This window comes from Uranotaenia lowii, chromosome 2 (genome assembly GCF_029784155.1).
Source record: "Uranotaenia lowii strain MFRU-FL chromosome 2, ASM2978415v1, whole genome shotgun sequence".
NCBI lineage: Eukaryota > Metazoa > Arthropoda > Insecta > Diptera > Culicidae > Uranotaenia > Uranotaenia lowii.
Genome location: NC_073692.1, coordinates 10,568,529 through 10,636,167, shown reverse-complemented (window position 1 = coordinate 10,636,167; position 67,639 = coordinate 10,568,529). Strand labels below are relative to the sequence as shown.

The 67,639-nt window shown below is 36.3% G+C and overlaps 1 protein-coding gene across 1 annotated transcript; it reads left to right on the top strand.

Moving 5' to 3' along the window:
* The first annotated feature begins 26,908 nt into the window (after positions 1–26,908).
* Positions 26,909–43,225, top strand: LOC129743655 (protein sickie-like). The gene is made up of 7 exons (XM_055735742.1): positions 26,909–27,038; positions 27,127–27,255; positions 27,318–27,455; positions 27,520–27,853; positions 27,917–29,069; positions 29,133–29,397; positions 35,697–43,225. The coding sequence occupies exons 1-7, from the start codon at positions 26,994–26,996 to the stop codon at positions 36,294–36,296; spliced, it is 2,664 nt and encodes an 887-aa protein (XP_055591717.1). The 5' UTR covers positions 26,909–26,993; the 3' UTR covers positions 36,297–43,225.
* Positions 43,226–67,639: the final 24,414 nt, after the last annotated feature.

The window sequence follows — 67,639 nt, the reverse complement described above, 5'->3', positions numbered from 1 at the left end:
GGACAATCCGGAACCAAACACCGGAACCAAAAAAAAGGCGATCGAAAAGGATGAGATAAGTACAACACGAAAACCCAAGATAAATTATCAATACATAGGCAGCGATCAAGGACCGTTCCGAGTTTTCATAGAATTGTTAAAGAAAACAGGGGACAATCAAATAAACAAATTGGCACTGGCTAATACACTGCGCAAAATGATCATTTACAAAGCGCACATCCTGGATTTAAAAAATGTTGGACGTCACAAGGTAATAGTTACGCTATAGCAAACCGCCTCACCAGTGATAAAAATTTGAATGAACTCAACTACCGTGCGTACATTCCCCAACATTTGGTAGCGGTCTCCGGGGTAATCGCAGGAGTACCTCTTGACATAAACGAAGACGAAATGATGGAAGAAATTCAATGTGAGTACCCTATAATCAAAATTCAGCGTTTGACCCGCTGGGAAAAAGAAAAAGGTAAAATTCCCACACAACGGGTTAGTGTTCTGTTTAGAGCTAACAAACTTCCGGAGTCCATCAAGTTATTCCATTGCTCTATTAACGTTCGTCCGTTCTATCGAAAAACCATGATCTGTATGAATTGTCTACGTTACAATCACCGTACAGAAAATTGTAAAAGTCGAAGAAGATGTACCAAATGCACAAAAATGCATCCGAATGCAGACGAGTTCGAGAACTGCAATAAAGAAACCAAATGTTTTCATTGCCGAGAGAACCATGCTACGACGGACCCAAAATGTTCTGAGAGAACGAGACAAAATAACTTACAAGCCATTTTAGCTCGCACTAACCTAACAGTAATCGAAGTACACGAACGGTATCCAATAAAAACCCAAAATTTTTATGAGGCGCTAGTTGAATCTTCACAAGATCCAACCCCGGAGGAGTCTTATGCCAGTATGACTGCCGGAAAATACCAGCAACGAAACAAGGACACATCAGGAACGGTTCGACGCAAGAGGGTAGCGGAAAAAATAAATTCGCCTATTATCAGTGACTCGATTAATGTGTTCAAAGCCAGGAAGCAAACAGACAGTGAGCAATTTAATGGAATTGCACTCTTCAATAAGTTCAAGAGCACCGAAGTAGAACGTTTTAAGGAAAATTTGAGAAAACAACAGCAAGGTAAGACACATACGACCGCAACCATAGAAGAAACTACAGCCAGCCCTTCATCAAGTAAGCAACAAAGACTTGATGAGAACCACCGAGAAAAATTTTCCACCTTTGTTACAAGTATGATCGATAAAGGTAAGATAAACCCAAATAGTTTAGAGTTCATTAAGCATAATCAAAACGAATAAAAAGAAGCAATATGAAAATTATTCAATCTAATATTCAAAGTTTGAGTAAAAATAAACAAGAAGTACATCGTGTACTCTCGGAGAAAAACTATGATGTAGCCCTACTGTCTGAAACATGGAGTAAAGAAGGAGAAGAGAGTAACAGGGAGTACAACATTTCTGGTTATCATCGAATCCTTGTATCAAGACCTGATGGTTATGGTGGAGTTGGAATATTTCTTAAAAATTCCCTCAACTACTTAAAACTTAATATAAATAGCAACTCCGATCTCATTCAATTCGCTGCAGTTAAAATGACAAAATTTGATATAGTGATAGCCGTTATATATGTAGCTCCTCACATTGACAAGAACGAATTCGAGACCAGCATGCATGCCATTTTCCTACAACTCAGCAGATATACAAGAGTAATTATGGGTGGTGATGTAAACTGTCATCACTCAGCTTGGGGTGACGATACGACTGACCAAAAAGGTTCGATCCTCGTAACTGCCATAAACTACTCAAACCTCATACTACTCAACACGGGTGAAAAAACGTATGTTCCCTTAGAGTTAGGAAGAAGGTCGACTGCCATAGACATTTCCTTATGCTCTTCCAACTTGTTCCAAGTAGTCAATTGGAAAGTTCTACCTCAAGCCATCGGCTGTAGTCAACATTTGTTGATAGAGATGGACATAACAAGTGAAAAGACAAATGACACTCGAACTTACACGAACTATCAACAAATTTTTAAAGACATTTCATCCTTAACTGGTGAGGAAATTTCAGGGTTAGACGTTCTGAAATCCAAAATCCAAAGAAGCGTTAGGAACAACAGGAAAAAAAGTAAACACGTCCCAAAAATTTGGTGGGATCAGCAAGTAGAGGAGGCATGGCAAAACAAAGCAACATCTCTTAAAAAGTTTAATTCTCAAAGCACCATAGAAAATGCCATTGAGGTCAGAAAAAACAGAGCAATCTTTATTCGTACCAAAAAAGAATCAATGAAAAGGAGCATTAAAGAGTTCGCTGCTAGTATAGATCCTCAAATAAGCTCTAAGGCACTTTGGGATAAAATAAATAGGATAGCAGGAAACAACAAAAAGCAAAAGACCAACAACCCTATCCAGGAAGATGTTGACATGGCAGAAAAGTTCATGGACTTACATTTCGGCAATAACGATATTGATTTTGATATCCCATTGTCGTATGGAAGAACGTGTGAATATAATATCCTTAATTCAGAACTGTGGAATAGTATTCTATGCCGAAAGAAAAACAGGTCAGCCCCATCTAGTGACCAAATAACATACGGTATGTTAAAACATCTACATCCCTCTGTACGAGACATCATAATAAACGATCTTAACAAGATGTTTATAGCAGGCAACCTGTCATATCAACTGAAAGAAATAAAGGTTATCGCTATACCGAAACATGGAAAGGATCAATCAAGTATCGAAGGTAAACGACCAATTTCACTGGTTCCAACACTAACGAAAATTTTAAACAGTGCGGTTCTGGAGAAGATCCAAACCCACATAAACATCAACAACATCCTTCCTGAAAAATCTTTCGGATTCAGGAAAAACGTTTCAACGACAACATGCATTAATTTCCTCACAAATATCGTTAAGGATAGCAAAAGGAAAAAACTCATAACATCTATTATTTTCATTGATTTAATGAATGCATTCAATGCTGTCAAAACAGAACTTTTGGAAGATATTATGACAAACCAACGATTTCCTCAAGAAATTGTAGTGTGGGTTGGATACTTCCTGAGAAACAGGAAGCTATCCATGCAAGTCGGGCAAAGCTGTGTGACACGAACAATCAGTAATGGATTACCTCAGGGAGACGTACTTTCACCCACATTATTTAATTTATACACTTCTCACTTACACCTTACGCAGAATGATGACGCAGATATTCTGCAATTTGCTGATGACTTTGCTCTGGTTGTTAGAGGAAAATCTCTTGATACAGTAGAACAGAGGACTCAAGAATTACTGAACAATTTTGTTTCCAGAGCTAGAAGGTTGAACTTTCAAATTAACCCCGCAAAGACAAAATCGTTACTTCTCCTCAGGGGAAAACGCAAACTCAATATCCGAATACATAACGTACCTGTGGAAACGGTCGCGAGCCACAAATATCTGGGTATCCATATAGACCGATCCTTCGGATTTGGGATTCACGCTAAACAAACTGCAAAACAAATTCAGGAACGGCTGAGAATGATGAAAGTTATTTGTGGAACACGTGAAGGAAGCCATCCTCAAACTATGTCATTAGTTTTCAACGCACTACTACGTAGTAAAGCTGAGTATGGATCCTCAATAATCGGGAACACATGCAAAACAAATAAAGAAAAAATACAGGTCATCTTAAACGATGCTATGCGTAAAGCCACGGGTTGCAGCAAAACTACCCCTCGAAATACGCTTCTAGCTATAGCTGGTCAAGAACCTTGGGAAGTAAGAAATAAATTTGTTACAAGTAAGGAAACTGCTAGAACTGTATACTACAGAACTCCAGTTTATAACCAACTACAAAAAGTGTCAGACTTTAGAGGAGATACGAAGAAGCTGAGTTTTATGAAAAAATATTCTTGGAATATCAAGAAACTTTTATGCGCATAAGTCCTATGGTACAATCCAAGAAAATCGAAGTGAATATCTCTACAAATATTGGTATTAACTGTTCCAAGAACAATGTCAATCCCCGAGTGTTGAAACAAAAAGTGCTGGGTATCCTTAACAGTCGATACAAGCACTGCCATCGAATCTACACGGATGCATCGAAATTAGGTGATAGATGCGGTATTGGAGTCTACATAGAATCTAGAAAAAGAAAAATTATATTGGCGCTCGACCGAGAAACAAGTATTATGACAGCTGAACTTCTAGCAATTAACACCGCAACAGAAGAAATTAGAAAGGAAAGGTTCGAAAACTCAGTAATTTTGACGGACTCGCTGTCATCTTGCACATTACTTGGAAACTCTCTTGACCAAATTAATCGATGTAAAATCTTTGACGCAATTCTAAAGTCCTGTGAAGAATTGAACATACAAATTCAGTGGATACCTAGTCATATCGATCTTTCAGGGAACGATATTGCAGATGAGTTGGCCAAAGAAGGAACAGGAACTAATGATATCGAAACGATACGAAACCCAATTTTGCTCAAGGACGCTTACCTCTATTTTGAAAAACATAAACAAAATCAAGCAAACAATTGGTATACAATGTACTCACAAGAACTCTCGAAAGGTCTTAAATTTTTCAATATTCAACCACAATTCTCGGCAAAACCATGGTATCACAAAATGGATCTAACAAACACCGAAACCAGAACCCTCAATCGACTTATGGCTGGGCACGACTACAGCAAATACTGGCTAAATAAGATGCGGATAGTAGATAACCCTAATTGCGAAAATTGCAACCAACCAGAAACGGCAGAACACCTTATCTTAAATTGTCACATGTACAAAGATCTCCGAACGAAATTCAGCTTCGATGGTAAATTTACCAATATTGCTGAACTATTGAAGACAAAAGATACATTACTTCTAAAAGAAGTAGTAGAATTTTTAAAAAATGCTAAAATGAACATCTAAACTGTAACTAGATTACCAAAAAGAAACTCTAGTAAAAAAATCCTTACGATCACGTAACAAAAAATAACACAAATAAGAATACCGCTGGATATATGGTCACTGTCACCGATCCAAATGTGGTCGCACCCCCGCATCCACAACCAAACAAGAAGAAGAAGAAGAAAGAGCTTTCATTACGTCGTATGAAACAAAATGTAAACATACAGTTTTATTACAAAAAATACACAAACTGACATGAGCTACTCGTAGTTTTTTTTGTTTAGAATTTTTGTATTCTGAACAATATATTCAATATGAGGAATATACATTTTAAAGTTTTTTAACTGCAACTTTTGCTGCAGTTTTATTTGAATTCCTAAAATGTTTTATACGACTTCATGAAAGCTCGCGCGATATTTTGACATTTTAGACGATTCGCCTGTTCTCATCATCCACAAAAAAGCATTCAATTAATCAAACAAAAGTGTTGACAAAGCTCTGCTTTATTTATAAATCTTTTTGTATTTTTGTGAATAAGCTACGATTTAAAGTAATTTGTTAATGTTTCCACATCAAAATTGTTTTGTTCTAATGGTGAGACCTGATGAATCACATTATAAAACATCATTTTGCTATAATAGAAATTATTTCCTTCCAGATTTAGATTTCTGAAAAAAAAAAATTAGAACTAAGACAGATCGAAAGTGATGCGTTTCAACGGTACTCGATTCAAAGATTTTAGAGAGACAAGTTCCCTGATTCTAGATACTCCCAATCGAAAATAGCAATGAACAGGTAATTGATTTTCTTATTTTCTTCTACTCAATGGTTCAAAGGTGATGTTAAATCAGTTATGGTGGAGCCTAATGATTAGTTTTTGTTTTTAATTTAATTTAATAATTTTACATTGCATTTTTTTTCTAATTTTTGATAGATGTTCTAAAGGGCTTGAACACAATTATTTCAAAGACATAACTTCACAACGAATTGTCATAATGCATTTTTTTCCATTCAAATCTTAAACATCATGATGTCAAGTTCTCGGTTTCTCTCAAAAGTTTTATTTCTGCTTTTTCTCTGAAAAGTTTTACTTCCTTCAATAAGCGGTATCATATTTGATAAATTGAATATAATACATCCTTTCTCATAAGAAAGCTATTTTTTCTGTTAAATGCATATAGGAATCTAAAAAAATTATTAAAAACTTACTGATTATCCAATTGAATATTTTGGAGAAAATTTCATTCCGTTGTTCACCAGCTTCATGATCTCTTGTTGTCGCTAATAACCATTACCGTTCATCCTTAGTGACTGTCGTTCTTCCAAAAGTTGACTATGAATGGCAAATATAAATTGGAACGTATTCCAGCACATTAGAAAACTAAATAGTAATTACCTTTCTTTATTTAACTTTTTCTGGTAACGGTCACTTAAAAACACTTTTGTAGAGTTTGGATTGGAAAACTCATTTTGCTTTTAGGCAGTATGAAAAGCTTATAGGGTCAACAGCACTTTTTCACTACTTTTCTTATCTTTTGCATCAGTTTGGGTTTGGAGTAAGTTTATATGTTAAAAATCAAAAAAGCTGGACGATAACAAGAGATTTCTTGTTTTGCTAAAAATCAGAATATGCTCATACGCTTGATGCCGCTCGGAACCCCTATCCTTCTTCCTCGATGATATTCGAAGATATTTTATTTCCGACGCTTTCTCTGTAAGAAAACGAGAATTTACTTTGAAATGAAATTATTCTACCAAGTTTTTTACCTTATTTAACAAAATATTTATAACTACGATTCTCACTTCGGCGCTGTTAGTGATTGCGCAATAATTAATAACACGATCCACAAAATAAACACTGGTACCGTATGCGCCGGGACAAGGTGCATTTGACAGACAAGAAGTTTGGTGCAAATTTAACTTCATAGCACAGAGTTTACAGGTCCAATTCCTAAGGAATAAACTTTTCGCAACTTGACAGAACAACGAACGGAACATGACACATGGGATTACATGCAGCTTCTGGCAATGGCTTGTTATTTTATACAGATTTTATGACATGTAAAATTTCTTGTTGTTGAATGTTATCATACTTGTACCATCATTTGTTTACTGGAAACGACTTGTAAGTTATGTAGCATTAAATGACCAGTAAATTGGTTTACATGATATGACACATAAAATTGATTGTCAATAAATGCCAATGCCAATTACGTGAACAAATGAGTCAATTCACGTGTAATGTATCATTACATTTTAAACTGTGAAGTTTAGTGAATGGAGATTTACATGAGACATGCTTTTTAATTACATGAAAACGCCCGATTCCTTTCTACCCATGTTGATACATGTAAGGTTACATGAATGAGCTGAGCTGTGAATATTTGTTTGTGTTCTTTACATGTCTTTTCAAGGGATTTTTGTTTTCGCTTTCGAAATCGCAATATTCCTTGTAACGTAACATTACATTTTTTTTTCTGTGTATCGACGATCTCGCCCCAGATGTCTCTTTTTGTGCACTAGCTTTATCATCGGTCGACTGTTCCTTAGAAGTTATCCTCTCGGTGCTTTGATTGAGTGGTGTAAATTGGATCTCACTCTCTGCGCTAGATGATGGTTTTATTGTAGCTTTTGTATTGCTGTTCGACAATTTCGGTCCGTTAGCAAGAACTGCACTGTAGGAACTCATGTGTGCCGTCTGAATTCTCTCGTTCACAGACTTTTTCTGAGGGCAGCACGCCTTCAGATGCTCCGCACTACCACACAAGAAACATTTATTGATGATGCCCTCGTAAAACACGCGTGCTCGTAGGTTTCTGATCAACACGTTAGCTGGAATTTCAATGTTATCTTTAACCTCCAAATATACCGAGCGGACCGAGTTCCATATTGGCCAACCTGTTTCTTCGGCATATTTTTCTCTGACCATCCTTATTATTTTACCAAACTTTCCCATAACTTGCGCAATCTCCGGATCCTCAATTTCTGGAGGAAGATTAAACAAACGAACATACCTCAAGATTGCATTGGCGGATGACAAAGATACCTGTGTGCTCTGTTGGCCTTCATATTCAAAATCTATTGTCGGGGGTAAATTTTTCAACGAGTTCTGCATATCCTCCTCTGATTTGAACTTAATTACGATTGATTGATCCGTTTTATCCTTATACATAGATAACACTTTCTCCGGCGATAGTTCCATTTTGGTTGTCATAAACCGGAATATTTGCATATCCGTCGGCTCTTGTGATCCACGAGTAAAACGAATTCTTAGCGAATTAGAATATAACTTATTGTCTGCCATTTTGGCCAAATGATCGTAACTTTCACTACTACAACGGGAGAGATCAGCAAGCTGATATCGCGCACAATAAAAACCTGGAATAGTCTTATCTCAATAACACGTCCGATCTATACGGCGTTCAGAAGCAAACTGTTATTCAGATTTCAGATTCAGATTTCAGATTCATATTTTAGATTCAGATTTCAGATTCAGATTTCAGATTCAGATTTCAGATTCAGATTTCAGATTCAGATTTCAGATTCAGATTTCAGATTCAAATTTCAGATTCAAATTTCAGATTCAGATTTCAGATTTCAGATTCAGATTTCAGAATCAGATTTCAGATTCAGATTTCAGATTCAGATTTCAGATTCAGATTTCAGATTCAGATTTCAGATTCAGATTTCAGATTCAGATTTCAGATTCAGATTTCAGATTCAGATTTCAGATTCAGATTTCAGATTCAGATTTCAGATTCAGATTTCAGATTCAGATTTCAGATTCAGATTTCAGATTCAGATTTCAGATTCAGATTTCAGATTCAGATTTCAGATTCAGATTTCAGAATCAGATTTCAGATTCAGATTTCAGATTCAGATTTCAGATTCAGATTTCAGATTCAGATTTCAGATTCAGATTTCAGATTCAGATTTCAGATTCAGATTTCAGATTCAGATTTCAGATTCAGATTTCAGATTCAGATTTCAGATTCAGATTTCAGATTCAGATTTCAGGTTTAGATTTCAGATTCAGATTTCAGATTGGAAATGGCCTTCCGCTCATTATGAGTTGATGTTTAACAGTACATTTACGACTAGCGCTTCAACGTTAACCCAATCATCTCATACTTATACACATTGAGCTTAAATATATTGAGTCCCAAATTCGTGGCGTACACCATATGATTAAGAATAATATTAATATAATATTAATATTAATGAAAAATTTGATAATATTTTGTTCACAAGAACTATCAGTAAATGCAATGAAATGATTAACTGTTGGTAGTATATTTCAAACATGATTTACTTTTCAAATGCTAATTAAATTCCTTTTTATTCCGTCCCGATGGAATGAACACTTCGTACAGGAAATGACGTTTGGGTTGGTGGCAAAGGGGTCTGCACTTATACCCCTTCGGCTCCAAACAAAAAGTAATTTTCAGTAAGCAGGACCTCAAATATGAATCTGAAATCTAAACCCAAAATCTTAACCTTAATTCTAAAACTGAATACTTAATATGAAACCTGAATCCGATATCTGAATCAGGATCTGAAATTTGAAATCCAAATCAAAATATGATTCTGAAATCTGAATGTAAAATCTAAATCTGAAATCTGAATCTGAAATCTGAATCTGAAATTTGAACCTGAAATCTGAATCTGAAATCTGAATCTTTAAGATAAGTTAACCACCGTTAATTAATTTTGTAAATTTATTTTTCGGCATATCGGTGAAAAGTAGTTTTGAAATTGATAAAGATGGATAGAGAAGTGAGAAGAAAATCTACAGATGTTGAAAAGAGCGAAAGAGCATTTTTGCTAGGAAACTTATTAACGTACACCATATTTTACCCTGCAACATTTCATTATTTAGGAGAAGTAGTACCGGGATAGAGGTGGCACTACCTTAACCTATACCCGTCCGGGCACCCGTCCGGAGTATACGTGTTCATCACATGTAGACTTCGGACCAACCAGATTTCATTGTATAGGTTAAGGTAGTGCCACCTCTATCCCGGTACTACTTCTCCTAAATAATGAAATGTTGCAGGGTAAAGTATGGTGTACGTTAATAAGTTTCCTCGCAAAAATGCTCTTTCGCCCTTTTCAACATCTGTAGATTTTCTTCTCACTTCTCTATCCATCTTTATCAATTTCAAAACTACTTTTCACCGATATGCCGAAAAATAAATTTACGAAATCTGAATCTGAATCTGAAATCTGAATCTGAAATTTGAATCTGAAATCTGAATCTGAAATTTGAATCTGAAATCTGAATCTGAAATTTGAATCTGAAATCTGAATCTGAAATTTGAATCTGAAATCTGAATCTGAAATCTGAATCTGAAATGGGAATCTGAAATCTGAAAACAGATTATCATACATACTGAACCTGAAATTAAATTTCGCGGATATTGATGGTTTGCTTTAGTTTTAGGTTCAGAACTAAAGCAAACAGCCAATATCCGCAAATTGGATTGAAAAAGAATAAACAATCTCTTACAAGCCCAACCGTAGTTGGGCGGTTTGCATTTTATTCAGTAAAATTGGACTTTTAAATTAAACTGTAACTGCGCCTCATTCTCTTTACCTAGTCATCCGCGCGCTACAAGACACCCGACAACCTCAATCGTCGAGCGACGTCCGAACACCACACGCAAGCAATGCACCATATCGATAATCCATCCCATCCTAACACGGCTCGGCGTCTTGCCTTAGGCTGCCGAACGCATCAGATGAACATTCAATTGAACGTTCAAAAGTGAACATTCAATTGAATGTTCAAACGACCCTATCTCGATAAGGCTCTTTGAACTTATCCCCGATAAATTCAAACGAACGGATCGTTCGGTTGACGTCGCCTTAAAATTAGTAGGCGAACTGTTCGCAAAGCATCGGAATGAACTTAAGAGATGCAGTCATTTGAACCAATCGTGCCACAGCGTCATTGCGATGCGTTCATTTACAATCAAAAGTCGGCGTGCTATGTTCGCAAGCCGACGCTTCCGAAGATGAAGTTAGTTTGATGTGGTCGGGAAAAAATCAAACGTTGCTTACAAAATGATGCGATGCTTTGCACCTCTGCTTAGTGGTGGATCATGAACTCTTAGAGTCACTCTCCAAGTAACAATTTAGCTTTATTATGGTCAGCAAAACTTCGTTAGGACTATTTCATTAGTTTTCGTAAAAAGTTAAAGCGTATTCTATGCATCACTCTTATAAAGCTGAAATCTGGCTAATTGGCCCTATCCTATCATTTTTGTCATGTTTGTCGTTTTTGTCTTTTTTGTCACTATTGTCACCTTTCTCATTTTTCTCACTTTTCCCATTTTTTTTATTTTTGTCATTTTTTTTTATTTTTGTCATTGTTGTCATTTTTGTCATTTTTGTCATTTTTGTCATTTTTGTCATTTTTGTCATTTTTGTTATTTTGGTAATTTGTGAAATTTTTGTCATTTTTGTAATTTTTGTCATTTTTGTCATTTTTGTCATTTTTGTCATTTTTGTCATTTTTGTCATTTTTGTCATTTTTGTCATTTTTGTCATTTTTGTCATTTTTGTCATTTTTGTCATTTTTGTCATTTTTGTCATTTTTGTCATTTTTGTCATTTTTGTCATTTTTGCCATTTTTGTAATTTTTGTCATTTTTGTCATTTTTGTCATTTTTGTCATTTTTGTCATTTTTGTCATTTTTGTCATTTTTGTCATTTTTGTCATTTTTGTCATTTTTGTCATTTTTGTCATTTTTGTCATTTTTGTCATTTTTGTCATTTTTGTCATTTTTGTCATTTTTGTCATTTTTGTCATTTTTGTCATTTTTGTCATTTTTGTCATTTTTGTCATTTTTGTCATTTTTGTCATTTTTGTCATTTTTGTCATTTTTTTTTAATTTTTTTTTATTTTTGTCATTTTTGTCATTTTTGTCATTTTTGTCATTTTTGTCATTTTTGTCATTTTTGTCATTTTTGTCATTTTTGTCATTTTTTCAACCTTCGGTAATTTAAAAATTCCAAGGATTTTTATACCTACTGTTCATATAAATTCAAAACCAACACACATAACGTATCAAAAACGTGTAAAATGGGAATTCCAATTAAAATATGTGCTATCTAATCTGAGCGTGTTCTGTTTGGACATCTTTTTCGAGAACTGTCACTAAGTTCATGGCCGCTTAATAATCAAGAACTGAGTGATATTATAAAACATGCGAAAGAAAGCCTGGAAAAAGCTTGGAATTTTGTGTTTTATGTAGTTTTAACATAACTCTTTCAAAGCAACTAAAACACTATGTTTAATTAAAGCATTATTAGCGTTTTTAAAAATACCTGAAAACAAATGGTCAAATCAAGAATTAAAGCATTTTTGATGACTTTAATAAAACCGTCACAAAAAATGCCATCATAAAACCATAATAAAACTTCCTAATACTAGCTGGCTTCATCTATGTTACTTGGGTGGTTGTTGTTAATGGCGCTTGCTCTCTCTCTGGTGGAACCCTTGCTATATTCTCAATCCAATTCCAGCGATTTGATTTCAGTGTTATGTTATTGTTGAAGCCGTTCCGAAAGCATCACAGTTGGCTTGTTTTGTTGCCCTTAGATACAGGATCCACGGAAATTCCATAAATTTTTTTAATCAACCTTCAAACGTTAGAGAGCAAACCTTAGGAAGAAACTTTTGGTATTTATTTACAAAGTTCAATGAAGTACAATTTACCGTGTATATTTACTTTAAGGACCCTCTACCTAAATTGTTTCAATTTGTAGTTTAAGTAATCAAGGACAATAAGTAGATACAGCTTCATTAGAGAGTTTTCATCCGGAAATGGAGTTCAGCTCACCAGCAACCGAAACCTTCAAACATCAATCTTATATCTCGCCATTTGCGGAAGGACCGAACGGTTCGGATTTCCTACTTGATGGTAATTTGCAAATTTTGATACCCTGCAATCACCATCCGACGAATAGTATGCCATGCTCGATTACCATGGAGATATGCTGGTCGGTTGTTGGTGAGTAATAAAACATGCAAAAAAAAACCACCAACAACTACTAACACGAATCGTCCGATTCAGCTGATCTAAATTTAGCGAGCAAAAAAGTAACGAACCGGTTGCTATGATCCCTTCACAGTGTGATTTACGCCAACTATGATCGATGTTACATTACGAAACATGCAAAAGCAAACGGGGGTTATCGATCCGACGACACGCTCTTGTCTGTAAGAGTCAGTCATTTGCCAGTCGAATTAACGATGTTGTTATTAATCGATTGGAAATTAACACGAGATTGTTTTCATGTAACAGCGTTAAGGGTGAAAGTGAAATTGAATTTCGTTCCAGCAACCCAACAAAAATTGCAACATGAGCCTTCAGATTGAAAACTTGCAATGGTCTAGGAATTTTCAACGGATTCCTAGCAAGCGTCATCAGAGGTTGCTGAGATTGCAATTCAATGGTTCACCGTCATAGTCAATTATTGTGACAAAAGGTGATTCGATTCCGCGAAACAAGAACAGGTCAGGTTCTCACACTTGTTCCACGACTTAATGTATTTCACATGTTGGTTCAAATAATGGAGTCTATAACTTTCCAGCCCACTCGAAAACCACCAGAAGGACTCAACACTCCATATATCCATTTTTTTCAATTCTGCCCTACCGAAGTCACTTCTTGCCTGAGGAACCTAGAAGGGCTCCCTGTGTGACATATGCTTCGATTTAGCTCAAGTTTATACTCATTATTTGCGATGATTGAGCCGAGATAACGCCTTCGCGTGGACCTTCAACAGCCAGAACAGATCAGGTGAGGCTTATTAGATGAGAAATCGAGAAAAAATATTGAAATACCAACCTCGTAGGTACGATCAATTGGTTTTTATTTGCGCTCATTTAGGTGCTAATTCAATCGCATCAACGGGCGAACGAACGAACGACGTTTAAATTTATCGTAATGATTCGTTTTGTGGGTGAGAATTAGAATTCCGATGCGATCCGATCCGTTTTGAACCCTATCCCGGATAGAGTTTCGGTTCCAACTTTTGTTTTTTTTTTCAATGTTTGTTGTCACCTCACGGTTCAATCAGTTTAAAATGCTAGATGGAAAACGAGCATTAACCTCCACTCGTTTGGAATATATTAGGTAACGTAAGGTCTCAACTTGATGTGACTTCGATAGACTGTAAAATGTCACACGCTTGCTTTGATCTGAACTTTCGCGTCATGCTCAGGGCATTCTGTGATTGAAATTTCGGGGTTACACTTTACGTTAATTTGAATTTGCTTAGTTTGGAATTTAACGATTTTATAAGTAAACATGGATGTGTTTTCTTTGTAATACCATCAAGTGTACCCGTTTACACTCGGTCGGAATGAAGTGGTCTCCGAAGGTTTTTCGGGCCAGATATGGTTTGTTTTATAAGGAGTGTATTCGAAAAAAATGGAATACTTTGACTTGTGAGAAACTTCTGCATGCATGTATGGAAATTGATGAATATTTCAGTGAAGCTACTTTCTAGTATTTTGTTTACATGAGCAAATTTTTCTGACGTTATGTCAAGTGGTTTTTGAGATATCGTCGAATACAGAGGGTTACTGACTAAATTTTTTGGGCAGGATCGCGAAAAATTCAGGAAAGTCTCAGTGGGAGACCCAAAAAACAGCTGGAAATCAACTATTCAACCAAAAATTAAACGGTGAATCATTCACGGAGTCCTAGAGAATCTAATGGTGGGCTAGTTCTAATAATTCATTTCATATTTCACGGTACATGAAGTGAAGAATCATTCCATGAAGGTAGGGAATGTTACAGGTTTTATCAAGCGCAAACCAAAAATTTCGATTGGAAAGTGACAAAAAATATGTGTTTTACTGGCTCGTCTATCTGATTCACAAATAGGCCTGATTTCATTTCTGCAAGGTCACAAAGACGCTCGCCGTAAAAATGAACAAAATACGGTGGTAAAATCGTCCGCAAAATATTGAACTCATTAGTGAGGAGATATTTTGAAAAATTTCGTTACGGACAGCAAGTCTTGAGCGGGCACCTGGCAGGTTTCCAACCAAAAACTTTTTTTAACAAGTCTCACCTGACTGTTTCGGAGACAAACAAAAAGAAAAAAAAAAGAAAAAAATTTATGTCTAGCACTTGAGGTGGCCGACGATCTGTAAAAGCTGCAAATTTTTTAAGTATTATATAACAATTGACGCAATGAATAGCTAATAAAGACAAAAAAAAGCTAAATATACAAAGAAGACTGCCTTCAAATTCAACCTTTTCCCTGGAAAATATTCCGTATGTCCTAAATAGTTGATACTCTGTTCTGGTTGGAGGTACAATAACTTGAAAGCAGAGATCGAGTCATAATCAGTCAAATATGTTATTTTTGTGCCGACGGAGGACAATCTGCTAATTTTGCCATAACTTCGTTCATATGTAAAATTTAAAAGACATACACCGTTTTAGCCGATTGCATGTTTTACGGGTCATCCTGTAATTAGTGAACGATCCCTAAGTCACAATTAACATAGAGAATTTTCGTAGCTTAAAAAAACATTTCAAACCGTCTGCGTAAATTGAGATATCAAAGAATGATTCAGATGTTGGCATCGTTGAAAAATAAAATAAACAGTATCGCTCCAAGATGAAAACCTTGTGGATCACCAGATGACACATTTGCTTCAACGAGTTAACATTCAAAAGGTCTAAACATACTTTATGCAAAATACGTCTACAAACTCATGAAATTGCAGTGTTGCTGGGGACAATATTTTTTTTTTCTATTTTGTCTTTGAATTTAGAGAAATAAAATCAGTCAGTTGAAACGACTGTCTCGATCACAGTAAAAAAACAACCTTTCAAGCCCTAGGAATTTTCCTTGTTGTAGATATTGAAATATTCAATAACAATTCCCTGATCGGGTCACCCTCTGTTTCTTTTCAATTCCCATGGATGACGACGACAATGATGATCAATTGGTTCTGTTCCGATTGAAACTTTGATTCGATGTTAATGAAGTCATCCGAGAACATTGACTTCTTTGTGTTTTTCTTCCAACATTTTACTCCGTTAAACGAACCTTGATTTTGTTATTTGGGCACGGGGAAAACTTAAAACAATATCCAAGTAGCCCGATCTGCTAAGCCAAGTGAATAGGAAGGAAAATGAAAACATGATCCACCTGGTTATGTTCAAGTCGGCCGATATGCCAGCGAGATGTGTTATTTTAATGATTCAACGTGACAAAACGGGCTTGTTTGTGGAAGATGATGGTGTTGATAAGATTTTGATGTTAACGAGCCAATTGTTTGCTTAAAACAGTAACACGATTTCGAATTTTTGGGAAGGTGAGAAAATGTTGGTGTAAGGGGATCAAAAGTCTAATTAATTGAAACTGTTTGAATAAAATCAGATAAATCTCAACAGCAGTTAAAGTAATTTGGAATTTGTTTAAGTTTTTATAAGCCTACTTCGATAACTTGTGTGAATTGCGTTGAATAACTCTATAGCGTTAAATTGCTAATAAAACAGAAGTTAAAAAACATGTTTGAAGACGCAAAATTTTCATAAATCACAATTGAAAGGCTGATCTTACTGATATAAATTTTATTTTAAGTTTTTGGAACGATTAAACTTAATGGTTGTTTTTTTTCGTAGTCCTTTTCACAGATTAAACTGTGACGTAAAAACTCTAAAAATCATAAATTTACCTGTGATTCAATGAAATATAAATTATTTGCAGATATGTAGCTCAAAAACTTTGTTGAGATAAACTAACGAAAATTGAAAAGATTACTAATCGGTCAATAAAATTAGTGTCACTGAAATAAAATTTAATCGGTTTTTAAATCCTAATTTTCCAAAAACATGTTTCACAAAATTTGGCAACTATTTTTTATAACTCTCTAGTGACCCTCTAGTGACCCCGTCTTAAGGTAAAATTATCATAAAACCTCAAGGAATTTTTTTCCTTCTTAAATGTTAAAAAGATTGTGGAATAAATTAAAAAAAATAAAGTTCACCAAAGTTGGATGAAAATAATGAAATAAAAATCTTTTATCTCAACACACAGCTGAGATATTTATATGTTTTTCCATGGCCCACGTTACCCGACTCTCACCTAATAAATTCTTTGTATTTTATCAATGTAAGAAACTATGGATGTACCGTTTTTGTTTATGATTTCGTTTTCACTCGTGGAAACAGCATTTAAAATGACAGACGTTTAGAGATAATGCTGATGGCGTTAATATTAATGTAAACAGCTCATCAACACTGCCATAAAGTATGCCAAATAACCCAAATATCTTAGCATTGAGATCCACTTGAATGCGATGAATGTTTTCCCACTTCTCACTTGGCAATTCCACCGTCTTTCGCCCCCTCATAACTACTGGGAAACCTTTTCGTCATAGACATAAGCTGTCTGTGGTTCGAGAGAGCATTATGGAATTGACAACGGCAGCGATAATAAATTTGTGTGTCACAAACTGCTTACATTACTGAAGAGCCTAGAGACGAGGGGATCCGCGCTTAGAGTTCCAATGAAAGAACATTCTTGACATTTTTATTTTCGTTTTGGATCCCTTCTGCCCCCTCTTCCGGCGTTGGTTTATCCGGAATCTATTGTGCTTCCTAACGCCCACATCGCTTCAACGACAATCAAGCACCATGATCTGCCATGATTTCAAGTTTCCAATATTGTAACTGTCACTTGGATTGTTTTTATTTCACTTTCCATGTCACGCGAAACGACCGCCTGACGCCTGTTCAAATCTGAGTTATTGTTTTTAGATTTCGTGCCTCGCCGAGCTACCTACTTCAAGAAGCTACCTATAGTAGGTATTTGCGGTTCCACTTCAAGAATGTTTCGTCTAGTTCTAACTTAGCAATAATAAATTCTTCAATCTGACATCCTTCTTCCCCCAGTATTGTGGATCGGTAAACGACGGCGATTGTAATTCGATACACCTTCCCTCTGACAACTTCACAGCAGAGCCAAACCTATTTTTCTGTTGTTGATTCTGGTTGAATTGAATGATCTCCATCCAATCAAGGTACCTTCGGGGGTCCTAACCTCACAGTTAAGAATATGCAAAAATTCAAAGCAAACTTACCGCAAAAAACACAGGCGTTTCCGAATGCCAATCATCAGCTATGCTGACATCCGATCAATACGCCAAATAGTGGGTTAGTTCACGTCACCCTATACCTTCAATCAACACCACCGTCTGTTTGGCGAATCGAATCGAATTAATTGAGCAAATTGAATTCTCTTGAAACGCGAAAAACACAAAGAAGTTGATGTTCTCGAATGACTTCATTTACATCGAGTCAAAGTTTCAACCGGAATGGAACCAATTGATCATCATTGTCGTCATCATCAATGGGAATTGAAAAGAAACAGAGATTGACCCGTTCAGGGGATTGTTATTGGATATTTCAATATCTACAACAAGAAAAGTGTGTGATTGGTTTTATCAGTTCTTTGGGCATGGAAGGTTGTTCTATTGGACTATGCTCGAGATCTGACAATCGTTTCAACTGACTGATTTTATGCGTGTGTACACGCGTGTAGCATAAAGCATGTTTAGGCTAACTGAGTACTAACTCTTTGATGCAAATGTGTCATCTGGTGATCCAAAAGGTTCTCATCTTGGAGCGAAACTGTTTATTTTATTTGTTAACGATGCCAACATCTAAATCATTCTCGAATATTTAAATTTTCGCAGACGGTTTGAATTTTTTTTATGCTACGAAAATCCGCTGTGTTAAATGTGCCATAGGGCTTAGCTGCCGTTCACTAATGACAGTATGACCCAAAAAAAAAATGTAAAAATCTGTTATTTTGGTTCAAAAACCCCTTTCTTGGTGTCAACATGATTTAAAAACTTTTTTATTGGTTCAGGCACGTAGATAAACATATGAGGAAATAATCACTCGATGTGTCCACTTTCGTTCTCAACTATCATCTCCAGGCGAGATCTATATCGGGAGCATACCTTCACAATTTAAGCCTCTGAAATATCGAGAAAGGTTGTATGCAAATACCACACAGTAATTAAGGGCAACCTTAACTCTATCTTGTGTTTGAGCAGAGGCCGAAGGTAGAAGGAAATTCATAAAGTTCAATATGATCATTTCCAAGTTTTAAAGATGGTTTTTTGTGGCGTTACTGCGCGTAATGAAAAGACTATTCTATTTAGAGAAATTCAAAGTTAGGAAATGTGCTAAAACCTACACTCGCAGTGATTCTTATTCGGTATTCGTGAATATGTCTGCCCTTACAAGAAGCGTAAAGCTGTATTTCGTCAGCAAAAATGTGGATTGTACGATATTGAGAAGATTATTAATGTATAAGCTAAACTAGATTGGTCCAAGAACAGAACCTTGAGGCACCCCGAAACTTACTGATAAAAACTTGATAATCTATTGTTAGAAATTATAAATATGACAGCTGATGATAGAAAAATGAAACTCCTATAAAGTTTATCACGCAATTTTCTATGAGAATAGGTATCAAATGCTTTTGTTCATTCATGAAGAACATGTATCTATATATTATTACTCCCATCATCAATCGATTTTTCAACATTATCACATATCTTAATCATTGCTTAATCTTCCAAACCGATTGCGTACGATGTGACTTAATAAACAACAATTTTTATGATGTGTAAAAGAAGAACTAGAATAACTAATGTCTGTTGTAAAACAACTGTGGAAAAAAATGGTGCCGGGTAGAAAATCAGGTTCATTATCGCCCAGCAGACGATTTCATTCTTTTTTGGACGGATGTTTGTATGGAAAACATAGTAATCCATGTATTCTTGGTTTTTTCTTTCACAAAATCAAAATGTATTACGAAGAAGGTTGTAAATTGATAGAAATTTCATTCCTGCTGTGTATAGAAATAGAAATTGTTCCAACAGAGCTGGTATTGAAACACAAGAGCGAATTGAATACTCGCTTTAATTGTGTATCAAATTTGTTTATCGGAATAATTAGCAGGTCATTTCTGAATGTCTGTTCTTCTTATTTCGAATTCTGTTGAAATATTTTCTTTTTCGAAACAAAGCACGAATGAAGTTTTTATAAATTTACAAAATTCTTTATGAAAAATTTTGATTTTGTTATGGAAATAAGTAAAACACATCAAATATATGCTTGTTGTGTTCAAATATAAGCGCGTGGAGACAAATGAAAACAACACCAATTTGTTGCACTTAGTTCAAGCTTCAATGTTGTTTATAAGTTTTAAAAATTCACTTGCACATTTTTGCAATAAACGCTCGTAAAGTTGAGTAAAAATAAAATTTAAAGTTGCAACAAGTTGGCTAGAAAACGTCATACACATATTTTCTGTTAAAGAAACATCTTCACCTAAAAAATCTGCATAAAATTTTATATATTTCCGGTGTATTGTTTAACATTATATACACACTAAGGACATCATCATTCGACATGTTATGTTTCAGAAAACAATAGACAAAATTCTGCTTATGTAATATATTTGAGTAATGGGAAGTGATGTGTTAAATTTTGTATAATGAGGTTTTATCATTAGATTCATAACATTTGAATTACGCTTTTCATGGAACATACTAGCGGCAAGAAAAAATGAGATATGTCGTATTTGGTAAAAAAACGAGGTATCCGCAATGTGTGAGTATTGCTGTATTTTCTAAGGTATATTGTATATTAAAATCATAAATTTGCAATCAAAAATTTATCAAGCAAATTTGATCCGAATATTTATCTGATGAATTTCATCTCTTACTTTTTTTTCGAAAATTTGATTTATTTTCATCAAAGGTTACAGGCTCTCCTAAAAAAGCTTATTTTATGTTCAAATAAACCAAGTTTGATCTACCAGACTCTGAATAAACAAGTAAATGAAAGTGAATTTTGCTCACCTTTTAGGTTAAGGACCAATTTTCTAAAGCAACGATTGAATAAGAAAACTTTTAATTTAAAAGTGCTTTTAATTGAATAGTCCTATATAAACATGATTTGATTTGATTTTTTTTTTTCATTTGAGCTGTGTTGGTAAAAAATTCATAGGAAAATATCAGTCACAAACCCCCCCCCCCCCATGAGTTGGTTCTTCCTACGGCCCTGTCAGTAAGACCAACCTTTCAATTGTGATTTAATAAAATTTCGCGTCTTCGAACAAGTTTTGAACTTTTCTTTTAGCAATTTTATGTTATTGCATTATTCAGCGCCATTTACTCAAGTGAAATAAGTGTGCTTGTAAAAACTTAAACAAATCCCAAATTACTTTGACTGCTGTTGAGATTCACCTGATTGTATTAAAAAAATATAAGTTAATTAGCTAGCTTTTTATCCTCTTAAACTTGAACAATATCAACCTTCTGCCACTTTCCCAAAAATTTGAAGTCGTGTAACTGTTTTAAGCAAACAATTGGTTCGTTAACATCAAAATCTTATCAACATCATCATCAACACACAAGCCCGTTTTGTCACGTTTTATCATAAAAATAACACTTCTCTCCGGCATATCGGCCGACTTGAACATAACCAGGTGGATCATGTTTTCATTTTCCTTCCTCTTCACTTGGCTTAGCAGATCGGGCTACTTGGAAGAATTTAGTCGATCTCGTTTATCGCGTGTGTAATTTTCGCTAGAACATATTGTACAAATTTCGAAATTCAAGCTCATCGAACATTTGTTTTGAACAGTTTTGTTTTCTTCGAAGTGATATCGGTGGAAACTTAGGGAAGGGTAAAATATTTATCGGTAACGCTTTGCCGTTAATTTTACGCGCGTGGTGAGCCACTCGTGATCTTTACACCTAATTAAGCACGCGGAACTGCGAGTGTAAGTTTCACGGAGACAATTCCACTACGACTCGTTAGTGGAATGTTTCGGTTTGCAAGCGTTGATTTTCAGTTTGGTTCAGGAATAACTACGTCAAAAAAATATCAGTTTCTTTTCGAAACGATTTTTAAATTTTATTATTTTTTATTTTCACAGAAACGACAGATACACCTAGAATCTAACAAATTTATATCAATGTGATGTACAAATTTTTTTTTAGTAGTTTAAGGTTATTTGAAGTTCCCTATGGTAGTATCATTAGGTCACTTCTGTTTGTCAATGTAATTTAATAAATGTATGATATTATATTTATTGGAGAAACTGTTTAAATCACAGTCAAAATAACTTTTAAGTACTCATAAATGGACAGTCCCTAAACATATACGACCTTACGGTGCAATTTAGAGATGTTGAAAGGAGGTTGGAACTATTATCAAAAATCAAAAAAATGCAACCTATTCGAGGCGTTAACCTGTCAAAGGCTCCACCGAACGGCCTGTCAAACATAATTCGTCTCATTCAGGCAAACTTCGACCTCACCATTTTTGAGACCCCGTTGACGCGACGCAACGTTCGGTTTGGTGTCTCAATTGATGACTTGCTACCTTCGGAAACGAAAAATTAACATACTTAATCAGCCAGCACGCGTCAAATCTCTTTCCACTGTCAATCACCTGTGGCAGTCGCCGTCATCGTCTGAGGAGTAGGAGAGTTTCGATTTTTATTTGATTAGTCCCGCCTCAATTTTTGTCAATCCTGGGGGCCTTGCGGATGACCTTGTGGCCAGGCAGCGTCCCAACGTCGAGAAAGAAAACCGGAGATATACCGGATTAGCCAAACACAGTGCCTCGAGGGATTTGGAGGATTTATTGGAATTTTTTTTTGTTTTAAACACATAAACTAGATTCCTCTAGGCTGCAAGCCATGCCTCAGGTACTATAAAACTACCAAAAACGCGTCGTCAAAACTGGATCAGTAGGCTGTAGGTCGAAGCTCCAAAATTGGTGCACCGTCAAAGCAATTTGCATCGCTTGCTACCATTTTTCAAACGGATGGCAAATACCCACCCATTATAAACATTTGGAACGATTTATTTATTGCTATTGCTACCAGAGATTAATCGCCGTTTAAGTTGGATAATATTAACAAATCGTTCATTTATGTGACACTAATTAAACTTTTGCATGTTTGCTTGTTGACATTTTAAAAGAAATGGGAAGGATATATTTTCATAGTAAGAAAATATGAGTTGGCCTCTTCAGATTTAAGAAATAAACCGGGTTTTCGGATTACCAATATCGTGTTTCGATGTATCCTTTCCAATTATTAGATCATCATTCTTCCATTTCATTGCCTTCAATTATAAGAAAATACGGAAAAAGTATTGTTTTTCTAAAAATATTTCGCTTTTATTCAACTGTTTTTCGGATTAATCCTCGACCAACTTTAAATCTGAAGATTTCAACTGTAAACACAGAACTGCCTCATGGGGAGATTAGTGTCAATTTTTTTCCTAAAACATTTTTTAAAAATGTATACATAAAAAATAGTAAAAAAAGTGATACTAAGAGTATCTGATTATTCGGGTTAGAGTTCTTTTATATTATTAGTTCTTCATTTAAAATCATTACTCTCAAAAATAAGTCCAAAAAGTGTTCAGTTTTTTTTAAGCTTTAAAAAAACGAAGGATCTTGAAGGCTACATTTGAAGGAAAAACTTGTTTGGAATTCTAATCAGATTCATTTTCAACACTTGTAAACTCGCTACATTCTGATTTTAGTTTAAATCTTTGATTTTGAAGTATGGAAGAGTGGGGAATCATATGTCTCTTTTTTCATTGTTCCATAACTTCTTTATTATAAAAGATAAAATGGAAATAAAATATGTTATGGGTTTCTATATTTTTGAGGTATCAGAAGGCATTTTTTTTTAAATTTTGAAAAAATTATTTTCTCCAAGTTCTGACTGTATAAAAATATGCAATATTGTTCGATATCGTGGGCACTAAATCCAAATTAACCAAAAAACATGCAAATTTTATGAGCTGACCCAAAACTGTCATTTCATAATTCATTTTGTTATTTTAAAGCAATTCCAGATGAAGAAATAAAAAACAAAGTTTTGTATGATCGAATAGATTCAAAAACCAGGCTCGCGACCGTTTTGGTTAAATTCCTTATATAGGCCGGACAAAATATTTTTCGTAACTTTTCATTTGGCATAAGAAAACTTTTAGATAGGGAAAACGTTTTTTAAGATATGAATGTGTATAAAAACATAAAAATATAGGCGGCCCAAGATGTGTGGCCCACGATTCCCCACAACCTATGATTTGCAAATTGGTTGCGTTTGTGGACTTCTTGAAAATGACAGGACTTAGATTTCAAGCGTATGAGCATATTTTTGTTATGAACTTTAGGTTCCCCATTGATGCAAATAGCGGGTGCTTGTTTAATTATTTTAGTAATTTTTTTAAAGCTTGTTAAACAAAAGAAGCAAATGATGCGTATTTAAATCAACAGCATATAGAAAAATATGCTTACGCAAAGCCACGGCGATATCAGTTGCATTGAGATGTTTATCTCAACACACATCTGAGATATTCAGAGTGGCCCACGTTATCCCACTCTCCCCTAGTTATAAACAATATTAATAATGGTAAAGAACAAACCAATAAAATATATTTTCAGCAGAAGTTTCCTGAATCTGATGAATTAGTTATTTTATCATCAATAAATCAACATTAAAAGTTCATTTTATTATTAAAATCCTGTGAAAAAAATTAAATTTAGATTTTTCAAAGAACGTTATTTTGAAAATGAGTTCAGGTAATTTTTTATATAAGTGGTTTTTACCTTTTATGTGTTTTGTTTTGGGCAATTTTAAGTTTGAATTCGAAATCTGAATTCAGCATTTTGAACCTGAATAATTTTTTTGAATTTCTAAGTTTATATCGATTTATGAATCTAAATTCAGAACAAGAATCCCCAATAATCATTTACAGAAAGACAGAATCCATAACAGAAAACTGTTGAAGTCTGTCTTGAATTTTGAATCTTTGATTCTCAATTTGATTTTTTTTTTCAATTGATTATTCGTAATTCAGCTAGTGAAACTGAATTAAAATTTCGTATGATGAAACTCTAATTCTTCAAACCCGGGATGACCAGCATGGAACTTTTAAGATATTCAATTCTGCATAAGAATTTAGAGTTAAAATTTCCAACCCAAATCGTAAAAATGGTTTGTTATTTTAAATATTCACTTTTAATATTCCAGAATGATGATATTCGAACATAGAAAATTAATCTTATTTTAGTTTTAAATGCAAAACCAAGATTCCTATCAGAATTTTGTCCCAATGATGAACCGAACTTAAAATCAAAAATATTTGATACAGATTCCACAATCCGTTAACAGGCAAAAATTTAGACTAAAAAATCAGAAGAATCAGAGCATTGGAAATTATTCAAATCTAGGCAAACCAAATATTTTTCTGCACTCATCCGGGCAGTGCAAATCCAGACTGTTTCATTTAAAAACCTTGTAAAATCCTGGCCTTCGTTTTCAAATTTTTTACTTAATACTGGGGTATATCCTAGCAAATTAAGGAATTCTTCAATAAAAATCAAGAAGAAAAAAAACTCGAATAGATGTTTTTTTCATCGAAAAACATCAGCTTGTTTATTTGGATAAACGCAATTTAAATTTTTTTTTGATTTTGAAAATAAAGAAAAATTATTCTGATAAAATCCGGCAATCAGGCAACCCAAATGAGTATATTCTTTTTGAAAATTCGATATTCGAGACTAAGGACTGTATCCGAAGTTCATGTACAATGAATAACTTTTTAAAGTGTTTTTCGAGAACAGTTTTCAAATATCTATTACAAGTTAGAAAATTTGGAATAATTCGTAGTAGAATTGTGGACTTGGGATAAGATTTTGAGGTGTTGGCCATAGTTTTGAGTTGAGATTGTTATTCTAGATTCACTTTAGTCGTTCATCGAAATTTGATAAGGAATTTCAAATTTTCAGTTTAGAGAAGAACATTTTTCTTTACACGTTTTGGACCGTTTTGTTTTTTGCTCTATTCGGTGCAATTTTATTTTGACTCGTCCATGCTTAGCTCAAAAAGTGGCTATCACTGCCATCCGTTTTTCGGGGGGAAGGAACGTTTTCTATTTAAGAGCCGAATGCCCGGCTTTGATCCGATTAATCAGGTATCCTGCAAACAAAATCTTATTTTAATTTTAAAAAAATCATTCAAAACGGTAAATAAACTTCCTCCTAGGTTCAGGATTGTTTTGCAAAGTTTTGTTTCACTAGCAGCCCGGGCCACTTAAATAAGTTTCCGGGCCATTTTCGGCCAAAAGAACTTCCGGAAGAAGAAGGCGGCAAGGTTCGCAGGATTTGGTAACCGGGAATTGACCTAAAAGGAAAGAGTATCAGTTATTGATAGAAATTCTACAAATTTACCTGTCGGTTCATGCAGTCGTTTATTTTCATTGCTTTAAAAACACATTCCACTTATGTACATGTATTGTTTGGATGTGTATTCAAGTAACACTCGCATCACAAGTATCACACAATCAATCATAAGAACAAAGTTGAATTTTCTATATAAAGCGTAAAGCATATAGCATATAGGCATATAGCTGAATGCCTAGGATCAATCATACATTTGTAGTTGAATCAATCTTATTTACAGTTGCATCTATTATACCATTATAGTTGAATCTACCGTATTCATAGTTGAGTTTGAGAAGTCAACCAGGAATGTCTAGTTGAATCTATTATATTTTTAGTTGAATGCATAAAATCAATCATACAGTTGTAGTTGAATCCATCATATTTATAATTGAACCAATTTTATCATTACAGTTGAATCTATTCATTAAAACAAAATTGTTCGATGAATGAAACTTAATAATAATAATAATAATAATAATAATAATAATAATCTATTATATTTATAGTTAGTTGAGTAAAGTCAATCAATAGTTTGTAGTTGAGTCAATTATATTTATAGTTGGATGCGAAAAACAACTACACTTTGATGATTGATATATCTAGCTAAAATAATTGGAACAACGGTCGACTTTTTCTCCGTGAATGCTTTAGGAATGTGAATTATTCTTAATATGAATCCATTTAATAATGACGATGTCAAATGTTATAACCGTTTCGTATTTTTTCTTCTAATTTCAGGCACACGTGGTTGCCGCCTTCGAGCAAAGCCTCTCGAACATGACTCATCGTTTGCAGGCGCTGACGGCAACAACAGAGAAAAAGGTAACAAAATCAATTTCAAACTGACTTATTCAAAGTAATAAGTGTTTTTTGCTAATCCAATTTTTTTTTCTTTTTTTTAAACTTCCAGGACAGCGAAATACTCGAAATGCGACAGACGATCGAACTGCTGCGGAAACAGTCCATTCAAGCCGGTCTCACCACAGCCCACATGCAGAGCATGGGCGTCCAGGTTAACGGGCAGGTCAATGGAAATGGGGTAATTTCTTATTAAATTCCTTACTTAATTCTGGTTTACTGATAACATTATCCTGATTTTAGAATGCTGAACCAGCTGCAGCTCAGACGATGCCAACGGGAGCAGAAATACAGCGTCATCACAGTTCAGATTCGATGTGCTCGTTGAATTCCATCAGTTCCGGTTGTTCTGCTCAAGACAAGAAGAAAAAGAAGGGATGGGTAAGTTCTTTCAATGACATCACTGTTCCAACTTTTCCTAAAATAAACATTCTAAAAATTCCAGCTCCGAAGTTCATTTACCAAAGCGTTCTCACGCAATGCCAAAATCTCCAAAACGAACCGACACGTCAGCAGCCAGTCGTCGAATTTGGACCAAAATCATCACAGCAGCAACCATCACCACCATCATCACCATCATCATCACCACAGCAACGGGAACAATAATACCGGAAACGGCACAAACGGGAACAATAATGCGCTGCCTTCTTCGAATGGTAGCGGCGGTAAAATTGTCGAGCAAACGCAATCAACGCACAACGCACAACAAATGCCACAACTGGTGTCATCGCCTACTAAGAGCGGAAGCCCGCTCAAGTCGGTCACGCTGGTTGAAAATGGTGAGATTTGTTAATGAGGTTATACAGTTAAAGGTTTTAAATTTTAAATTTTTATAATTTTAGCCAAACCAATAGACGCCATAGAAGTGAACGGCAATCCCATGGTGGAGGACCTCAAGAAGCAGCTTCGTGAAAAGGACCTCGTTCTGACGGATATCAGATTGGAAGCACTAAATTCCGCCTCCCAACTGGAATGTCTCAAAGATACGGTGATGAAAATGCGCCAGGAAATGATGAATCTTAAGCAGAACAATGAACGCCTCCAAAGGCTAGTAACGACGAGGTCTTTAGCTGGAAGCGAAGTATCCCTGGGTCCAGTCAGTCCTAGCGGATCAATGGGAGAACCTCGAAGGTACAGCTTGGCCGCAGATAACGGCATGTCTCGACCGCCACTGGATCTCCCACAAAATCTAGACGAAACCGAGGAAGACAATATTCCACCGGCTCCTGCTCCTGAGCCCCCACCAGCTCCCCTAAGTCCTGCCATCATAGCCGAGCTGTCCCCCACGATCGAACGGGTAGCCATGGTTGACGAAATCCTCACAACTCCCGCAGAAGATGTGGCCGATCCGGTCGACGGCAAAAAGATTGCTATCGCCGTCTATCTCGGCCAGCCAGAATCCTTCGGAAAATACGCCGAAGATATGAACGAATGTGATAACTACCAAACTGCCAACGGAGAAAAGTCAGAGACCGAGAACGGTATCGACCGAAACGGGCGTAAATCCATCTCCGACCCACAGGAAGTCGGTCCAACCGGCCCCAATGAATCCATCATCGCCTACACGTACATCTCCGGGAAAACCACCTGGCAAAACCTGGACTACATCGTGCGCAAAACATTCAAAGACTACCTGGGCAAAATAGACCCCGGAACAAATCTCGGACTAAACACCGATTCCATAACTTCGTATCACCTAGGAGAAGCCAAACGTGGTCCGGAAATGGGTTTCCCAGAGCTGCTACCCTGTGGTTACATAATCGGTCACGTGCGGACGCTCTACATCTGCCTTCAAGGTGTCGGAAGTCTAGCCTTCGAAAGTCTTATCCTGCGAAACATTGTTCATCGATACATCTCCCTGCTAACCGAGCATCGAAGGCTAATCCTCTGCGGTCCTAGCGGAACCGGTAAATCCTACCTGGCGAGAAAGCTAGCCGAATTCCTGGTCGCCCGATCCGGTAGGGACAACCCAGCGGAAGCGATTGCCACCTTCAAGTAAGTCCCCTTCTTTACCCAACAAAAACCAATCAAATTACAACTTTTATCTCTTCATTTTAGTGTGGATCACAAGTCTTCGAAGGAGCTGCAACAGTACCTGGGGCACATTGCCGAGCAGGCGTCGATGGCCAGTGGTGTTGAGGGCCCAGCTGAAGAGCTGCCGGCGGTCATCATTTTGGACAATCTGCACCACGCCTCCGCCCTCGGGGATGTGTTTTCCTGTCTGTTGAGTGCAACGGCGGCCAAGCTGCCCTGCATCATCGGGACGATGTCGCAGGCTACGTGTAACACTACCAACCTGCAGCTGCACCACAACTTCCGATGGGTTTGTATATTAAGTTATTGTGCTATTTAAACTCGGCTAAGGAACAGAATAGGGCATTTGCACAGTGCATTAGTATTAGTAAGCCGTTGGGCACACAAAAGTGGCAGCCTAATGCAAAATGAATACGATTCGAAGGAAGGAAGTTAGTTTTTGACTTTATTTATGAAAACTATCGAAAGTTTTTCAATAAGCAGCATATTTTTAAGAAGCCAGTGCATTTGTTTATTTGTTCGCAATTTTGTTTTCTGATTTCGAGTGAGATGCTTTGAAAAAATTAAGATTCTGTGTAGGATACGACTGTTTCCTGAGGATGCAGATTAAATATTGCTAAAGATCTTTATAAATTTCGCAACGAAAACACTTGGCTTCATCTTCCGGGTTAGAAATTCTAAAAGATACACCCGAAAACTTTAACAAAAGATCTAGGGGAACCGTTGAATGTACCTTTCAAACATAATAGTCATGTGTTTCCATTTTGTTCTGGTAGTTTCTGGACTGCTACTCAATCAAATATTCACCAAATTGATTCAACTTGTTAGCCAATAATTCTAAATATGCTTATTGGCACTTTTTTTTGAGAAAAAGCGCATTCATTTAAGTTTAAAACAACATTTTAGCTAAATTTAGCCTTTTTTGCTTATAAAAACCACTGATGTGTGCCCAACAGACCTCTTGTATGTGTGTGTAGCAAAAGCCCTATAGGGCATTTGCTACACACACATACATGAGGTCTGTTGGGCACACAATAGAGGTTTTTATATGCGAAAAAAAGCAAAATTCAACTGAAATATTGGTTTTCCCTTAAATGAATGCTCAATTTCCCAAAAAAAACACTGAGAAAGTTTTTTTTTCTCAAGGGATTTTAAGCGACAATGGCTTATTCATCCCGAACTGAGAAAGTATATTTCGAATCATTTGATAACAAGCGGAAATGATCTGATTTTAGGATTGAATTTTGGGTTGCCATCTTTATCGTGAGTGAAAAAAGTACATTGAAGTCTTTTTAATATTAAATTTTACAGAATTTGTTGATTCTCATCCTTCAAAAACTCCTGTCATAGATTATCCATATTTACATTGGATTCGAGGTTAGAACTTAAATGTAGGTTCTCATCATTAATTTTCAATACCTTAGCGCTGATATTGCTCATATCATGGTTGAGATTTTCTCAAAGAAATTTTGTATTATTTAAAAGGCTTCTAGTCCTCTGACATTTGTTAAAAAGGATTACTTTCAAATTGCCAATCACAATTTCAAATAAAAACATTTTCTAACTGTTCAAAATTGTCCTAAATGTTATTGGGATTGCAACAAATTAACTCAAAAGACCACCTTAACAAGCAGGGGCTCGTACCAAATACTATCATTTATGAAAGCACGTTAAACATCCCAAATGAGATTAGATTGAATTACTTGTAGCACACATAAAATAAAACATTATTCAATTTATTAAATTAAGCTCAAAATTTGCACATTTTCAATTATCATGGAATATTTTAAGATTTATGAAACAATCAAGTATTGTTCTAAAAAACCTAGTTTAATAACATTCAAAAAATCACGAATCGAAAACCTTTAAAATTTACTTTTTGGAATTTCTTAGTCGATATTGTGTAGATATATTATACGCACTCAAGTGAATTCAAACTAAATTTTAAAATCCTTTACGCAGTCAGTAAAGAAGCATGCATTTATGTAAGTGGTTTCGTGGGAAATGGCAAAACCAATCATCAAACAAAACCTTGCTATTTAAAATCCATTTTGATCTGATTTTTAAACAATCGCTATTGTTACTCATCTTTCATTAATGGGTTAATAAGATGAAACTTCGTTATACTTTTCCTGGGCCTGGGATGATCCCTAAAAAAACCTTATACTTTTCCTATTATGTAGCACCGAACAGAAAAGCGACAGTTTTACTAGCGACACTTTTTACTAGCGAGATTTCTGTCATTCGCAGGTTTGTTTTTATTTTTTCAGTCCATAAGTTCGGTCACATAATTTGGTTTTTATCTGCATGCATAATACAAAACAGCTAAGGTTTTTGAAGCAAATTTTTATGCGAAATTTTATGCAAGGGCCTAGAAATAAAAGTAGGCGATGACTGAATGAAATCGCACGCGTTTTCTTTTGCTTTGCTAATAATGAAAATAATTCTCGTTTTTCATTTGAGTGAATCTTTACAAATTGACATTAAGTGGTATCAACGACAACGTATCGCCGGATATCAGGGATGACCTTGATTGCAGTCCTGTTCTAGTGCAAGTGATAAATAAGTAATTTTATTCAGTTAGAGTTTTTGTGAAAGGATTAATACAGTTTGGCTAACGTGGCACCAAGCTTCAACGTAATGGTCTAATGAATGATTTATCCCCCGAGCTAAGAGGGAAGATTTGGGTTGCTTTGATTGAAAAATGTGAGCACCGCAGAGCGGGACAAATCGCGTTTGTGACGTCATATTCACCCAAGTAAACATACCCGATCAGGAGAGCATATCAAAATTGTAACACAAACCCATCTCGACGAGATATTATTAATTTATTAGGATATAGCTTTGATTTCATAATCTTCGTTATGGTCCTTTTAGAAAAAAATGATTATATCTCTTTTGTTTTTGTCGGGCAAGCAAATGTCTCGAAAACTTTTATTGGAAGTTTGAATGGTCTCATTCCAATGCATCAGACATGGTTCTGTGAAAGCGTGCGGGCCTCTCAACCTGCAGGTCGAGGATCGAATCTCCTGGCTGGAAACACAATGCTTGAAAGTTTGAGTACAATTCAGGAGGAGGCAGGTACGTCAATCCATTCAGCGGGACAATTTTCGAATTTTGACCTGAAATTGAGTTTTTCGGCATGTACCAAAAAGGTACATATGCGTACCTTCTCTCAGAATTGAACGTACCTCAATAGTTTCAGAGTTATAGAACTATGTGATTGTCCCGTTGAATAGACGGTTCGATTTCAGGATCTCGCGTATTAAAAGAGCAAAAAAACATACTTTTTCCGGAAAATTGATGTACCTCGGAGGTACATCAAATTTCAATAACAATTTTTTGTCAAACTTTGAAATTTCTCATACTTAGTTATATAAACTTTTTTCCGGTGACTTTATATACTCAAACAAATATCATATTTGAGTTGCTTGAAGAATTTCAGGGCGATTTGATGCATTATTTGTCATACTTAAGTGTACTTAGTATGAAATTTTGCTTAACACTAATTTTTATGTAGTTGAAAAGCAAATGTTGAATAATTTTGCTGTTTTTTGACCGATTTCCTTCGTTCTAGAAAATATCTGATGTACCTCGGAGGTACATCAAATTTCAATAACAATTTTTTATCAAACTTTGAAATTTCTCATACTCAGTTATATAAACTTTTTCCAGTGACTTTAAATACTCGAACAAACATCATATTTCATCAACTCAAATATGATATATAGTTTATATAACTAGGTATGACAAATTTCAAAGTTTGACAAAAAATTGTTATTGAAATTTGATGTACCTCCGAGGTACATCAATTTTCCGGAAAAAGTATGGTTTTTTGCTCTTTTAATATGCGAGATCCTGAAATCGAACCGTCTATTCAGCGGGACAATCGCATAGTTCTATAACTCTGAAACTATTGAGGTACGTTCAATTCTGAGAGAAGGTACACATATGTACCTTTTTGGTACATGCCGAAAAACTTAATTTCAGGTCGAAATTCGAAAATTGTCCCTCTGAATGGATTGACGTCTGATCGGGCTCTCCTTGCCTACAAGTAATGCGTGTTAGACCAAAAGTGCATACAAGCTTTTATGCAAGACTCATATTTTTTCATTTTGGTTGGTCTAATTTGCATTTGCATTTTGATTGAGATATAATCTTGGTATAATGCTATCGAGGGCTGATATAATTTAATTATGCTTGCATGGACTTTTTGTTATAATTTGAGATATTTTAACATCCTACGAGTACTAAATTATATCTCAGTTTGATAGGAAAAAAATGAATATCAAAATATCTCATCATAGGGCTTGTGATATAGCTCAGTTGGCAAGTCTGTTGTCTCCTGAGCCGATGTCCGCGAGTTCGAGCCCAAGAGTAAACATCGAACACAGTTGTACCGGATAAGTTTTTCAATAACGATCCGCCAACTGTAACGTTGATAAAGTCGCGAATGCCATAAAGATGGTAAAACGACTATAATCGAAACAAAAAAAAAAAAATATCTCATCATGATATAATATTGTTTTTCTCTTCTGATCGGGTGAGCACTAAAGCTTTGCATTTTATAGCTTTATTCCAGCATGCAAGTGCTAAATTACACAATATTAGCACATCAAGTGCAATTTTGCATTACAACTGCCCTTCGAGTGCTATGCTGCATCATATTAGTAATATAGCACTTTTTTTAAAATGTAACTAGCATTTTATCAGCTTTGTTCAATGCTTTTGAAATGCAACATACCTAGGTCTAAATCCGAATAACAAATGCTATATTTTCTAAGCATTAAACTGGCATCACACAAGCTTGCTTTAATGCATTTTCTCACATTGTAAGCACTACAGTGGCATTAGGTCAAAGCACATTAGCATTGATTGATGCTGAATTAATGTAAACTTAGGGCACTGGCCGATAGAAATTTGATTCAAATAGGGCTTTTTTCAAGGAAATATAACGTTTACCTGCTGGTTTTGATTATCAGATTATCGCTTCAGATTATCCTGATCAAATTAATGTACAATTTTGATTCCTTAATGTAAATAAACCATCCTGAACATTGAAACACTCTACAATCAATAACTAAGTTGGTAGAATTTCTTGTTTTAGTACAATCAGCGAGAGAATGAAAAGTTTTATAAATTTTTCTAATGAAATAGTAATCTCTCTGTTTGTGACATTCCAACTCTTTTTTTTTCTTAATTTGTATCAATTTGATGTCTGCTACAAAGTTGTTGCCAGGAAAATTTCCTATTAGATCATGTTATTGACATATGAAGTTGAAATAACGCTAAAGGTAAGACAAGCGTTTTCAAAGTGATTAGTATGATTTTGTCTTCGAAAAAAACCACCAATTTTTTTTTAACCTAAAGGTAAAAAAAAAATTCTAGATTCCCCGATGGATTCTTTAAAATTTTAGCTCAAATGAAAGGAGAAAGTCCCAACTTTCAAATGATGCAAAAATTAGCTATGCTTTTTTTCGAAATATAGATACTTTGGATTTACCCGGATATTGCCCGGATGAAATGCTGGCAAGTTTATTTAAAAGTTTTTAGATAATTCTACCAATCATGATGACCTATTCAGAAAATTGCTTTTTTTTCAAATCCTCACAAATTATCTAAAAGCTATTTTGAAAACGGGAGATGTTTTCCTTTAATCTGTACCGCAAACTTCTTTAAATTACTGATTACTACCTACTCCAATTTTTTCAAATTTCGAAAAAGCAAAATAAAATTTATTCCAGATGCCATGAAATCCGTGATTTATGTTTTATAATTTTGTAGGATTGATTCACATTATAAAAATAAAAAGTTTATTCAAAAAGTACTCAATTTTTTAAGCAAGTTTTAACTAAACTGCTCTTATTTGGATGTTTGAAAAACGACTTAAACGCTGCTGACGTGTTTCTATACAAAAAATGAAATTTTTTTTATGTATTGATCCCGATTCTCTAGTTTCGATTCCTTTTTTTGAATTCTAGAACTTGAATTACTTGATTAAAGTAATGTTGATTTTTTTTTTCATTTTCGGGGCTAACAAACGCATCAACACTTGAATCTCGTTCTCAAGATGTTAAAGACTTATTAAATACTTTTCATCATATTTGAAAATGTGTTAAAGGTAATTTGTTTAAATCGTAACCATTCAATCCAGTCGAGAGTCTGGTCTGGTCAAATTGAACAACTTGAATGATACTTTTTTCCTTTGTCATCAATGTTGAATCAAATGTTTTTGTTCTGAATTTTTGGTTTTTAAACCCCTTTTTCTCGACTATTATCTGTGATTTGAGCTTCTGAAAACCTTAGGAAACGAATTTTTGCAGTATTAATAGCGGGGTTCAATTTCTAAGCGTTTGATTTCAACTGAAAACAAGCCCATCAAGCATTTTTAATCTTCCTAATTACAAATTTGAAAATATCATATTATTAGTAAAATGTTCATTCACTCTGACAATATTTCCACAAAAAATACAACAAAAACTTCTTTTGTAAATTAGTCATTGTCTGTTAAAGTTAAAGTCTGAAGGATATTAACGCACGGAATCAACACTTATTTTCAATGCATTTTCTCCTATCTTTCAACCCTAGGTCCTAACGGCCAACCACATGGAACCGGTCAAGGGCTTCCTCGGGCGATACCTGCGGCGAAAACTGTTCACCATGGAGCTTCAATTCCAGCAGGCGCAACCCCAACTAGAGAAGGTCCTCCGATGGCTCCCCACAGTTTGGCAACACATCAACAGTTTCCTAGAGACGCACAACTCGAGCGATGTCACAATTGGACCTCGGTTATTCCTCTCCTGCCCTATGAACCTGCAGGACTCGCAAGTGTGGTTCACCGACGTTTGGAACTACCACCTGGCTCCGTATCTGATGGAAGCGGTTCGGGAAGGAGTCCAGCTTTATGGTCGCCGAGGTGGCAGCTGGGTCGATCCTTGTACGTTTGTGCGGGAAACCTACCCGTGGCCAGTGAGCCCCACGACGGTTCCCCAGCTGCGGCAAATCACGGCCGATGACGTCGGGCTGGAAGCGAGTGCCCCGGCCAATTCTGAGAACCAGGATCCACTGCTGAATATGCTGATGCGCCTACAGGAGGCTGCAAATTACAACGGAAATCAGGAACCGGACTCCGATTGTGCCAGTCTGGACTCGAACATGACCCACGACAGCTCGGCGGGTGCTGAGTAAGGACTAGAAAAGTTAACAGCCTAAAAAAAAGCGGCAGGAGGCAGGAGTGCGATCAAAAAAGTATTAAATCATTGATGAAAACATCATTAAAATATTCACACACATTTTCCGAGTGAATGACTCGAGACGGGGAAAACGAGCGAATGTGAGTGGTTTTTTTTAAATTTTATCAATTTCAAATTTTCTCGGCGCTTAAATCGCTTTGATAGTAGTTGGTACATCAGCTCACGAGGCCGAGTTGAGGGCAATGATTCGTGTTAATCAACGAGCGATTAATCGATGCCGATGAAATGGAACAAACAATATTGCTCGGATCGGTCTTTTTTTTGTTGCTGTCCATAATTTTGCAAAATGGGGCGGCTGCTTGTTGCACACAATGAAAATCAATTTAATTAATTGTTTTGTTACGCAGTCGTAAATTTGACCAATCCCCAATCCTTTCCTATTTTTTTTTTTAAATGGAAGGAACATTATGACGATTGTGAGGAGGCCTCCCTCCCCCCATTTGGATGCGTTCTGTTGCGAAATTAATTGGACTTAATGAAAATATTGTTTTTGATCTATTGATAATTTTTCATATAATTTTTCATCTTGAGCTCAATGAACCGTGATGGATTTATTGATTCGTTTGATTGGAATTCGGGCAAAAAAAATGGTGCAACACGAATTGAAGAGTTGCCAAGCTTGGAGTCTTTTTTTAAACCATGTATCTTTTATGTTATTGTTATGTTATGTTGTTGAACCCACCAGTGGCTGATAGGTCTTTCGACCCGAGGCGGTACGGGAAGTCTCGATCACACATTCAAATATTGTTCATGCTTAACTCACAAACAATAATTGCAGCACAACCAAGGGGTCCGTTACCACTGGCTTGGGACAGGTTTGACTCATCTTACTCACTTCAAACTGTTCGAAACAAATAAAGATACCTGGAAAGGTCCCTAAGAAACCTATTCCAGATTCCAAATTTGCCGAGATACTCCGGCTGGCTTGAACCCACAATCCATTGTATATCAGTTTTCCACTCGTTTGATGCCCTGTCCAACCCCCCACTAGTCCCCAATAATAGAGTTAAGCTATTTTATTATTTAATATAATGAAATTTAAAACGATCAATGTTCAAGTGGTACTTAGCTGATTTTATTCCTTTGTTGATTCCTTTCGCCTTGAAGAAATCCAAGCAATCTACAGGAAAAAGCTTCGACGCTGGCACTCTTATTTTTCTACTGTACCCGGAAAGAATCTCCCTTGTCAGAAAGATAATAAACTTTAAAAAAAATCACTAAAGTTTCTCCACCTTCATCACTGATTCAAAATAACTTTCTTTGAATTTTTAATTCAAATCGATAAAAAATCCTTCCGGATCTAAATAGACATCTTCTTCACTCCACAAATCGACAAAAATGCACGGATTGATCTCGAATTCTATTACCGGTTTTCCCGAAAATCTATCTACACCAACATCAAGAATTTTCGTTATGTTTAAGTAAATTAATCACTACAATGACTAAATTCGAAAAAAAATCTTAATAATGGAAAACAGAAATTTAATTTAAAGACCACAGAGGAAAAACGTGGTCGCGGAAAAACCTTTTTTTAAACCATGTATCTTTTACATAAAAAATCAATTTGCGTGATTTTCTAAATGTATGAAAAAGAGTGGATCACTTTGTGTACTTGGATGTACCTTCTACCTCAAAAAGTCTTGGCGAGAAAATTAAAAAGGTCAATCTCTCAAATCGAATGATTTCCTCAGCAAAATCAATAAAATCGAAAAAATGAAGATACGGAAAAAAACAAGAAAATCAAGCAAATCAAAGACAAAAAAAAATGACAGAGACAGAAAATCAAAAAGAAACAAATTTCAAGAAAATACAAACTATGAAAAAAAATCAAGAAAATCAAGAAACTTAACAAAAAACTCGAAATCGAGAAATTAAAGTAGATCAAGAAATTTAAAAAATCAAGAATATCATGAAAATCAAAAAATCCAAAGAAATAAAGGTAAAAAATTGATACCTTAAAATAAAAAACATCTAGAAAATCAATAAAATAAGCACGATCAAACGATTCACAAAGTTATGAATTCAAAACTAGTAAAAAAAAATCAAGAAAATAATGAAAACAAATAAAATCAACACCATCAAGTTAATCAAGTAATCAAGAAAATCAAGAATATTACTAAAATAATAATAATCAAGAAAACGAAGCAAATCAAGCAAATTGAAAGAATCAAGAGAATCAAGAAAACTAAGAAAAATAATAAAAAAAGAAAAACATGGAAATCAGGAAAATCATAAACATGAAGAATAGAAAAAATCGAAAATATCAACAAAATTAGAAATAAACAAAAATTTGAGGAAAATTAAAAAAAAAATAAGAAAATCGGAAAAATCAAAAAAATCTGAAAATTAAAAAAATCAAGAAAATCAAGAAATTAAAAATAAAAATAATTAAAAATCAAGAAAATCAAGAAAATAAAAGTTTCAAAAATATCCGAAAAATCGAGAAAATTGAAAAAATCGCGAAAATTAACAAAATCAAGTTTATCAAGAAAAAAAAATCAAGAATATCACGAAAAAGAGAATTCGAATAAAATTAAGAAAATCTGAAAAAGCAAGAGAATCGACAAAATAATAAAAAATCAAGAAAAAAGAAAAATATAAAAAAAATTGAAAAACTTAAGGAAATCAACAAAAATGGAAAAATTAAGAAATCAAAGAAGCCAAGAAAATTTAAAAAATCAAAATATTAACAAATTCAGAAAAATCAAGATTAATAAGAAAATCAAGAAATCTAATGCATTCACAAAATTCAGGAAAATCAGGAAAATCTAAAAAATCGAGTAAAATAATCAAGAAAATAAAGCAAAATAAGGAAAATTTAGAAAATTAAGAAAATCAAGAAAATCGTCAAAATCAAGTAAATCAAGAAATTCATGAAAATTTATAAAATTAAAAATTTTAAGAAAATCAGGAATAACATGCAAAACAAGAAACTAGAAACAGGAAAAAATGAACATATAGGAAATCAAGGAAATTTAAGATTCAAAAGTGTCCAAAAAATGGAAAAAAAGTAAGAAATTAAATCAAGAAAATCAAGAACACAAAGAAAATCGAAAACAGCAAGAGAATCAAAAACATAAAAAAAAACTAAGAAATGAAAAATAAAAAAAAAATTAAAAGAAATAAGAAAATCAAGAAAGTTGAAAAATCAAAATATCAACAAAATCAGAAAAATCAAGAAAATTATGAAAATCAAGAAAACTTATATATTCAAAAATATTCGAAAAAACAAGGAAATCTACAAAATCAAGAAAATCAAGAAAAATGTTTCAGTCGAGAAAATAAAAAAAAAACTAAGAAAATCATGGAAATAAAGAAAATAAAAAAAATCAAGTAGAGTAAATCAGACAAAAAAAAGAAAATCAAAAAATTCAAAAAAATTGGAAAATTAACAATATCAAGATAATTGAAAAAGCAAGAAAATCAATGAAAACATTAAAATCAAGAAAATAAAAAAATATACGAAGAAAACCAAGAAATTTGAAAAAATCAAGAAAATCAAGAATATTTAAAACATGAAGAAAATTAAAAAAATAAGGAAAATGAAAAAATCAAACATATCAATAAAAATTAAAAAAAAAAATCAAGAAAATCAAGAAGATCAGAAGAATCAAGAAAATCAACTAATTCAAAAAAAAAAAAAATACAAATAAAACATATTAAAGATTCCAATTCCAATTAAAGATTCCAAAATAAACGGAAAATCAAAAGAAAATTAAGAAAATCAAGAAAATCCACTTAATCAACAAATCGTGAAAACAAAGAAAAAATCAAGAATATCACAAAAATCAAGAAAATCGAAAAAAATAAAGAGAATCGAAAAAATACAAACAATTAAAACATAAGAAATATAAAAAAATCACTATTAAAAAAAATCGAGAAAATTCAAATAGTCAAAATATTAAAAAATTCAGGATCATCAAGATTATCAATAAAATCATGTATATCAAGAAAATTTATACATTTAAAAATATCCGAAAAATTAAAAAATCATGAAAATCAAGATAATAAAAAAACCATGACAATTTAGAAAAATGAGGAAGTTTAAAAAATTAAAAAATTTAAATCAATCAGAAAATTCAGAAAAATTCAGAAAAATTAAAATGAAGAAGATCAACAGAATCCAGAAAATCAAGAAAATCTAGAAAATCAAGAATATCAAGGAATTTAAATAAATTATGAAAAATTTGAACATCAAGAAAATAAAATAAAACCAAGAAATTCCATAAAATAAGAATGATAAAAAAAATTAAGAAAACAAAGGAATTTAAGAAAATAAAAAATATTAGTAAAATCAAGAATATCAAGAAAATCAAGAAAATAAAGAAAATCAAGAAAATCAAGAAAATCTAGAAAATCAAGAAAATCAAGAAAATCAAGAAAATCAAGAAAATCAAGAAAATCAAGAAAATCAAGAAAATCAAGAAAATCAAGAAAATCAAGAAAATCAAGAAAATCAAGATAATCAAGAAAATCAAGAAAATCAAGAAAATCAAGAAAATCAAGAAAATCAAGAAAATCAAGAAAATCAAGAAAATCGAGAAAAATTAAGAATATCAAGAAAATCAAGAAAAAAACAGAATTAAGAAAGTCGAGTAAATCGAGAAGAAAAGAAAATGAAAAAAAAACAAGAAAGTCAAGAAAATCATAAGAATCGATAGATTCAAGAAATTCTGGAAAATCCAGAAAAAACAAGAAAATTATTAAATCAATAAATTCAAGACAATTAAAAAAAAAAATCAAGAAAATAAAAAAAATATGGAATATCCAATAAATCAAGAACATTCTGCAAATCATTCCAAATGATAAAAATTTGTTAAAACTAGAATTTAAAGAGAATAAAAAGAGTCAAACTTAATTTTCAAAAGAAACAAGAATAAGAATAATATCAGGAATATTCAGAAATTTGAAATGATCAAATGAATCGAGGAAATCAAGATCATCAAGAAAGTCGCAAATTTTCAATGCGGGATGAACAAAAAACAAAAAAAATAAGAAATTCAAGACAAAAAGCAAATCTTTTAAATCAAAGGCATACAAAAATTAAAAAAATCAAAAACTATCGAAAAATGAATAAAATAAAAAAATTAAAAAGGAGATAAAGAAAATCAAGAAATACAAACAGAAATTCAACAAAATTCCAATAAACTATGAAAATCAAAAAAAAAATCAAGAAAACAAAAAAAAAGAAAATCATTCCCACAGAGAAAATTAATGGAATTGGAAAAATTGGAAAATCAGTATGACCATATAATTCAAAATGAAGAAAATTTCAATATAATCTGAAAAACCGGAAACTACGGAATAAAGATATTTTTTAATTTTAAAAATATAAAGAATACCAAAAATTGAAGAAGAATCAGAGGGTTGAGTGAATCAAGAATCAAAAATATGAAAAAAAAAACGAGAAAAATTAAAAATCAAAAGATTCGCCAACATCTTGAAAATCAATCAAATTAAAAAAATTTGTTGGAATCATTCAAAAATAGACCATAACATTTTTCTTCCTCGTTAGATTTTTTTTGGCTCTGTTTGTCTAGTTTCGTCGAGATCTTTTAACCTTTTAAAGTACATCCAAGTACCCTAAGAGATCCCAGTGTCATGAATTTTGCCGGGCCTCCTTTGATTAGAATTAAAACTTTTATTTTTTCCCTTACTTCTTGAGAAATGACCTAAAAACAATAAAAACCTTCAAAGGAAGGCAAATACAATGAAGTCAAATAATCTTTTTCAAGAATTGAAGAAGATACAATAACATCATGAAAAGGACACAAGATATCGGGTTCAAGTTGTGGAAACTAGAAAACGATAAGACAAAAACTCGAACTGATCGTTAATAAACTTGTGAAGGTTCTGTATAGCGAAAAATATATATATTTTCGATGTATAAAGTAGAAAAAAATAAAATTAACACTTGTTAGACTGTAAATATACACACTGAAAACACACAAACACACCAATCGGAATAATAACAACAGATATGAGGAGAAGAGAAAGCAAACGGTCTCGAGGAAGAGTAACAAAATATACTAATATTTAGCTAGGTATCAAATATCAATCAAAGAAGGGATTAAAATACCCTTAAAGTTTTGCTTAATGAATTAAGAAATAGGTAAAAAAAACATTTATCAACACCCATCAACAACCTTGATCTTAACTTGTGCTACGTAATTTGTAGATTGTCTTTTCGTTCCAATTTGAGACTTTGTTCCGCGCAGTGTAAGTAAAAAAAAAGTATTGCTTCCAAAGCTTAAATGTTTGAACGCCACGTTTTGCTTACCTAAAACCTACTTTCAAACTTCTACAAACTTATTCAAAACATCAGCTTGTATTAACACCCAGAATCTATCAATTTATACACGCGTATATTATTGTGACTCTATTGTTGTACACAGTTCAATCTCTTCCGCCATCGAGTTTATCGATGGTAGCATGAAAAAAATCCTCAACAACTTTTGTTTTTTTACTGTGTCGTAACCAAAACCACAAGCAGATCAAAAATTCTCCAAAAAAATCGACGTAATTTGCTCCCTCGTACCCTTCCAAAATCACAACCCTTTAGCTAGCAAAGCAAATTTTCACATTCTCAATCACGCTGTATCATTGTGGCCATTAAGTCTCATTAATAGATGCATAAACTCTACGGAACGGAATCAAGCCTACATTCGAACTTTAAAATTGGCTAAATTGCCTTAACTATATACACCACTAACGTTTTTGAAGACGACCCAAAAGACAAACCAAAAAATAAAAAGCTCACAGATTCGGACCGAAGCCAATCAACAAGAACTTCCGAAAAGAAAAATCTTATTCCGTACTAATGCCAATCTATTCTAGAGAAAGAGAGAGAGAGAGAAAACCAAACTCACATCACATAGCCAATATTCTATAGCTATATAATACTAATCTTTGCAACAACCACAAATGAAACATAAAAAAAAGGAAACTGAAACAATATAAATATACACACAACAACAATATTTGAAGATAAAAAATGGCTAAGATAAAAACGAACAGAGGCGTCGCGCAGATTTTCGTTTGGCTTTACAAGGGGACCATTTTTTGGTCCCACCGGAGAGGGAAACTAGTACTCAAATTTAAGAAACACTAGAAACGACTTTATAGCTGAGAGAAAAAAAAGGGAAAAGAAAAACAAGAATCCAAACCTATATTATTATGATTATTACTATTATTATTATGACTGTATTGCTATTACTATACAACAAATCAAACAGAAAACAGTTTCGCTAAACACAAACAAACAAACAAACAAAAACTTAACCGTGTTACACTGTGAAAAAAAAAACGGTGAAAGTTAGTTAAACACTAAGTCTTTTGCTGAACTGCAGTCACTTTTTGTCGGTGTCAGAAAGGACTAAGCGAGGAAAAAAATAACAAAAATGAAAATAAAAGCAGCCAACGTGGAACGTGATCTAATTTATTTGAAAACAAAATCAAAACAGTGTGATTTTCGAGTTGCTTATTCCATCCGAAAGCCCTTTATCATTGTTAACTTTGTAATGTGGAAGAAAAAATAGATATCGAATAAAAAAGTCAATTTTATATTTATAAGTTATGGTTTTAAGGTATTTTCAGTGGTCAGCTTTGATATGTGTCTTCTGGTCAATTGCATGTTTTTTTTCAGTGAACACATAATATTTTTGTATGTGGTGTGAGTAGGCTGTGACCTATTGAGACAGACGGTTTTTTTTCCTGACAGCAAAACTCCTGAGGTCCGTAGTGCGAAAAAAGTAAAAAATTGGACCAAAACGAACCTTTTTAGACCCCAGGGTTTGGGAAATTCAAAAATAACCCCCAATCTTTTCGGTCTATTGCACATGTACTTTTTTTTGTAGAAAATCTAGGTTTTGTTACCTCACGTTGATGATCGTAAGAATAATCCATTTTTTTTTATTTAAACAAAAGCATTTGCAAGTTTGTCAACAGCGTAATGGTTGCTCGCCTACTCTGTTGAAAATGATGTGGGGTTTGAGATTTCAAGTTAAAGCCGACTACAAGCAGCTTCCGGGACAGGAGTTTTATACGGCTAAAGGAAGAGGAAACGTAGCAGATATTTTCAAGCACATGAAACTGTCAAAGTTCGCGAAAAAATATCTGGTTTGGCAAGCCATCTGTATCTGTGGCTTGAAAAACAGCATTTTCATAGCTTCCGGGACTGTCAATCAAGAAATTTGCGTGAAAGAGTGTTTGAATAAACGTCTGCTGCCTTTCCTGAAGAAACACGGTTGTTCCGTACTGTTTTGGCCGGATTTGGCATCTTGCCATTACGGAAAAAGGCCATGGAGTGATACGCCGCCAACAACGTGCAGGTGGTTCCCAAGGACAAGAATTCTCCCAACACGCCAGAGCTCCGCCCAATTGAGAAATACTGGCCTATTGTCAAGCGGAACCTAAAGAAGAAGAAAAAACTGCCAAGAACGAGCAGCAGTTCAAGGCAAACTGGCTTTCTGCGGCGAAGAAGGTAGACAAGGTGGCTGTGCAAAATCTGATGGCAGGGGTTAAGCGTAAGCCCCGGCAATTCGGATTTGGAAAAGCGGATGCCTAACTGAATATTTTTCCTGAATTTTAAACTAATTAAACTTGAAAAAGAAATTTAATTTGATTTTTTAAATAAACGATTTCTCCGCTTCACACGCGTTTTCCCTTGACCAAATTTTGATCGTATCGCCCTTTATATATTTGTGATTATTATTCCCCTACGAAATAGTCATTTTGTTCTTTTTAACACATGCGGAGATATTTCGTTTCATCTCTTGTGTTAAGTTCAGAAGCATTAGAGGAGAGTGAGGATACTTGATCTCTGGGGATACTCGATTCCTTCGCTATATCTCAAAACAGGAATGTCTTTCAAATATCAAATGTTCTAGAAAAATAAACCAAATAGAATAAATCAACAATGCAGTTATCTCAATTTATTTTAAAAATTTAGTTTTTCAACTTATTGAACTTTGATTGAAAAATTTAACCGAATGTGATTTGAAGTTCTTTTTGTATCACTTTAAAATGTTTCTCACATAAAAAAGTATTGATAAATATATTTATTCCAACATCGTTAGAGTATAATTTGAACTTTAACATGTCACATTTTCATAGCAATAGAAAACTCTCAATTTTTATAAGAAGAAGTTTTCCAAAATGTATGTTATGGGTAGCATAGATCCCTAGAATAGAAAAGATATATTTTTTGTCTGATTGGATCAATTGTTATCATGAAATTACTAATATCTGAACAATAACGAATGTTGATCCAGTTATTATCTAATAAAAAGGACTAAAAATACAGTATTTATCTAAAAACTAGAAAATTGCGCCTTAAAGTATGCAATGATGCTTGGGCAATAGACATAATTTTTGAATTCTCTTTGTCTGATACTTACATACTGTGAAATGCGAACTAATATGGCAAAAAAAAGATAACGGACCTTTTATCTTCGGATATTACTAGATTTATGCCTAGAGTCAGGGCACCCTGCTTTAAGGATCAAGTCTTCTTTAGTAGAGGATCAAGTCTCCTGTAACTTGAAAAATATCATAATTTTTTTTAGTCTCCCGAAAATGCTTCTAGTTTATCTACTGGTTCATGTATCGTTCAAACTTTTGAAGCATATAAACTGCAAATTACACGCTGTCAGAAAATGCAAAAGACGGAGAGTTGCAAATTTTTTCTAAAAAGATATGATGAAAATAAGAAAAGGGGATCAAGTATCCCCATTCTCCCCTACTCATATGTTACAAACTTAATCGTTAAACTTTATCTTACAAAATGAAACACAACTGACAATTCAGAGGTACTCCATTATTTTCTGAAATATTGAATATCGAATATTGGTGTTTTTGGCTTAATTTTTTTTTTCGCAGAACTGCAAAATTTGAATTTTGGATATGTTTTCGAATTTCAATATAATTACTGAAATGTACAAAAAACTATTACTGAATTTAGAATACAGATCAGAATTTAAAACATAAGCCAAGAATAAAAATTTGTTTCAGAGCCCTCAGTCACTTATCTTTGACTTAAATCTTAATTTATTATTTCAATATTTTATATTTAATCCGATTTGCAAATCTGAATAAAAATGTAAATTTCAAATTAGGAATCTGATTCTGAGCGTTCAATTCTGGATCACCACTTTGAATCTTAAAAATAGTTGACAAGTTTGTTAACCACAAACCTTCCTTCACCGCATAGCACAAGGCTCCAGCCGATGACGTTTCGTTGACCATATGATTCTCGAAATGGATCCGAGTTTCCGTATCTGCAGTTTACCAACGCCATATCGGTCATACGTCGAAGGTATCGCAGAACACGCTTCAGGCCTAGCCAGTGCCTATCCGCCGGGCTGGCCTGGTATTTGCTAAGTGCGCTAACTGCGCACTGCATATTCTGGTGACTGCAAACAAAGGCTTCTATCTCAGCTTAAGTCGACGACAGACTGACCGTCTGCTGACGTTTCGTTGACCACGAAACTAGATTCCCGAAGATCATGTAAACGTAACCTGATACAGATCTTCGATCATCGGAGTCGTTGGCAAAATCTGCATCAGCATATCCGATGAGTAGTTCCATTTTCGCGTTTCTGCGGAATACCAACGCCGTAACGGTCGTATCCCGAAGGTACCGCAGAATACGCTTCAGGCCTTCCAGTGTCTATCCGCCGGGCTGGCCTGATATTTACTTAGTGCGTTAACCGCTGCGCAAATATCTGATCTCGATGATATCGCCAGATACTGCAAACAACCGATCAACTCTTTGAACGGCTGTTCGGTGATAACCTCACCATCGTTTAGCTGCGTCCATCGACAATTCGTACCAGAAACAGAATGGGTTTCCGGTAACCTGGGATAAGCTAACCGCTTCCCAAATCTCGCTCTCATCCGGGGCTGCGTATAGTTGCTTAGTGCGCTAACCGCAGCACTGATGTTCGGCCTCGAAAACAGCAAACAACCGATCAAATCGTTGAACGGCTGCTCAGTGATAACCTCACTTCGTTCATCCCGAATCTCGTTCCTTTCATGGCTGCGATGGTCTTCCGGAAAAAGCAGTCCCTTTGGCCCTTGAGCTTGCTGACGATTCGAATTAGCTCTTCCTCATCATCAGCGGCTACGTTAGCCACGTAGCGTTGATTAGCTTCTCCTGTTCGCTGACTGCGTCTCTGGGCCGATTCGTTATTGACGGAATCTTGATAATCATCGTCATCTTCGTCATCGCTACTCTCGCAGTCGCTTTCGTCTTGCGCCATGCGCTGACCTGCACCGGAATCGATGATTCGTTGATTCCGGTGGCTGATAACCACAGCACGCGAACGAACAGAGTTTCTTTGTTGCTTTCTGGTAACCCCAGAAAAGCATCCTCTTGTAGCTATCTTCGCGTTTCGGTTCGAAGTCTTCATATCGCGATGACTTCGAGCATCTGCACTTTTGGCAGGAATCGGCAGCAAGAATTGGTTGACTCCGATAGCGAGTAACCGTCGCTGAAACCACCTCCTTAGAAGCACCCGAATTATTAACCATCCGCCGAAAACAAGCTTGCGCATGCTAACCGCAGCGCAGCTACTAAGCACGAGAATAATCGTCTCGACTTGCAGCTTCATAGCTTTTCGCTCCGTTGCTTTAACGCTTCGAGCGCTCCATAAAACCGGAGGGCAACGTTCAGCTGCATGCGACCCATCTGGATCGAATGTAGTGGTGAAGTATTTGGCAACTAACCGTCGCCCAAAACATCTCCGCCAAAGCCACAGAAATATCCTTCTGTAGCTCCACATCACGAGAGTAACCCTCTCGAACAGTTTCCTACAATCTCCGATCCGGGCTAATCCTCCATCTGGAGCGTTCGGACCTGACCAATCCTGGTTACAGATCCCGAGAGTCCTCCTCCCGGCCGTTGGAAAGGAAACCAAGCTGCTAACCGCAGCGCGGTTCGTGTCGGCATCGAGAGTGACCCTCTCGGAACCCGAATTCCCGCCCACGAACTCCAGTGGCACCTTCTGGCTGACCTGAAGCATCTCGTGGCCTCTGCGTTGACGATCCCCTGCGCTGGTGGTCCTCTGCGCATGGGTCAGCTCATAACTGCTGACCATAGCGCACAATAAAAGCACGAGAGTAACCCTCTCGGCTATCAGCACCACCCAATTAATCAGGGGTGTTGCTGCAGCTGGACCTGTCCATCTCTGCGCATCCCGGTTGCGGATCCTGGGACTCCTCCCGGCCGTCGGTCGTGAACTCACGCTTGCTAACCGCAACGTGGCTCGTGACGGCATCGAGAGTAACCCTCTCAATCCGCGAACCTCCCCGGACTCGGCCTCTGGTGGAACCTTCTGGCTGGCCTGGGACACCTTGATGCCTGGTGGTTCTCTGGCTGGTCCCTCTGGGCTGGGTTGTCTCAACGCTGGCGGGTCTTTCTGGCTGGTGGTCCTCTGGCTGCTGGCTGGTCTCTCCGGTGGTCCTCTGGCTCGTGACCCTCTTCCGGGTAGCCCTCCTGGCTGCTGGCTGCTCCACTTGCTAACCGCAAGTTCGTTGTATACTGAGAGTACCCCTCTCTAACTAACTTTCTTCCAATATCCAGACGTATCTGGGCCCATAACCTGTTGAAAACGTAGGTTTCAGTGGTGGAATAGAGTTATCTTTATTCATGTTTCGTCTATGAGGTCATTAGATTACAACTATATTAATTAGCGATAGCTAATTGTCACTTCCACATTTTATATTCCCTAACCGGGAAAGTACTCATTTCTCAATGAGTACTTTGATATTCTTACCCAGAATATCTGGCAACACTGTTGTGTTACCACGAACCCAATTTGTGTTGTCGCGCTTAACCGTGTGATGATGTAAACATTTATACCGTGTTTACCATCATCAGCTGTCATCATCAATCATCACCGCTATTGTTTCAATTGCGAATTGACTCAAAGCATGCGGAACCAAAACAAACTGTTTTGGTTTCGCCGACGGAGCGGCAGATTTCCTCTGCCGAAACCGTAAGTATCAACATTATTAAAAAAATATTCAAAAACAGACACAAAATTTTAAATTTGTATAATCCTTCTACATATGGAAAAAATAAAATTTTCGACGCTTTTATGTAAGGTGAACCGGAGTAAGTATTTAAAATCAACACAAATCAAAATCCAAAAATCTCGGAATCGCTTTGATATTTAAAAAAAAATGTACTGACAAGAAATATTCAAGAGATTAAAAGAATTATTTCAAGGTATTTTTATTGAGATTGTCTAATGTATAAAGGAGTTATCAAACAAACTATGCAGAAAAAAATCAAAAACAAATGAGTTTATTTTTTGAAAAAAGTAATTTTTAGACAATCGCAAGTGTTGTAATTGTGAACGAAGCTAAGAGAAATGGGTGGGTGCGAGGTAGGGTTCTGGAAGTATTCCCTGGGGTGGACGGGAGAGTTCGCCATGCAGTCGTGCAAACAAATAGAGGGTTGTCAAGGCAATCGGTCAGTAGATTGGCAGTGTTGGATGTTGAGCTTAAGGGTGACACGGATCCAAAGGCAGCCATCGGCCAGCGTCACGAGGGGGAGGATGTTGACATCGGCAACACTGCAAGCGTCGCTTTCGACGCGCCGCTGTGAAATGCAGTTCAGTGGCGGGCGGATCAACTGACGTTTCTCCTGAACTGTCAGAGGATTGGCGGTCTCGCTCGCTCTCTTCTTCACGTCAGCCGAACGGACCGGGTGGAAAATTGTTTATAACAACACGAGTGGCAAAATTAAAGATAAATATATTAAAGTGGCTAGTTATATTAAAATTGTGAACTTAAAACTAATAGTACGTTCATAAAAGTACGGTTTGTAGTGCGGCAAAGTTGCTCAGGAATCAGTTACAGCAACACAAACTACAAACTAATTAAAATCTGGCTAGATATTGTTCGTTAAGTGAAACATCCGGTAGTTTGCTTCACAGACACGGAATACGTTCCACTAGCAAACACATAACAACAATCAAAGAAGTTGTTCGGGCGTGACAGCTAAATTTGCGCACTGTTTTACTGCTATCAAGACTCAGCGTCTTTGAATTGTCCATTCCGCCCGCAACAATCTTCAAGAAGCGCGTCAAGATTAGCTAATTCTTGCAAATTTTTTATTCTAAATCAATCACAAACACTTTTCTGCACCCAAATCACATGATTTGGAAACAATTTGCAAAATTGTAATGAAATAAATTGAAAATTTCTAAATTATTTTTTAACTGATCATGAATGCTAAATGAAAAAATAATCGCCTCGACCAGGAATCGAACTCGCGTTTTCTGATTAACTCTCCGACACCTTACCAATAGGTAAATCGTCAGATGTAAATAAGTCAAGTGTATAATTCAGTTGATTTCATCAAATTAAATTCGCTGCTTGATTCTACGGCAGAAATTGCACATCTTGCCCCGATTGATGGTGCTTATGGTTCCCCTAAGTAAGGAATGTTCGTAAAAGCTGATGTCTACTATGGACATCAACTTTGATACTTTGACTTTCGGATGTTTTATCACAAGCGTAACACAATTAGAGAGTTTTATTTAACACTTTTATTCTTCTAGGGTTTACACTTATTGAAAGCCATTGGAAAGTTCTGCTCAACACTTTTATTCTTCTAGGGTTTACACTTATTGTGCGCAATGAGAAAGTTCTGCTCAACACTTTTATTCTTCTAGGGTTTGCACTTATTGCGGTCTAAACTGAACGGAGTGAATTTGAACGATAATACGACGGACTGAACGACGGATTTTTTCCTGACTGCCCTTTTATAGTTAGCATCGGAATGTTATGCGAATGATTAAGCATAACGATTCCCACGAGCTAAGAGATTTGAGACAGACGAAACAAAATGCGCGTTCGGTCGCTGTTTTGTCTATCGTCCGACCGAGTGGTGATTTTGTGCTGTCGCGAGCAAAATAAATGCGCACAACAGAAGTCGCGTTCGTTTCCTAATCTTTATATTTCCTGAATAGTGTAGGCGTGCTAACTTCGGTCGCTGTTCTTGTGTATCGTCCGACCGGGTGGCGATTTTATGCTGTCGCGAGCAAAATAAATACACACAGCATAAGTCGCGTTCGTTTCCTAATCTTTATATTTCCTGAATAGGGTAGGCGTGCTAACTCCTACAGTGATTGATTTTCAGATTTCGGCACAAAAATTTAAAATGCATTTTTAAACGTTTTTGTCTACTTTTTTCAAGTTTCATTCAGTTAGGAAATTGACTTTTCTATTGTCTGAACACGAAACAATGATGTAACTCACATATTATAGCTGTTTTCTATGGTTAAATAAGCGTCATCCTTAATGTGGCCATTATGCTCTTATTTCCCCTAAATGAGAAAAAAAGATCGAAAGATCGAATCGAAAATAAACTGATCTAATCGATCTTTTTCTGGCCGAAGAACCGATCCAAAAAATCGAAAATCGAAGTTGAAAAGATCGATCCTCCAAGGATCGATCAAAGATCGACCAATCCTACTTTGAATTACCCAAGTAACCATAAGCACTAAAGCGTTGCCTATTTATAGCTTTGCACCAGCATTCAAGTTCTAAATGACACTATATCAGCACATCAAGTGTAATTTTGCATTACAACAGCCCTTCGAGTGCTATGCTGCATCATTTTAGAATTATGCCACTCTTTTAAAATGCAACCGGCATTTTATCAGCTTTGCACAATGCTTTTGAAATGCAACATAGCTCTAAATCAGAGTGACAAATGCTATAATTTCTAAGCATTAAATTAGCATTACTTAAGCTTGCTTTAATGCTTTTTAGCACTTTGTAAGTACTACAGTGGCATTAGGCCAAAGCACGTTGCCATTGATTTATGCTGAATTAACCCTCATCCGCATTAGATTTCATTACCCTAATCAGCACTTGTGGTGTCAATTTGACACCACAAGCTCAAATCGTTATAACTTTTGGCGTGTTACACCGATTTAAACAAAACTTACATCAAAAGAAACCTTGTAATGTCAGTAAAATATGTTAAGAACATTATATATAGCTAAAGTTACAAGTTTTCTCGTTATTCAGCATGAAAGAAAAAAAATCCGTAAAAACATGCCTCACGAAAACTGCTGTAGTTCATATTTTACACGTCCAAAAAAATATTTGTCTTATGCATATGAAAGCTGAAGTTAATGTCTACATCATGAAGACAAGAAATATTTTTTTTTATTTTTTTTTAATGAAATGGTCACAAAAAGTTCAAAAAAGTGGTCTAAAAAACCTACTTTTCATTCGATTGCTAGTAAATACTGTTTGAGCGATGGTAGAGTTTTGAAAAAAATATGACTACAAAATGTATTAAAATTCCAACATTTTGCTGTCTTTAGATTTTTGATGCAACAAAAATTTAGTTTACTGGAATTTTTCAAAGTTCACTACTTTGCGCGATTTTTTTACAAATTGAAATTTCATCTGTTTTTGTGGTCCACTGTCAGGTTGTACCCGGATTATCAGTGCTTTTACTTTGTTTGGACCAACAAAGAGTATATTCATTGGAAAGCACATTTAATCTCCATTCTAGTGAGGTGCTACAAATCACGCTGTGAGATTTCACAAAAATATGAAAATTATAAACATAAAATCATTCCTGAATTTCTAGAACTACAAGCACCTCGTCCAGCAAAACGTGTTTGTTTGCTCTCCGAGTAGGTACGGTGGGTGGTGATTTGGGCATAGAGCGAAGCCGACGGACGAAATAATGATGCGTGTCGTGACTAGCAAACGAGAACTACTGTCAATAGAAAATTTCCAACCGAGAAACGTACGACACGCATCATTATTTCGTCCGTCGGCTTCGCTCTATGCCCAAATCACCACCCACCGTACCTACTCGGAGAGCAAACAAACACGTTTTGCTGGACGAGGTGCTTGTAGTTCTAGAAATTCAGGAATGATTTTATGTTAATAATTTTCATATTTTTGTGAAATCTCACAGCGTGAATTGTGGCACCTCACTAGAATGGAGATTAAATGTGCTTTCCAATGAATATACTCTTGGTTGGTCCAAACAAAGTAAAAGCACTGATAATCCGGGTACAACCTGACGGTGGACCACAAAAACAGATGAAATTTCAATTTGTAAAAAAATCGCGCAAAGTAGTGAACTTTGAAAAATTCCAGTAAACTAAATTTTTGTTGCATCAAAAATCTAAAGACAGCAAAATGTTGGAATTTTAATACATTTTGTAGTCATATTTTTTTCAAAACTCTACCATCGCTCAAACAGTATTTACTAGCAATCGAATGAAAAGTAGGTTTTTTAGACCACTTTTTTGAACTTTTTGTGACCATTTCATTAAAAAAAATAAAAAAAAATATTTCTTGTCTTCATGATGTAGGCATTAACTTCAGCTTTCATATGCATAAGGCAAATATTTTTTTGGACGTGTAACATATGAACTACAGCAGTTTTCGTGAGGCATGTTTTTTCAGATTTTTTTTCTTTCATGCTAAATAACGAGAAAACTTGTAACTTTAGCTGTATATAATGTTCTAAACATATTTTACTGACATTACAAGGTTTCTATTGATATAAGTTTTATATGAAGTTCATAATAATTCAAACGACTTAAATAGATTCTACTTTTGTGGTGTCAAAATGACACCAAAAGTCGGAAAAGGGAGTTTTTTTGTCCAGGCTTCCAGGGTTTGTCCATAAAAAAAGTAAAAATGCAATATTGAAGAACTTTTGAATTCATTTAGGGTCCCCGAAGAAATTTTTGTATTTTGAAGCTTCTGAAAAAAGTTACAAGCCTTCAAACTTGCAATGGTGTCAAAATGACACCCTAATGCGGATGAGGGTTAATGCAAATTATGGGCACCGGTTGCCAAAAGTTTGATTCAAATAGGGCTTTTTTTCAAAGATTTAACGCGGACTTGATAGGTCCACAAGCAGAGTTACTGAAAAATGTACGATCCATGGATGTCATGAGTTCGATTCCAGGTCATCTTCACCCGAAAATTAAAAAATAATCATATAGAAAATTCAACCCGAGAGATCCCCTTAATCTGCATCAGCGAATATCAAAATAAGCCAAATTCATTATTATGGCAGAAAAATGGAGCCAAAAATATATCGAAATTTTATTTTTACCCGCACGGTTGTACCTCATTTGCATTTTCCCAGCATTTTTCCCTCCAACGCTATAGCATCAACTTAGCATAGCACAGTGCTTTTATAGGGTTATACCAGTTTCTGCACTAAAGCTGCAGTTAATTTCGCCAAACCTGGCTCACAGGGCTAATATGATGCACAGAATCAAGCTCTATAGCTGACGTTAGAGCAGAATTGGTGCTAGTTTTTAGTGCTTATGGTTACTTGGGTATTAACCGAAAATTTACCACCTCAGGGAACGACTGGCAAAATATACATTTCCAATGCGGATTAGACTCATCTATCACGAAGGCTCATGGGTACACTGTGGTTAAACAACATTTTTAAAAAGTGCTTACCTTCCCGAGTAAAATCTCTGCACCAACGCATAAACAAAACAAACAACAGCAGATTTGTTATCAAAAATTGCAGTTTATTGTTTGCGGACCAGAGACCAATTTGTAAGGGGGAAAAAACCCACAACAAACCAAAACCTCCCGTCAATCAACCAGAATTCGGAATAAACCCGGTCGAAATGTCGAGAAATCACAAAAACAAAAAGCAAACCTATACCATGTAATAGAAATATTCGATTGATGCGCCGTATCAAATATCAGAACGAATGAAAGGATCAGGAAAAAAAATTACGCCAGTCAACATGGGATGAACATGTGAAAATTGATTCCTGATCCACTACGCACCCCTTGGATGTTGCATCCCGGAGAAGGAACCGGAAAAGGGGGGCTGTAAATTGGGGGTAGGTACAGCTCTATGGGTTGCTCAATTTTTCCATCTCCAATTTTAATGATAATTTTATATGGCTGGCGATGTACGAATGCGTGTGTGTTCGTGGCAATATTTTTGTGTGTTTGAATACTGTCTGTCTCTTACCATGTCATTGGCATTGTTGTGTTCCGTATTCATCATCATCATCTGCCACCAGGTGGGAGTGTTCGTCAAAAGTCAAAATACGAGCCGGTAGGTGAGGTTTCAGGAACTGAGTAGGCTGAGAGGGAGGGCTTTTCCAAACTTCTATTGGTTTGGTTCTGTTCGAGCCAGGCCGATCACCTGCTGGGCGCTTTGTTTTCCCATGTCAAATTATCAAATAGAAAGCTCCGGTCTACAATCAAATTTATTCAATGCAATTCAGTTGTTAAATATTGCTGGCAGTCTGATGAAAATTGGATGAGAGCCACAGTAAAGCAAATGAAAGAAGTTGAAAAAAAATGACCAGAGACAGAGATCGCTTTTCACCTGACTGTCGAGTCAGTCGAGTGCTCGCTATTTTGTAGGGATTTTTTTTTTTTTTTGCCGTTTCCGGAAAATAGCAAGCGGTGATCACAGTTGGCATTGGATGCATGGCATGGAAATTCGTTTGATGTGTGACAGACCAAGGCCCACAAATGACAGGTCAGCAGCATCCGGGAGAAATCCGGGAAGGTTCGGGATCGGATGGCCGAATAATCTGACCATTTCTGTCGTGGCTCTGAACCGAAAGCTATTATGGAGCTTTTGTTAGCGTTTTGATTGGGTTGTTCAGTTTATCCACAGCTGTCCACAAATTTACTCAACGCCCTAGAGGAGAGAAACGTACCATTTTCTACACTACTTATTTATAATTAATCCATCGACCAAGGATAGATCTGAAACTAGAAGCCGGCACCCTAACGAGGGTTTTCGCCAAATCAAGTCCTGGCTTTTTCCGGTAAAAAGCTCATTCAAAATTTAGTGATTGAAAAGATGGCAGATCCATTCATTCAATTTCCTCTGGCAGTAACCATGCATACCCAAATTTTGACCGCAAACGGGCTAGCCGAAAGGGGAAGAAGAGGGGAAACCCTTTCATTTTGGCCCCTGAAGGACGGAAGAAACATTTTGGCAGTTGGCAGTTTCAAACCGCAAGCTTTGGCGGCAGCACGGAATCGACAGGAGGAAGTTGGTTTTCGGGGCAGAGGAAAACTCTGCAATTAACCACTACTAAAACGGAAATTGATGAGATATTTTCAAAAACAATGCACTTAGATGTTGCTTTGAGGTTTAGTTCGATTAATTTGTATCAGCAGTTAGTTTTAATTCAGAGATTTAAACAACATACCCGAATATTTTAAATTTTTTTTTAATTTTATAGAAATTGTGCGTTAAAGTTCCAAGTATTTTAATTTCTATATTTCGAAATGGTTCTAAACGCTCGAAATTTCGAAAATTCAAGAGGAAGCAAGTTTGATTCAGATCAATGCATCAAAACATTTCCCAGCAAACATTTTAGGAAGTATAACGCAGTAACAACAGAATTATTCAAACAAGGTTACCAGATGAAAAGATTGAGTTGAACTTACCAAAATAGCAAATAGCTTCAAAAGTGGAGACAATATATCTGCAATGACAAGATTCCAATGATTCTTTTCCCTAAAAAATGCAAAATAAACGATTTTAAGTTATTTGAATAAAACGAAAAAAAAAATTCCCCGACCGAAATTTGAACTCCAGTCCTCCGAGTTCGCAGTCCAATATCTTATCACTATGCCAACTCATCAATTGATATGATCCACGCTATAGCTCTATTTATAGATTAGATTTTCTTTTAACGAACCGGTCAAAGGAACATAAGGAGAGATCGGGTAGAGTGTCAATTAAAGGACGGCCCATTTATCGTAAATCAGTTCACTCAAATCGTAAATGTCGAATCAACATATTCCCAAATTTTTGGAGACATATTTACGAATTGACTAAACTGCTATCCGACTCAAGTATTTTTGAGCAAAGCTTGTCGTAAATGAATGTTAAAAAACCATTCAACACCAACTTGTTTACGATGTTTATTGAAAATGTCTTAATATTCGATTTGGATTATCATATCTATTACGATTTCAGGTTAGCTGGGTTCATGATTCAAAACTCAATAAATAAGTCTTTCTTTCTGGCTCGCCTCAAATCGGCAATGATGCCGATAATTTTTGAATGAAATATAATCTTCTCTTTAAGACAATTGATTTATTTTTCTATTTATTCCAATGCGGTCTTGAGAGATTTTTTAATACACTCCGTATTTCGAAGTTACTTTTGCATGTAAAGGTCATGTAAAGCATGGATCATCTTAAATCTGGACGTATGAAAAAGTGTCTATCTCGAAGCTATGTAAACAAAATAAAAATGTTTTGTACTAAATATGTAGGGTTTTTATTGCACTTTAGAGGAAAAATAATAAAAAAATATTCCGATGTTGATTTGATGAAATTTCGAACTTTTCGTCGAGTACCACTCATCATAGTTTGGACACCCTATTCGCTGATCTCAGTTGCCATTTTGTTCCACAATCTCTTCATCTCTGTTGCATCCCGAGTAGTCCTACCATTCTATTTCATCTTCTGCTTGACAATTGCCCAAAATTTTTCGATAGGGCGAAATTGAGGGCAGTTGGGTTGGTTGATGTCTCTTTTGACAAAATCCATCCGTTAGCCCGTAGTACTGTTACAGTACTACAGTAGTACATCTTTGCTGTAGTGGCAGCTTGCCAAATCTGGCGAAAACTTTAAAGTCCTTTGTGAGTTCTAATGTACGAAAAAAAAACGTTTTTCAGGCACTCCTCTTTGTACATTTCGGGGTCCATGGTCTTGTTTTTCACAAAAACCGGGGTTTTCCGTCCGCAGCTACAAATACTTTGCCAAACTCAGATAACCAGAAATCGTAAAGAAGTGTTCATTGTAGATTGTATAAGCATCCAGTTTAGATTGGAAGTGTATTTATAAACATCATGTTATAGCTTAACCAAGTTATATTTTATCGTTTATGGTTTGTATAGTTCATTATCAACGATAACATTTTATGAATCGTATAGAAAGATCAATAAAGTTGTTTTGAATCGCAGTAGAATCGTGTAAAGCTCAATATTTAATCCCACTGTACAGTTAAGCAATCTTTCATGCTTGCGATCTATGATGACATATTATTTCCATGAAAGGTCGTACAGTAATTGTTAGAACATCGTTTAATGGAATTTAAACAATATTTTCGTACTTGTCATTCAAAGTCGCTTAATGAGATAAACTTAATCGGTAAATAATTGTTAATAATGCAATTCCTATGCTAAGTATATCGTAATCATCTTATGTCAACAATTGCAAAAATTGGAAACACTTGAAGAATTTTGTTGCCAATGTGAAGGCAGTTTTAATTAAGAGAAAAATTATGAATATGAAAAAAAGTGGCACGTAGATACAGTCGGCATTTGCAAAAACACAGGCGACGCTTCAAAAACCAGGTTCTGTGATTAACGATTCCATAAAATCAGATGCTGCTTCTAAGACATCTCCGACAGAAAAAGGTTCACTGTTGTCCCACGAAGTGTCCCATGGAAGTCAAGAACTGTTCGATTCTTTAGAGTCCAGCGAATTCAATATTCCGGGTAATGTTTGTTATGAAAGCTGTGTATTTATGATAAATAATACATCCGAATTAAATTTGAGCAGCAAATCCTTCGCTTGACACTGAAGAATTGTTAAATCGTTTAACAGTACAGTAAATAGTCGAAATAGCTGAATACAATTATTGATTGTAATAGAATCGTCTATGAGATATTTAGGTTAAAGTTTTACATAAAAAAAACGGCATACAGTTGTTTGTATCAACATGAAATGGCGCCGAGGAAGTATCGAAGGACATGAACAAGTATCGGAACTGGCCCGATAAGATCATATTGATTCGCGCATACGAATCCTTTTGACGATGCACCGGTCGGCATTGAATTTCTTGGCGATGTCGTAGTCCGACTGCCCTGGGTTTGCCTTGATCGTTCTCCTCACCTTATACAGCGGTTTTTCGAATCATATCAATTGGCTCATACGACCTAATCAAAACAAACTCTAGAATTCATAAATTCTAATCATTTTCTGCCATATTATACTATGACCATTTCGAATTTTCATAGTTTCTTAGAACAATTTATGTCCTAAGCAAAACGTCTGGAATTGTCTGGAAGAAATGTCAAAAGTCTGGAAGTCTGAAATACTAAAAAAAATGTTTGGCAAAAGTCCAAAAAGTCTGGAAGATCCAGAAAAAAATCTGGGAGGTTGACATCACTGCTGTCGTCAGCAGCCGATCGAAGTGTGAAGAGATTTGCCAGTCACTCTCAGGAGAGATTTGACCATGTATAGGAGCTTTGCCAGTCGCGTGACGGAGAAATGTTGATTGTTGTCGTGCTTTATCCGCCATGCGAGTAGTGAGGCTCCGTCAATTGAGTGTGCCGGTCGTTTGATGAAACAAAACTAGTCGTTTTAAGCGTGACGGGCGAAATTTGCCAACCCTGATCTGGACTATTGATGGTTTTACCAACAAATAATGCATTCGATTGTTTTCATGAAAACAAGTTTCAAACTTTACAAGCGTTTTTCTAGGACCCCAGGGCTTCGTATGAACTGTTATGGATGAATGTATTGTGTTGATGTGGGTTTCATTTAGGTAGAACGAGTCAAGGCTAGTTTACTTATCTACAGGTATTCCGGCATCCATGTACATATAAACCTGGCCAGTTGGCAACTTATTGAACATTCCTTTTATATAGTCAGTTATAGAATAAAACACATCTCGACGATTCGAACCCAAAAGTTTTCTTGCCGATACCGGAAATAGAACCCAGTACGCCTGGCATACCAAAACCAGACTCGCGCAAGCCTATCCACTAACCGGCACTCTGAATCCCGACCAAATATTCATGATATACAAAAAAGGTAAACTTTTCATAAATCAATTTATTCCACTGTTAATACAATTTATCTTTACTTTTTATATTTGCCCAAAATTGTTTAATTTTCAACCCTTTAATGTGTAATTTTTTCAATTCCAAAATATTTAATTGAAAAAGTCTGTGTATTCTTGGAACTCTGCAACCAAATTTCCTCGAAAACAAGTTAATCGAACTGTTGCCATGATAAATTGAGACTGACTTAATTAATAGAGCTACAACAACCAAGCCAGGAATCGTCTCGTAACAAAAACCCACCTTTCATCAGTGCTGGCTGACCGACCATTCCTCGCCACGCCATCATCAGTGGGCAGGTAGATGACTCCGATGGGGCAACCAACCTCAATGAAAACGCAACCAAGCCAGCTTTTCACTTCCCCTCTCAGGGGAGCTAATGAAAATGGACGTGGACATCAAAATGGCTAGGTTTCGTGTTTCACTTCCCAGCAACAACAACAACAACAACAACAATCGTCAGCCGATGAGTCGTCTCGGTGAGAAAATTCAACGCACTTACAATTTAGCACTTCCGGTTTCCTGTCACACTGTTGTGGGTTGTAGGTGGGTGGTGCGTTGGTCAAGAGCAGGTTAGATATAGGGGATGAAAATGAATCGTGTGCCCCCATATCAAAGAGTTCTTCGACAACTCTTTTGTGTGGGGTCTTTCGGACCACATCCACCATCCATGTCCTGTACTTTTCACGGATTAACCACAGGGTAGAGTACGGTAGCAATGTAGGTTGTTGTGAAGCCACTCTAACTGTCCTGCTTCCCCGGTAGCCCCGAATGGATTGGTCGATGTGTGCGTGTAGGTATAATTTCTCGGATGCTTGTTAAATTACGCCGATTCGCGCGCTTCCCGTGACATGGCAAATTGAGTTGTGGATAGATGCACGAAACGAAACCTTCCAGAATGCCACAAATTGGCAGCGTGAAAATACTTAATATAATTAGCAAACCCGTTTGTTGGTGATATTCGAGAGCAAGATTGTTGGTCATTAATGGAAAATAATTCAATTCAGGTAGTTGATTGGGAAATGGTTATGATGTACACTGTATCAAAAAATTGTCAGTATAGCACGTCCCTTGAAATCCAAACATTCATAAAATGCACTTTTTCAGTCAATAAAAATTCTACAATTACATCATTTGCTGCAGAAACTAGTTCTTTTGTAGATCAGTATTAAAAATGTTTATGAATCAAACCTTAAAAATTTTCCAATTCATTTTGTATAGAAAAGTCCCAAAACGGCGTCGAAAATTGTCCGTACACTGGGGCCTTTTTCATATATAAGTCAAGTAAACAGTTATGTGCCAGTCTGTCAAACGCAGAAACGTGAGTTGAATCTCAGCAAAGACAATTTCCAGTGGTTTGACTATAAATACGGTAAAACAATTTGTGGATATAATTAACAGGAAAATGTCTGCTCCTCACAAAAAATACCCGTTGACATCCGGAAACTGATTGTTGACCTGAAGAATGACGGTTAAAGCTTGTCCGAAATTGCAGGTATAGTAAAACGGCTACGATCGTCGGTTCAGTATGTCCTTCAGAACTTTAAAAAGACTAACTCCCTGGAGACTACTCCAGGAAGAGGCCGCAAACTGAAGCTTACGGATAGTCACCATCGCATCATAGTCAGGGAAAGCAGGCAGAATCCCAAAATTAGTGCACCGAAACTAGCTGACAGCCTGAAGAAGTTTAGAAACATAAAGGTTAATCCTCAAACGGTACGGAACATACTACTGAGAAAAAATACCAAGGACGTGTTGCTCGTAAAAAGCCGTTTATATCTGCTAAGAAACAGAAAAAGCGGCTGGAATGCGCTCAAAAGTTTGCCCTGGAACCGGAAGAGTTCTGGCAGAACTTCATATTCACTGACGAAAGCAAATCTAATATTTTTGGGTCTGACGGACATGTAAGAATATGGCGTAAGCCAAATACTGAATTGGATCCAAACAATTTGCAACCGACAGTTAAGCACGGTACTACTACTGCTACTAAGGGTCCAGCGCCGATTGACCGGCGTATAGGGCTGAGATAAAAGATCTCCACTGCTGGCGATCCGGAGCCAGCGTCTTCACTTGCTGCCAGCCAAGGTTCTCGTCAACTGTGCGGATTTCAGCGGCTAGACTTCGCCGCCACGAGCTTTTGGGCCTGCCTCTTCTTCGATGCCCATCTGGATTTCAGTCAAGCGCCTCTCTGCAAATCTCGTTTTCATCTCTTCGCAGCGTGTGCCCTGTGGTAGATATAGCCTAAAGAAAAAAAGTTTATGTTGAGTTTAATTGTTGAAATAAGAAATTAAGAACAAGTATTTATTTATCCTATGTATTTAGATGATGTAAATACATTCATTGGAATAAATCTAGAACTTGGGTTTTTACTGTAAACAGAGATTATAAATTTGTGCTAATTTATATTTAAAAATGCGCGAGTGGTTTGAATTTATGTAATACTTGGTTAAGATCTTCGAAGAGTGTACCTTTTCATAGTTGGATTATCAGATGAACTCTGAGTGACTCGTGAGAGAAACGAGGTGGATGAATGAATACATGAACGACACGGATGAATGATCGAGGAACGTTGCTGAATGACATTCTCTATTCCAATTTCGGGAAGAATGGTTGGATAATTGTTGGCAGTGAAATGTTTAATTTCTTTAAGGTTAGGGTGGTGTATTATCGTGTGATTTTGGTGAGTAAGAATTTGAAGGAAATGGCAAAAAGGTTACCACATGCCCAATCCATCTCCACTTACGTTCCCGAATCTCGATTTCTAGCGCCTTTTGATGACACCGGCGATGAAGTTCAACGTTTGAGATCCAGTTGCCAGGCCACCAAGCGCGGATGATGTTCCGCAGGCAGCGATTCACAAAAACTTGCAGTTTTCGCGTCGTCACCGCATATGTGCACCAAGTTTTACACCCGTACAGCAATACGGATTTGACGTTTGAGTTGAAGATTCGGATCTTAGTTCGTAGAGAGAAGGCGTGACCGCCAGATGTTTCGGAGACTCGCAAACGCAAATCGGGCTTTTCTGATCCGGGTCTCGATGTCCTTCTTGGTCCCACCATCAGGCGTTATCTGGCTACCAAGATACTGGAAGCACTCCACTGTCTTAACCTGTTGACCAGCTACCACGAAATTGGAACGATTTTCTGTATTGATTTCCATCGACTTGGTCTTTCCGACATTGATTTTGAGACCTGCTGCCTTGGAGCTTTCGGTGAGGTCGTCGAGTCTTGTTGTGTTTGGGCGAGCAAAACAACATCGTCTGCCAGGTCAAGGTCGTTCAGTTGCTCCATGGTTGAAGGATTTCCCCGGCAATCCTCGGTTTGGTCTACAGTCAATCGATCCAGTCAAGATCTCATCCATTACGATGAGAAAAAGCAGTGGTGACAAAATACTTCCTTGTCTCAATCCAGCAGTTACCGGGATTGGTTCGGACAAGACACCGTCGTGCAAGACCTTGCACGAAAATGCCTCGTACTGTGCTTCAATGAGATGAACTAGTTTCTCTGGGAACCCTCGTCGTCTAAGAGCAGCCCAGATGTTTTCATGGTTAAGTCGGTCGAATGCTTTTTCGAAATCAACGAACACCAGCAGAAGAGAGTCCTGGAATTCGTTGATTTGTTCCAGTATTATTCGTAGCGTTGTGATGTGGTCCACACATGATCGTCCGGATCGGAATCCAGCTTGTTGCCGTCAAAGTGTAGCGTCTATTTTCTCCTGGATCCTGTTCAGGATCACTTTGCAGAGTACTTTAAGGGTTGTACAGATCAAAGTTATGCCACGCCAGTTACCGCACTCTGTTAGGTCTCCTTTCTTTGGGATCTTCACGAAGATACCCTGCATCCTCCCTGAGCGCCTCGAGCTGCGGGTTCTGTTGGCCATTGCTATTTGTAACTCGGAAAAGTTGATCAAAATGCTCAGTCCAACGCTTGAGCTGATCTGTTTGATCTGTCAGCAGCTGACCTGCTCGGTTTTTCAGCGACATTCTTGCATTAGTCCTTGCACCACTGAGGCGGCGAGAAATATCATATAATAATCGGATATCTCCAATGGCGGCGGCTCTTTCTCCCTCTTCGGCTAGGGAGTTTGTCCAGGCTCTCTTGTCTCGTCTACAAGCTCGTTTAACTGCCTTTTCCAGCTCCGCATATCGTAAGCGGGCGGCTGCTTTGGCGGACCCGGTACATGCCTGCTCAATTCCGACTTTCGCCTTTCTCCGATCATCGATCATCCTCCAGGTTTCATCCGACATCCATTCACTTCATCTTCCACAAACTTTACCGAGAGTACCATGGCTCGTCGTGATAAAGGCATTCTTGATTCCACACCACTGTTCTTCGACTGTTCCGTCTGTCGGCAGTTCCGAGGCTCGGGATTCTAGCTGTTCAACGTATGCCCCTTTCACCTCTGGAGTATCGACACCCGACTTTCTCCTCACGCCGTTGGACACGCGCAACTCTCAGTCGTATTTCACCAAGGACGAGGTGATGGTCAGATGCAATGTCTGCGCTTCGTTTGTTGCGGACATCAAGAAGGCTGCTTCTCCATTTTCGGCTGATGCAGATATGGTCAATTTGATTTTCTGTTCGGCCATCTCGGGATACCCAAGTGACCTTATGTGCTGGTCGATGGGGGAAGAGCGATTCACCGATCACCATGTTGTTGTTGCCACAAAGTTCTACAAAAGGCTCTCCGTTTTCGCTCATCTGTCCTAGACCATGGCGCCCCAGGATGCGCTCAAAGTCCTGATTATCGGAGCCAATCTTTGCGTTGATGTCGCCTAAGTGGATTTGAATGTCACCCTTCGAAATTTTCTCAACCACGCTGTTCAATTGACTGTAAAACTGCTCTTTCTCCTGCAAATCGGCAACGTCGGTTGGCGCATAACACTGGACCATTGTAAGGTTTCTAACCCGTATTCTGAATCTGGCTACGATTATTCTTTCGTTTATCGGTTCCCATCTTATGAGGGCCGCATGGGCCTGCGGGCTTAACAGGAAACCAACTCCTCGTTCCCGAGTAACATGTTCTCCTCATATGCCAGAGTAAAGCAGTACTTGCCCGGACTGTGTCTTGTGTTCTCCAGTGTTAGGCCAACGGACTTCGCTCAGTCCCAATATCTCTAGCTTGAGGCGGCTAGCTTCTCTAGCAAGTTGAGCCAGCTTTCCTGGCTGGGCAAGGGTTAAAACATTCCAAGTTCCAATTCTAGTCCGTGTTTTCATGCTAAAAGTTGTTGCCAAAGTGCCAATTCGGTTATTTCTTCTCTCAGTTTCTGTAACAATACAAGATATCAGGAGCAGTAGGTTGTTAGCCTAAAGTCCCTATCCTGCGATGGGGCTGCCATCTTGGACTTAGCTGGCGGAAGCCGCATTTCATAAATTCAGCCGCTTGCTGCAAGACAGACGCTGTTTGAGCCGCCCCTGACCTGGAGAACAGACGCTCGGTTGTTGTTGCACGCCACCCCTGACCTGGGGAACAGACGCGTGCGGCCACCTTCTCAGTCTGCATGCGACCAAAGCATCCACCGGGGTTGGGTACCCGATCTCCGCTTAGGTTACTCGCATCCCAGCCGGTACCACGGGGAGGTAGAGATAGGAGTTGTGAATAAGAGGTGATATGACCACTATGGGATCTCGTGTAAGCACGGTGGTGGCCATGTAATGGTGTGGGGTGGTTTCAGCGCAAATGGCACCGGAAACTTGACATTCATTCAATCTACCATGGATCGATTCATGTATCTTGACATTTTGAAGCACAATTGAACATACGATTCAGAACAAAAATCAGCTAAAGGTGGTTTTGCAGGACGAATGGCGTTAAATTTCGTCCACGACTACCTTGAAGTTGACCATTTCGATCAAGCGGAATTGCAGCAAAAGGCGGACATACCAAGTATTGATTTGATATTCTGGACGTTCTTTGTGAGAATTTTCACTCTGTACGGACAATTTTTTTATGTAAATTTTCTTGATTTTATTAGTTTACTAGATGATCCCTTACAAACTCCGCTTCGCTTTTAACTTGGAATACGTCATGAACAGTTTGTATGAATACACCTATTGCCAGGGTTGGTCGGCTCTTCTCAAACAACAAAGAGACTATAGACACTATAATTTATTATAATCTGGCAAAGAGAATGACGGGACCCAATCGAACTGTCATTCGCGGGAGCCAATCGAGCAAACTTTCTAAATATGGAAAAATCATGGTTGAAGTGTTGTGATTCACAAAGCTTTTCTGGCAGTTTGATAACATAAACTTAAGTTATTAAGCATAATTTTCACAATTTTTTTTACCTATAGATCATAAAATATTTTTCAAAAGCGATTTCGAGTTGAAGTGACAAAAATAGCATGTTATCTACGAATTTGAGAAACTATTTTCTATTTTGCAACTGGAGAGAGTTATGAAGAGCTTGAACATTATCGTAGAATGCTCGATTGGCTCCGCGCGAATGACAGTTCGATTGGCTCCCGTCATCCTCTTTGCCAGACTATAAAATTATAGTGTCTATAAAAGAGACGGGAGAAAAGAAACCGTTTTCATTTCGGCTTCCGAGTGTAATCCTCTTTCACTGATCGTGCTCCACTCGTTATCCGAGTTTACACGAACTGTCAGTGATTCGGACGGCAAGTGTGAGAGCATTCGAATCTGAATGTCATCAGAACAAGTAGGTGAACAAAATGGAGGAAGCGCGAACGAATACTTTACGAATCCTATTTGGACAAGGAAAAAGGGAACCGACGGAGCTAGAAATGTTTCAGTTCATGCAAGTGAATCTGCACTTGAAACCGGAGACATTATTGGCGATGTATAAAGAACCGAAAGAATTTAGTGTGTTCGTGAAATTTAAGTCATCGGATTATCTAAAAGATACCCTTCAACGACTGCCAGGATCAATGAATTTTGTTTATAATAACAAAGAGAATACCCAAGTGAGTTTGTCAGCCGATTCGACTGCGTTTAAGTACGTGAGGATCTTCAATCTTCCACCCGAGATTGAAGATAGGGAGATTTCGGAGGTTATGGCAAAATTTGGAACCATCCAACGTATGGTTAGGGAGCGTTACTCAGCAGAGATCGGATATCCCATCTGGACCACGGTTCGTGGAATACACATGACTATAAAGCAGGAAATACCATCTTCGATTCACGTGCGAAACTTCCAGGCACGAATATTTTACGAGGGAATGCAAAATAAATGTTTCAGTTGCGGCAGTTCAGACCATATAAAAATCAACTGTCCCAAGCGCGTTAGCGTGAATAAACGGCTTGTGCAAGATGGCGAGCAATCGTACAGCATGGTGGTCCAACAAGATCATGCTGCAAAGATCCAGCGTTGGCAGATACGTGACCTGAAAAATTCTATAGATGGAGAAAAAGTAACAGTGAGCAAAATAGTTGAACCCACGGAAAC

What these genes read in the sequence shown, in the direction of transcription:
- LOC129743655 (XM_055735742.1), top strand. Translation starts at nt 26,994, where the DNA reads ATGACTCATCGTTTGCAGGCGCTGACGGCAACAACAGAGAAAAAG. An exon ending in GAAGCGATTGCCACCTTCAA is followed by an intron (nt 29,070 to 29,132) that starts GTAAGTCCCCTT and finishes TCTTCATTTTAG; the next exon opens with TGTGGATCACAAGTCTTCGA. An exon ending in TGCACCACAACTTCCGATGG is followed by an intron (nt 29,398 to 35,696) that starts GTTTGTATATTA and finishes TTTCAACCCTAG; the next exon opens with GTCCTAACGGCCAACCACAT.